The sequence below is a fragment of the Mus musculus genome, chromosome 16, assembly GCF_000001635.26.
Source record: "Mus musculus strain C57BL/6J chromosome 16, GRCm38.p6 C57BL/6J".
Classification (NCBI taxonomy): domain Eukaryota; kingdom Metazoa; phylum Chordata; class Mammalia; order Rodentia; family Muridae; genus Mus; species Mus musculus.
Window position 1 is genome coordinate 73,473,512 of NC_000082.6, and position 72,089 is coordinate 73,545,600.

Genomic DNA, 72,089 nt, shown 5'->3' on the forward strand with positions numbered 1-72,089 from the left:
AATGGATTGACACCATTTGAAGCTGCGCCAGTAATGCTCAAGTGCCCCAAAGTGAATAGGGCAGGTGACAAGTTGAGCTAGATGCTGTCATTTTCTGACACCAGATTCTGCCCCTGCTGCTTCATTCTGCTTGTTTACATCTGAGCACTCATGCTCACATCCTGAATCTCAATTCTTCCTAAGTCCACAGTATGACCTCATGCCAACTAAGTATGTTTATTCTTTATTATTCAGAGGCACACCCTATTCTGGTCACAAAAGTCTCCTTAGAGGTCCTGGGACGTGCCTAGTCCTGACCAAGGCCCTACATGTTCCTCTTCTTTTGACAGAATGTTCCTCTTTCTTGTGACAGCCAATCACTGACTTGCAAGTCAATGTTTGGATTAGGAACCAGGGTTCATGTGCTCTGTAATTCTATTGCAAAAAGCCTAAAATGCAGTTAAAATTTTACAATAATCCCTTAACTCCCAAAGAGAAAACAATATTTCATATTTATTGACCTGGAAAGGCTAATCAATTTACCTATAGGAAAACAAAATGTGAGACACAGAGTTGGGTTTTAAGTCAGAGCTGTTAGTTTGGAGCCAGCATTTGATGATAGAGTTTACTGCTGATATTCAGTCTTGTCCAGTAGCTTCTTACACACAAACAATGAGTAATGTGTACATACCGAATTTTAGCAGAGGCTGTAGTTAAAGAAATGACAGTAGTCTTTAAGGTAGTTAAAGAGGAAGAATGCTTATCACTGACAAAAAGAATAAAATGGAAGACATTTCAGAGATTGTGTTGTTTGGAGCAGGACCTTATGCTTCACAGTATAAGGAGAGCTACTGTCGCTTTCCTGGCCAAAGTGATTAGGCAGTCAGTGTGAGAGAGGTTTTTAGGGTAGTATATGCTATAAGAGAATGAGGTTGGGAATCAAGGCAGATGTTTTGAACACAGTATTTAAAAGACATTCAGAGATCTTTTCCAGCAAAGAGCAATCAGATGTGGGGGATGGCTTAGGTGCTGAAGAAGGGAAAGATATGATCCAATTTGTGTTTTCAGGAAACTCCCTCAAATCATTGTGAAGGTCAGATGAGAGGAGATTCAGCTTGTGGGCAAAGACCCCAGAGAGGAATTCTTCTGAAATAGAGTAGTCAGTCATTGTGACATAGAGAAAAAACAATATTGCTGAATTAGAATGGAAAAGATTTAGTGTCCTGGCAGTAATAGAGACAAACAAGCAATAACAAGAAAATAAACCAAAATTTTATTTATTTAAAGCCCAGAATTACCTGGAGATAGCCATGAGGTTGGGAAATAATTGAAACCTACATGTTAGGAAACATTTCAAAATAGCTACATTCAAAGTGAAATATGAAGTTAAGTAGAAAGGCAATAGGATTCTGGTATATCTCTGAACCTACTATCGAGGCAGAAATTCCACTGGAGACTGAGAGCAAAGAGTTGGAACATACAGCATCATTCATTGATCACTCAAGAGTGGTACTCATATTATGGGACGAGTATGAACTCTAAATTCTAGCCTTAACATTTAGTAGCAGTGGCTCTTAAATACATGTAGCTGAAAACCCTGATTTACCAAAATTACTTTCAAACAAACAAAGCAACACACAGCCCCAAACAAACAAAATCAGAGTTTGTCACAGCCTTCATTTTACTCTTGAATGCTACAAGGGTCTGGAAGTGAGCACACAATCTTCTGATGTTCTCTCTGTGTGGAGATGCTGCTGCTGCTGCTGCTGGTGTTGATGACTGTGGAATAACCCATTCTTTAGTTTAACTCCGAAATCTGACGTCACTTCAAAGGTTTTCTCTGCTGACATTTATCGAACACATGGCAGGGAATGTGCCATAATTCTTGCCACCAAAATTGGCCTACTAAACCTCAGTCTTCATGCAGATACGATACACATCTTCTTTATGTGACAAGTCTAAGATGGACTTTGAATCTTCAGGTGCTTCTTTATATTTTGCTAAAAGAAAATGGACTAACTTAAGGAACTATTATTCTATGCTGCTGATCTGTATGCCATATGAGCTTTAAACACTCAAGGAGTTCCTAGGACATAGACCTAAATTATCATGAGTGCGGCTGGACCCTAGGAGACAGAGGCAGCAACGTTATTATGGATGAATTTTCCAGAATATTGCTGAATTTAAAATTAAACGTAAATGTTAAACAATTAAAAATAAGTTCAGTTCTGTGAACTGTGGTCACTGTGGTGAACTGTGGTGAACTATGGCTGTGGTCAGGGATTTGTAGAAGTTATTGTTCTAGGTAAGTTTTTATAGCTGTGAAGAATACCACAACAAGAACAAATGGGTACTGAAGGGTTAATTTCACTTTACAGCTGATAGCCCATTATGAATGGAAGACAGAGCCAATACTCAAAGCAGGGAGAGAAGTTGAGGCCATGGAAGAATGATGCTTACTGTCTAGGTCCAAGGGCTTGCTCATCCAACTTTCTTATCCCTCCTAGGACCATGTGTAGATTTGGACTACCACATTGAGCATCAATCATGAAATGGCTCCCAGTCTTACTTAAAGGCCAATTTGATGGAGATATTTTATAAATTCAAGTTCTCTCTTCCCAGATAATCCTGACCTATGTCAACTTGATTAAAGTTAACAACAACAACAACAACAATAACAACAATAAACCCAAACAAGATGGACATGACAGCCTTCTAGAAGGGCTTTCTGGAGTTGAATGATAGGAGAGTGGCAGTTAAATGTTCAGTATCGCTACCTTTATCCCACCTCATAAGTAATGTCTTCAGGACTACAAAAGTACAATATGTAATCTTATAATTCACCAGCTATGTTTCAGAAAAAATTCTCTTTATTATATATTAATGTTTCACGGATTCTCCATGTATTTCTTTGACAGTCTCAACTGATCTTTCCATTAATGCTAAGAGACAAAAGGTCAGAAATTATCTGCCTTTGACAAGCAAAGAGACTGGGGCTTAGGCACCAGTGTATTATTTCAAGGCACTGAGCATTGGTAATACAAGTAGAAGACAAATAAATTTCTAGACTTCTGAGCTTGTAATCACTCATACAGAACACATTTATTTTCATTTTTGAGGAAGCAGAGAAGCCATGCTTGAGCTCAATAACCTCATAACATACTGTTCTGGGCTAGCTTTTCCCATGTCAGCCAAGCAGGAGGTGAGCAGGCAGTAGAGGAAGAAGGTAGGCAGGCTCCCCTTCCCTGCTCTGTGAATATGCCACAAGTTAAACTCAAATACTGCCTGCAATGTTATTTTTGTTCATGAAAAAATGTCTAAAAGGAGATCTTAGATGCAAACTTTCTGAAAAACCTAATGCAGTTGCATTATTGGTTCTCTCTCCCCCCCCCCTCTCTCTCCTGCTTTCTTATTTATTTATTTATTTATTTATTTATTTATTTATTTGGCTTTGATAACATAGATGAAATCAATATATCTATTAAGTCTGATGGGTGGAAAAGACATCCACTCAGAAAACAAAAACCAAGGCTACTTGGAGAAAGGACAGAAAAGAAAAGCCAAAAGGAAATGAACGGGAGCTATTATTGAATCCAGGAGAAATCATAACTTTGAGGAGGGCAGGGAATGTAACTGGAAGTTCCCACAGGAAATCAAATCCCTCTTCTCCTAGCTGGCACAAGGCTCTTACCCTTGATATATTTTACATTCCTTGAGGGCTCTCTTGGTCTAATGCCCTATGACCTTCCATCTAACAAACAGAAGTGAAACAATTTCCTATGGTATTGAGAAGAAAGCAATAATAGGAGGAGTCTGGTGCAGGGTGTTTGAAGGAAGTTCCACTCAGCTCTGTGCCCAGGAAGGGGACATGAGGGCACGGGCTTCACAGTGGCTTGATTGTCCCTCACTCTTGAGAACACTAGCCTTCAGTTACACATCCCTTGCTCTCTGGAAACACAGCATGCATCGCAACGAGATAGGAGGTTATCATGGACATAATTCCAAAATTTTCTTGTCTGAACTTAAAGTTGTTTTCTCTTTCTTAGAGAGGACCAATCTAATTCTTTGCAGGCAATGCCATAGTGCATAGGACAGCCAGCAAGGAGGACAGCCAGGAAGTGTTAGAAGTGAAACTCCTGGACCTTGAAGCTTGCTCATTCTGTAGAAGGACAGCAAGATCTTCAGGCGTCCCCGAGGCAAGCGATTAAAATGAAGCTTTGGGCATGAACAGTCCCTAGGATACAAAACCCTTTTGCTCAGATCTTTATACTTTTTATCTCCTTGCCTTGGGGACAAATAACTTGGTAATCTTTAATGATCTCTGAGGACTTTTAAGCCAGTATTATAATATCAACAAATAGTGCCCTGAATCGTTAATTGAAAAACTAATATCATTCTAGCCGGGTAAACATATCAAAGATATAAATTGTTTAAAACTTAATCAAAGTATTTCTTTTTTTAAAAAAAAGTATTTCTAACAGCACACATATGTTACTGGAGACACTGCAGCTCAAACAGAAACAAAATAGAATGTTTCTCTGGGTTTCATGTGTTGCTATTACAGAAAAGGAGTTAGATATACATAAACACATTTAGTAAAGTATTTTATGTGTTATGATTACCATTGAAACAGTCTTATGATGTGGTGGCTGAGAATATCAATTCCAAATATTGACATGTATAAACATTTTGAATGTTTTTTAAAAATTATAAATGGCTCCTTTATGAATTACAATCCCACAGGAAGAACAACAGTGTCAACCAACCAGACCCCCCAAAGCTCCCAGGAACTAAACCACCAACCAAAGAGTACACATGGGGGCACCCATGGCTCCAGCTGCATATGTAGCAGAGGATGGCCTTGTCTGGTATCAATGGGAGTGGAGCCCCTTGCTTCTGTGGAGGTTCCATGACCCAGCATAGGGGAATGCTAGGGTGCTGAGGCAGGAGTGGGTGGAGGAGCACCCTCATAGAGGCAGGGGAGGAGGGAGGAGAATAGGGGGTTTGTGGAGGGGAATAACATTTGAAATGTAAATAAGTAAAACAACCAATAAAAGTAGGGGAAAAAAGAAAACTGGTACCAATATTAGAAAGAAAAAATCAGACACACATGAAAAATGGCAAATCGATTTAAAAAAAAATGTGACCAGAATTCAGAGCAGATGAGGCAAAAAGTTTGAGGAGAAGGCTGAGAAATTGGTTAATGAGCTCTCAAATTGAAGCCAAGCATTTGGTATTTACTCCAAACATTAGGAAAGGAATGTTTTACAACAGAGGATTGGCTGGTACAACAATTAATTGTTGGTAGAAGAAATCAATAAGATGGCCATCAAAGGGACAGAGTTAAGGCGTCAATACTGAGTAGAAATTGAAAATTGAAATGATTCTATCAGGAGACATTGTGGGGACAATGCACACCCTCAAGGTTCCTTGTAAGCCAAACAAATATAACTAGTGGACTCGGATGTGGTGATGTGCGTGCATAGAACTCAGTGTGTGAGGAATGAAACTGCATTCCAAGGTAAGGAACTAGAATGGTAGCCCATCATTAAGTCACCCACTCTTGAAGCTCCCTTAGGCTGTGTGCGTATGTGCAAGCCTGTGGGATATGTATGGAACATGACTAAATTAATGACGAATTGTGTTTTTGATCCTTTATGTACATCTCTGAGTCTCAATATTCCTAAACTTAAACCCTCACAAAATGATGTCTGAAGTTTAAATTTCCTACGTAACTCCCTTGTATGCCAGATTCTTCTAAAACAGGATTGAAGGATGTTTGATAGGGTAATTGCCACTAGAAGTGACACTGCTCTGAGATATGTGCTTCTGACATTTGATTTGTCACCCGCGTCTATAACTCAGAAGCAGAGGTTTACACACACTTCCAACTGTTAGTGAAACACGTCTCGGATTCATTTTTATATTTCTAATTTTGATGGCCACTTTTATGATCAGACATATTTTATAAAAAAAAAGCACCATCCTTAGAATCAATATTCTGTTTACAACATTAATTGAACATACAATAAAAGTAACCATTAAATAAAGTAATAGATTAAGCAGTGTATAAATAACCATGTTAAAGCTGTAGGTAAGCAATTGATTATGGCATAAATCAATCTTTCCCTTTTGAAGATACTCTAAGTCCTCTAAAATGATTGCAGTTCTCATAAAGCCCCAAACAAAAATAATAACAATGCATGACTTTCAAGATGTTTATTACTCACAATTCTCAAGGAATGTGTTAGATGCAAAGAGCTAAATCATCCAGGTGTCATCCACCCTCTGACCTGTGACCCTATTGTCCTGCTCTGGGAAGTATCTGTTGCATCGGAGATTTTGGAATAATTCAGCTTAATACAAATAAAATAAATATGTACACGGTATATTTCTTGGGATTAGCTTCTGACTTTTCTACCTACAATAAGTCATCAAAACATAGGTATGAAAACTACCTCATCATAACCAATGAATGACCCAACATCATAGCTTTGACATTTTGGATGAATACAGTGAAGTCCATGAGCCACAATTTTTAAAATGTAACCAATCATCAAATAGGTAACTAACAAAAGACAAAAAATGCCAATTATCATTCATTTTAAGAAAAAATTCTTGAGCTGGTAGCTGTTGAGGAGTTAGCTCAGTTGGTAGGGTGCTTTAAGAACCCAACTTCAGAAGAAAATGTGGTCAGCATCAGATTGTAATTCCTGGTCTTCCTAAGTACAGCTGAGTTGTCCCTGGGGCTTTTTCATTAGTGTGTCTATCAGCACCAGGTGAGTGAGAGATCGTCTCTCTCTTTCCGAAAAAGGGGGAAGGGTAGGATCCGAAGAATGCCGCATCAGGTTTCCCTCTTGTCTCCACATGCATGCTTACCCAACTATATGCACACACCCCTTACATGTGCACACACATACACACATAATTCTCATATATATATGTGTGTGTGTGTGTGTGTGTGTGTGTGTATGAGAACTATATATGCGAATTATATATGAAAATATATATGAGAATATATATATGAGAATATATGTGTATATATATATATATATTAGTGTGTGATTATATTATATAATTCCTTATTTTTCTTATGGACATTCTTACATTTATGGTGGCTTAACAATTTCAAAGAAAATATCTCATAAAATTGACACATATAGTCTCTAAACATTTTTCAGAATGACTGTTCATACCCATTCAAACTATATACCTGACACTAAATGTCTGAAGATATCTCCATGATCGATTAAATTTTTATCTTTCTACCTAGGTACTTAGAACATGTTAGTTTAAAATGGATGGTATTCAAACCTCATTACTATCTTCCTTACTGAATAATAAGCACTGGGTTTCTAAGGAAGTGATAGAAACATAATTTTATTTCAATCATTTCATTCTGTTATCCAATTACTTTATCTTGCTTATGCTGCCTCTTTGTATCTTAGAGACATCACTGCCCTGAGATAGAGTGTGAAGTTGTCAAGATGGATAAGAGAACGCGGGTTACTATGATGGTCACATGCCTACTATCTAATGATACACAAATCCACGAAGATCAACATGTCTCACTCTCTTTCATAGGATATAAAACTCTTTTCCGGGAAGGAGAGAAGAATAGTAAAGAGCTACCGCATTCAGTCTTCCAAACAATCACATTCATTTGTATGGTAAGTCTGAGGGGATGGTAAAATTTGGAAACCAAAGGTTTAAAAAAAAACATGGTCCATTTTCTTTTGTTTGTTTTGACTTTTTGTTTTGCTTATTTGCTTTTGTATTGAGACATAGTCACTCTATGTAATCTGGTCTGACCAGGTTGGTCTCAAACTCTCAGAGATCCACCTGCCTTTGCCTCATGAATTCTGGGATTAAAGGCACTATTATTTTAAGCTTCATTTTTAAAGTGGAGACTTGGGAAGAAGACCATTTTCAGGTGTAATATCTTGACCTCAGACCATAATTGTGACCCAAACTAAAACTTCTTTCTTTATAATGCACGCAGTCTTTGGTATTATTAGCAATAGCAACAACAACAATAATGGATTAGGATGCTGGGTCATTCCCTGGTAAACAATCTTCTTTAACGGATTTATGAAATGTGTGGATGAATCACTATCTCAATGATTTTCCAGAGCAAAGTTAGAATATTGAATCAGGGCATCAATTCACTGAACCCACTTTCTGCTCTCATATTAAATAATGTCACACTCTGCACCATTTTCAGTTTCTATATATTCTTTGTTAGAAGAGTCTATTTATTATCTGTATTGGAATAACCTAGTGAAATAGAAAAATAAAGTGTCTTATGTCATACAGAATAGTTCAGCAGTATGCCAGGATTTTTATCTCACCTAACACGAACAAAAGTCAAATGTACACGTTTAACTTTGCCTAATAAATATGATTACTTCATTGCTAAGGAGCCTAATAAAAGAAAATCTACTCATAGAAATCGTGCTCCAGGGACGTAGATAGAAAAGAGTTCTGACCTAATGAGGGTGTGGTGTTTGTTTTGTGTCTCAAAAATCCTTCAACAGCTGGACGTCTGGGTTAAAAACCAGACATGAAAATGAATAAATAAAAATAAAATAACAAAAAAGCCAGACTCAACAAATACTAAAAGCTATTATTCATCGTTTTATTAGCAACAGAAGCAGAGCAGTCATGGTTGCTCAAGGAACTGTGCTGTGGTTCCCCTGTTCTCAATGGGTAGTGCAATGGCACCTGTGAGAATTACAGTCTTTCAAGCTTCCCTGCGTCTTCTGTCCCTGTCAGAAGTTTCAGATACTTAGTGAGTCCCTCGCAACTCATTTCAGGACAGAGAGCAAACACTTTTTTTTTTTTTCACACAGACAGATAACAAGTCCCAGCACCTTTCCAGAACATAGCGTGCCTGTATAAATAACCCAGTGTAGCTTCCGTGTTCTCAAAATAGCTGACTTGCTAAGGTGCATATTTATGATACAGACGCAGAAGGCAGAAGCAAGTGTAGAGTATAGTGAGCCCCATTATTTATTATGCCTAAGAAAGTCTTCGTTGGGGGGCCTTGATTATTTCCCTTTCCTGGGAATAACAAAAACCCTCTTGGACAACCCAAACACTTTGTAAGGGTATTGTCTCCATCTTGACTGTCTTTTCCAGTCCTAGTCCTTTTGAGATCTTTGTAAAAAGCGCCCCCCTCCCCCACCACTAATAAAGCACAAGAACCCATTGCTCATTTTCCTCTTGTGTTCAGAGAGGACTTCAGGAGAGTCTTTTCGAGGAAATTGGGCGCACAATCACAGAAACAATTCTGTCAGAACACAAACGCTGACAAGAGTCATTCTGGTGGAGGTCTTTTGAAAAAAAAAAAAAAACTTTCCATTTGGCATGTGTGAGGCGATTAGGGATGATTGCTTCTCTATCTGTGGAGTCAGACCTTAAACTGTCTTGCAGTTGAACCAAGATTCTGTTTGGTGATTTTTTTTTTTTTTTTTTTGCCTTGATGTTGGGGGAAGGGAAAGCAGTTTATAAAGAAGTGAAGGCCAAATGGCCATGTGGTACAGGTATTGTGTCCTTCCTGTGATTTTTTTCCCCTCCCTAATGGGAGTTCTTTCTGAGCAAATGAAGGGGAGCTACCCCCAGTTATTTTACAGGCACCCCACCTAAACTTAGCTCTTGTGGTACAGAGCAGGGTACAAAGAACTACAAACATGTTGCTATTGTTTTAATTGAAAAATTAAATTCATACAGAATGATCTTATTCTAATACAATGACAGATCTTGGGATAAAATCAGTTCATTTAATTTTGCATAGTTAAGATTTCTGTGTTCTTTTGTGACCACAAATAATTGAAGTCAGGCTAGCATTCCCTTCATTGACCACATGTGTCCCCTACTGTGGTGAGAAATGGATTTCTATTTTGTACTCAGTATTAGTCAGAAGTATACACTGTTCTGGTCTACTAAGTTGAATTTCGCTCACCACCCACATACCCCAAACCACAAAGTAAGCTAAAACTTCAATCCAGGATGAAAGGGTTTTTCAGTAATTTGTTAAGGCTTTTCTTAGATTTCTTTTTCTTATGAAAGAAAAGAATACTGAAGCAGAGAGGGAATTACTCTGTTTCAGGGAGAGAAGGACAAACAAAAATGCTTGAAGCCATGTGAGGCTGCATATGGTTATTGTTCTAAACTTGGCAGAACAGCCTGTGGGTGTTAAGGGCAGCAAGAGAATTCATTATGTCTGGCACAGGAAGGACTATTTCGTTGTCTCTTACAACTTATGTTGTGAGTGTGTATGTGTATGAATGTGTATGTGTGTGAAAGAAAGAGTGTATGTATGAATGATTTCATGCACATAAAAAATGATCTCTTTAGTAGCAGAAAAGGTGACACATTTGTTGATGCTATAACCCACTCAGTGGAACTGACTCAAGTTTTCTACCAATATTCTCATTGTCTGATCTGATGTGTCATCCAAAGTAGTCATCTACTGCATGTTGAATATTTAACATAAACTAACAGGATGATGAATATCTAATTTATGGAAACTTTAAGTGGTAACTCTTGGTATTTGAATTATTTTGATATTTATATTTCTGAATCTGTGGTCCTCTTCGAGGCACATGTTTTCTTTGCTTATGATTTCCAAATTCAATCTTTTATAAAGTAGAGTGAGTAAACTTTGCATAGATGGCCTTTCTTGATACAGAACTATATAATTTTGATTCCAATGCATTCAAGCATGCCAGGAAAGCAATTCTGCTGGCATCCAAAACATGATACTGGAGAGTATTTGTGCTAGAAGCTAGAAACTGAGCCTAGAAAGGCAAGAACACAGAATCATTTCCTTCCTTTGGTATGCATACATTTGGACACTCCATCAACATCTTGGGTCTTATCTGTTGCACATATCCAAGCAAATTCCAGGTTAAAGACACTGTACTTGAATGTGTTTAAAGTATCTAAAGAAAATATGGCCAGTCCCTGGGGTTTGAATTCCTGTGACTTACCGATAGTGTCTGAAGTTGGGTTTTGATGGTTTTCTAGGTTCCTGGTGCAGTGGTTGTTGACAAAGAGCCTAGTTTCTTTACAAAAATATGCCAGAGGGGTAGAGTCCTTATCTTGATGGTTCTCTTCTTTCAGGAAAGTTTCATTTTTTTTGTAACCGTTATTTGCTAACTTGGGAGATATATTATACCATTCAGTATACACATCAGGAAGGAATAAGAACAAATTACTATAAATGAGAGTGTTCTCACTAAAATAAAAAAAGAGAATCAGAAAAATTGGAAATTGTATGGACCGATACCTTGAGGGTTGAAGGGATCTTTAGCCACTGCTGGAGTGACAGATATATATGGAATATTTACATTCTATGTGACATTGACAAGATCCATAAAGGCCAGGTAGAGGTGACTAGAGAAGCATGCAATTTGGAAAGCACTGATGGTTAGCCTGATAACTTCACTTGCTATGTCAATTAAAACTACAACTGGAAAGAAAAACATTGAGGCCCTGAAGGGAGCTGCAGTTGGGGGGTTTGTCCATCCTCTATAGTATCAAAGGCCTCCCTGGTAATGACTCTCAGTCCAATGCAGAAGTACATAATTGGTCAGAATATTGCAGGGAACATTGGTTACTTTACGGAGGAAGATGAAGGTGCTCATGAGAAACTGTTGTCTTATTACATATAGAACAACATAAGTCTGCATATGTAATTATGATGGAGAAAGGAGGAGATGAGTAAGAAAGTTCATGCTATATTTTAACAGAATCCATGAGAAGAAGCCCACAAGACAAGTTAAGGAAAAGAAGTAGGACAGTACCAAATGTGCATTTGTCATGTTCACTTGTCTCTCTATAGTCACCTTCGAAATTCTGTGTCCATCACTGCTCATAGCAAGTGCTTTTTCCCCCTGATATTGTCGCCCCTCTATTTCCCATTTTTGATAGTGTTGTTTGTTGTGCTGTCTATTGCTACATAGCACATGTTCCTGGTGATCAGTAGTTGATAATCAACAAACACCTAATCTTATCCTAGATTTTGAGGCCAAAATTGGAAGAAGCTTAGCGAGGCTTTGGGTCAGAGGTTTTTCCTGAGCTTCTGGTCAAGATGTTGCCGTGGCCTATCATCAGGTCAGATGAAGGCTCAAATGGTATCCTTGGATCTGGGATCCATGTGGCTCATTTCATTTGCTGGTCAATCAGTGTCATGTAATTGTGGTTCTGCTTTCCATCTTGCCACCAGGGTGTGGGAACTCCTCTCGGGCAGAAGAAATGCTGGACATGAGACTGCATTTTACCCCATTCAGCCATCGGGTTCTGGGCTTGTAGGAAATGCCAATAAACCACCCAGAGGATGGAAAAATGCAGCCTAGGACGGGGGCCCCGGCCTAAGTGAGAAATGGCACAGGCTGAGGCCAAAGCATCAGGGGTTCGTTACCTCCCAGGTATCCATTCGCTGCTGGAAACCATGTAGGGTCCAGAAAGGAGGGCGGGGCTATAGGCTGAGGATGATGAGCTTAGATCAGCTGTAGTACTTGATGAAAGAGGTAGTCCTTGCTTGTCCATACTGTTTATTGATTGTTCATTGGGGGAAATGAGTACATACCACTTCCTTAGGGTAGACCAGAAATTAAATACTTTTTGCGGGAAGACATGTCCAAGAAAGGAAGCTTATTGGCTAAACCTTCAGGGTTCATCTAGATACTTCATTAACATGGAAAGCAATGTATTCTGTGCTACATGACCACTATTATGCTCTATACTTGGGGAGCTGTGGTCATGTGGCCCAGGCCACGAAACTGGTTGGGGGTAAGTGAGATGCCTGTTCTCATGTATAAGGTGCCAGGATTTCTGAACCCACTCAACCTTACCTGGTTTCCTGGCATGCATGGTCCACTGACCCACAGATAACTGGGATAACCTCAATTCCTCCATACATATGACTGGATGCACTCTTTTTCTTATGAGGTCCTGTCAAATGTCCTTTATGGGGGAAAAAAGTAACAGATCCAAGGAAGTAAGGAAGAAGCAGAAACAATGTTTAGGATATATCATTCAAAGCTACATAGAATCTTCTGGGATAATCTTAATTAGAAATAAGTTCACATTCAAATAAAGGGTGATAACACTTTACTTTTGAAAGAAAGGTGTGTTAAAATCTGTCAACTCATTTTAAAGTTAAGAGAGATAGCATTCTGCCAATCTTGATTGTTTTCAACCAGGGAGTTCCTGGAGACTTTTGGTTTTGTTTTGGTTTTGTTTTGGTTTTTATCCCTACATCAGATCCTCAAAATACATTGCTTCTTGATTGAGCTCTCCTATTCTATATTACCTTTCTGGAGCATCTTCATAATGTACCAGGCAATTTCGAGGAAATCTAACCACGTCACCATCTGCCTAAACATTCATACTCTATTTATTTTAACACAACATAGGCCCAAGTAATTTAACTTCAAATGGACAGCCCTTCCTGCCTCAAACCAGTAATTAGATTGGAATCTCTTCTTTCTTTTCTATAAATTATACAGAAAATTTGAAATTCCTTGAATAATAGTATCTCATATACTATTAACCTCAGTGTGTCATGGGTCAGAATACTTTTTCTGTGGAAGCACATGAAGAAAATACACTTGATCAGTCCTTCTGTCTCCGTCATAACTGTTAAAACCTTTACATGTAAGAGAGAATTTAACCATCCCAGTAGATAAACAGGGTCCTAACATACAAGTCCTGAGTCACAGAGACACAGGTCTTATATAGTATATAATACCAAACCCAATTTGAGAAAATAACACAACATATCATATGAAAAATGGTAGAAATAAACAGTCATAGAAAGCATATGATTAACATGGTAGCCACTATTGAATACTGAGAGAAACCAGCTGACAACTTCAGGGAGGAAGATTCATTTTGGGTCACAGTTTCAAGACGGCTCTGTCCATGATCTGTGGCCTCGATTGCTTTTGGAGCATAAGCTATGGATAGTCATGGCAACTGATATGGAGGGACTCACCGTGTTCCTGATGGACAGGAAGCATATTGAAAATGCATGAACTATAGGATATTATTATCCTTTGAGGTTTCCTTAGCTCCCAAACCCATTGAATGAGTCTACATCGAAGTCTCTCAACCCCTAATAGTTTCTGTGTGTCCTTCACACACACAGAGAGTGTTGTCTTATTAATCTCCTGGGTGATTTTTCAGGTAGTAAAGATACGAGTCAAGATAAAGTATCCCAGATATGATATACTAAATGGTCACATGGTTGCCGCAAGCTTTCCCTTTGTCCTTTTGCCATTGAAATGAGATAACAAGGTTCACTTCATATAGTTCCTTTGTATAGCTCTAGATGTTGAACTGGAGTATCCTATAAACCACACACATCTCCAGCACATGATTCTACTTCCAGCCCCATAGTATACTTCTCCTTTAATAGAGACTACTTTTTGAGCCATGAGTATAACTCAGTCCTAGGATGCTGCATCATTGAGTAGCTGCAAACTTAGCACTTTAGAGCAATGACAAGTATTCTGCCTTTACTAATGCACACTTTGGCTCAATGAGAACTGCTTTGCGTTTTTCCAGTAAATATCAGCTAAGATAAGAGCATGCCCAAGACTGGAATTGGTAATAAGAAAGCCTTCACTCAGTGACGAACTGCGTGCATAGCATGGATGAAATTCTGAGTTTGATGCCAGGCAAGGGGCAGGGAGGGAAGGGGAGGGAGAGAGAGAGAGAGAGAGAGAGAGAGAGAGAGAGAGAGAGAGAGAACAGAATTCACTTTCTTATCTGTTTTTTATGTTTACATTTAGCTGGAAGGTTCAAACATCTGAATCTAGACTCATACATGAAATCATGATGAAGCTATGTGCCTCATAGCACGGCTGTTGGGTTCTGAGTGTTAACATTCGGAGAGAGTGGCACAAAGGGCTCAGGCAATAATTTGCTTAAAATCTAAACTATGATATATTGTGTTACTCTTGCAAATCACAAAAAAAGCAATCATGTTTGACTGAGCAGGTGGCAGTTTTCTCCCCCAATAAGGGAACAGGGCTAAGGCAGTTAACTGTCAGGTTCAATGAATTTCATCAGTGGCACGGTGCAGAAGAAAGTAAAATTAATTTTAGGGTGATTGTAACTATTAGGGGGTCATGCTAATTTTATAAGAAATGATAATAGTGCTAATGAATATATATTTCAGTACATTATTTACTTCTCATTCACCTACAGGTAAGGCCAAACTCTGAATACAGAATCAAGTGCCTAAAGAAAGATGATTAATCTAAAATGTACTTCAGAAGACCTTGTACTCATGATCACAGTGAACTATATATTCCAATCAACATACTTCCTAGGAGTAAGGAGAAGGATACTCAGATGACACTGGCAGCAAGTGAATGTGGAGGTAGACACAAAAAAGATCTCCAACATCTGGAAATGTGTGAGTGTATGAGGCAGAGGTTTGGAAGTAGAAAGATGGATACATAGGCAGGTAGGTAAATACATTGATATTGATATATATATATATATATATATATATATATATATATATATGCATATATATATATGTATATATATACAGATATATGTATATATATACACACACACACACATATATATACATAGATCAATACATACATAGATACATACATAGATGATGAAGAGAAAGATATACTAGATATAAAGATAGATAGCTAAGATAGATATAAATATAATATAAAGATACATAGATAATAGATAGATAGATAGATAGATAGATAGATAGATAGATAGATAGATGGATAGATCAGCTACCTCCTGTTTTCCAAATTCCAATATGACTCCAAATATTTTCAACACCAACTTTAATTCTAATCTTTTAAGTGCATGAAATTAATTTCCCTCTTTTGCTGGAACTATTTTCACTGAGTTTGCAACTATATATCCTGGCTAAATTAATGGTGAATTAGATTAAGATATAGATAAATGCTGCATATATCTTTTTATTTGGAGACAAGAATGTGCCAGGAATGTGATTATGTTGTGAGCACATATAAAGGGTACATTATACACACATAGTAAAATTACTTCATTTTTGTATTAATCTCATTTTCTGATACGTATTACTTAACTAGCTGAGGCCCCAATATATGTCATGTATATTCACGCTAACCAATTAATGCCTAAACATTTGATTTATGCCACTAATAGAAACCAGCAAAGCTATCAAAGGGGAGTTTAATTAGATGCCATGAAATCATAAGAAGGTGTTGGTTGCATTTTCTTATAAGCTTCATGCCCCAAACATACTGTGTGGATTCAAAGATCAAAGACATTCTTGTTTTTTACTCAAATCCTTTAGTTCCCCCACAAAACATAGCTTTTAAATTGACAAGTGGTTTTCATTTAGAAACTTTAAAAAAAACTTTTAAAAAATTGTTTCATATGAATTAAAGTAATAATTTTTCTCACTGAATTAAATGTTAAGGTCTGGCAACACCATTTTAGAGCAGAATTGCTGTTAGGTAAATAAAGGGTAAGCATTAGCTTTGAAGGTTTTGATCAGGAATTTCAGAAATAAAAACCTGGGTGTCAGAAGGTGCATAAACATGTTTTTATATAGCTAGAGATTTTTCTCAGGGAAAGAATATGTATATGATTATGATGCTAATCTTTCAGAGACTGCCATGTGTGTAGTCAAGGCATGTACAGGTGTGTCTAATTATAAAATTATATTTATTTAATATATTGAAATATAGCTAGGTGAAGCAAGTGAAATATTTATTGTTCCTAAATAGGTGACACATAAGCCTAACACAAAATAAAGGCTAGATGGGTGACTGGTATCTATTATTCTCAAACTGAGTCTGTCTAGTCTAGACTATTGACCATGTCTGCATACACTGTGGTTAAATTATCCATGAAAACTCCAAAGTAGCCATTGAAATGGCGGCCAGGAATGCTTTAAGTTTCCTGTTGCCCGACAGTGAGACTTGACTAAGAAATCTTAGGAGTCTCTTTTCTTCATTTGTTCTTCTTATCTCTTTACTCATTTTTAAATATTTCTTCCTTTCCGTAATCTGTTATGCAGTCCTTATTACAGATATAAAATGTACATGCAATATTCCATATCAGAATGTTTACATATAATACACATTATATTAATTTTGTATTATATATAATATAATTCCTTACGTACTTTCCTGTTCTGTGACACCTGGTGAGCTGCCTTGCAGGTAGCAAAGTGTCACAGAAAGCGCCTGTGGTTCCCATGAGTTTGGCTGCTCCCAGAAGTCACCAGTTTGTCCCATTTCCTTCCCTCCACATTCCTAGGGATTTGATTTTTTGCTCTGCTTCAAAGTTGATTCTCTTTTCCTTTTCCACAATGAGATCACGAGCTTATAGCTGAAATAATAATTTCTTCTCTCCAAACAAACAAACAAAAAAACAAAAAACCACCATCCCATCAAAAACCTTAAGTAGTAAATTATTGCACAGCACAAAGTGTTATTTAGAAAATAAATAAATAAAGCCAGAGATGGTTTCTGTGCTTAAATGACTTTGAAAATAGCAAATGGTTTCTGCCTTGATTGAGGTTGTAAATGCATGGAAGTGTCTGCAAGCCGGGGTTTCTGGTTTGAAATGCAAAACAGCAGTCACTGCAACATGTGCTTGTTATAAATATAAGTCAGAAAGCACACACTTGTGGGAGGTCTTAATTGTTTTTCTTCGCTGTGCACATTAACAGTTTAGTAAGAGACCTGGGAGAGCAGGTGGGATTTCAGTGTACTGATTTTGAAAAGAACTCCGTTCCTGTGGTAAATTCAATCATTATTAAAAAGGAAGCATGCTATCCATCAGTAGAAAGGCAAACTCCATCTTGTAATTAAAAAAAAAATCAGTGTTTGGCATGTGTTGTATTTATGAGAATCTGAAGCGTCTGGAAGATTTGAAGCAGAGCACTTGGGATTCCTATAAGGCGACACGCACCATCTCTCTGCTTTCAGAGAATTGAAATGGATAGCACTGATGTAGAAGTTTAATACAGTTCATATTGCCCTTTCTGTTAATACATATTGAAAAACTTATACGTCTTGTTATTATGTACATATATATGTAAATATATCCATTTTGCTAGGATATTTTGGGAACACTTCTCCAAATGTGAATAAGAAGTTTACCAGAGACAATGAAAATTCCCATCTCAAAAGGCACAATCCCGAGCCACGGAAGACAAGCTCTCCAAAGCCTCACAAGTTGTCAGGTTGCTTTTAACCATCTTCAGGAATCCAGTCATCTCTTTTGGCCTCCATAGCGCTTGCACACCACACACACACACACACACACACACACACACACACACACACACACACAAGAGGAGTGTTGAGCTTCTAATAGAAAGTTAGGAAGTGCAGTTGGACTGTACAGAGATTCACAGCATCACAGTAACCCCTTCTAGTTTTCAGAACTGTCTATGGCTGCAATTGGAAGTGTCCATATTCTTTTCCCAGCAAACTTCCTAGCTGAGTTTACATGACCTCTGTTATGTCTTATTTCCTACACTAAAGAGATATTAGGAGAGATTTCTCATGTTCGTTATAATTGTATTTTGATCTCTCACTCACTCAAATGACTTCTTTAATCCATACCTGGTTGAGACTGCTGCTATTTCACAATCTAAGGTGACATAATTCTTTACATGGCAATTTTCCTCTTATTGACCCACTTCATGTATAATTTATTTCCACATCCTTCACACCTATCTTCCCTCCCTAGAACTCCAGTGAAGCATCTAGGTCAATGATGTCCTTCGTACATTGCCTCTATCAAAATTTCCCACAGGGTTTGATAAATTTGTTCACTCTCTACAACTTGCTTTTGCGTTATCCATCAGAGTGTCCACTTCCTAGTCACCTTGCTGAGATGAAGTGTGCCTGTTACATAAAGGCTTCTATGAATTCCTTCTCACGACTTCACATCTGCTTGCTGATTGTTGATTTCTCCTAAGTATGTCACCCTTACAGAGCTCTGCTTGTCCTGCTTGTTGACATTTCCAATTTAAAAAAAAAATCTATTTGACATTTCAAACTTAGAATGTTCACAGTGAAGATCCTCATCTTACTTTGTTTCTGCGTCAACAAATAGTGATGGCATCCACACAGTATTCTTAAGCGCCCAAAATCATTTGTTTCAAATTCATTCCCCCTACACAAAACTTACTATGGTATTCTGTTAATGAAGTGATTGTTAAAACTATCCCTCTCTCCTTAATACCCCTTGAGAAAGTCACAAGTTTAATGCTTGGAGCTAAACCTCATTGTTCTTAAGGGATCACTCTGCTTTTATTCCTTGGTCTTAGATGAATACTAGTAAGAGAAGTTGTTCCCTTTGTTTGTATAACTTACTGAATTTTACAAATAATAACCAACGCACTCAGACATAATCCTAACCACCAAATCAATCGTGTGGCACATGGCTTGATCCCATTCCATTTTGACAGTAGGTGAGCCACTCTTTTGGTAATTTTTGTTCTTGCTCAGACTCTGGATTAGAAGCTATATGAGTTTCATGCACATATGGAATCCAACGATCCTCACCTCAGCCTCTGAAAAGCTTGTCATTGGCATCCTTCACTGCGTTACATCTGACTTTGGTAAACTGCTCTCTTGAACTTGTAGCATACTGCTCCTATTCCTCTTTATTGCGATCTTAATACAGTATTCTACCCAAAGTGGCATTACCTGTTATATGCCTAATATTGTGTCTCTAGGGAGAAGGATAATAGGTCTGCCCTCCTTCTGTCTTAGCCCCAAGGTTCTAGGATGGCATGCATATAACTCCAGTGTGGGATGAAAAGTTCATCTACAAATGTGACATATAAACCCAATGTTAGGAGATCGATAAGCCTTGAAAAAAAAATCAATGGTCTTTGACAAGAAGGTTTATTGTTTTTAAGCAAAGTCAAATAAAAGAGATATATAATATTATCCTGGAAAAAAAAGCTTTTTAAACATCAAACCAAGGTTATCAGTTTACAACTGCAGCTCAGTGGTTTGGGTTTTTACTTCCTAAAATATTAATTGAAAAGACAAATTAGGCAAGACAGAGAGGAATCGTTTTCCGGCTGCTACAGTCTGTTGCTTGTGTGGCTAAGTCCCATGAGAATGAAAAAGAATATATCCTCCATGGAAATTTAATCTGTATACTTCACTGTTTCAGAAAACCCATAAACTCCAAAGAAATATTGCTTGAACTTTGAATGGGGAGTAAGAGGCTTTCCACAGAACTTTGGAATGTCCTTAAATTAGATCCATTCATTTGTAAGCACTTCCAGAACACCAATGATCACGGATGGAATTGGGATTGCATATTCCCGTGTTCCCCCAAATACTATATGGATCTATTCCTGTCTGCTGTAGGTGGAAGCTTCTTTAATGATGACCAAAAGGGCACTCATCTATGCATATAGCAAAAAATCATTACAGATCATTTTATTGATACTGTTTTTTTAAGGCTAATAATGTTTAGTCTTATCCTAGGACTCTGGGCTATCTAGTCTCTGAGTTGTTACCCAAACAGTGTTGAATATGGATTCCATCTCTTAGAGTGTGCCTTAAGTAAAATCAGACTTTGGTTGGCTACTCCCACAAGTTCCACACCATCATTGCCATAGCATATGTTGTAGGCAGACACAGTATGGGGCAAAGGTTGTGGCTGGGATGGTAGTTATCTATCTCATTTGATATTTTCTCTAAAGAGTGCCTTTTCACACCAAAGTCACTGGAATATCGAGATGAAGGCTCCATGGAGGCAGGAGCTAGGCGCATGCTCAATGTGTGGCTGTTTTCCTCAGCAATGGGGCCCGGCTGTCAGTTTGAGAAGAGAAACATATTGTCAGAGCAACATCCAAGTTGTTTAGAGATTTCCATGAGATCCTTTAGACCAACAACTCAATTCAAAGTAACCCAGACCTACCTATTAGAAGCCTCAAAACCTGGATTTTTAGATCTGCACAAGTATTGTATTTAAAAAGCAGTTGTCAAGCTCAAATGTTACATACTACTGACAAAATATTATTCTACTACTCAAGAATAATAAAAGCATTGGAATGGGCCTTTTTTAAAACTAAATCAACTTATATAAACTTTAGTGGAAGATTAATGCTGTTATACATAATATTATTTTATAAAGAAAAATACATTGGTTCCCTTTTTAAGAGGTCTTTAAAAACATAACTTGTTCAAAAAACGAATCCAGGGCCATCTGTTTCAAGCAGTCCTTGGCTGAACTGAAACGCAGAACTGCTGAACGAGCATGTCCTGGGGGGAACAGAATAATTGTGTGGGTGAGGGAGGCAGTTTCTTACCTAGGCAACGATTTTAACTTTGATTTCCTCTTCTTTCCCACTCAGGATTTATGTAGTACTTGATTTTGTCTGGCTTGTTTTACAGGCATGTGGGTGTCTAGTTAGGACAGTTCATAACCTACTTCTAGGAATATTTATTTGTTTACTCATTTAATTTAGGAATACCAGAGACTGTTGTGGTTTTGAGGAGAAATCTCAAAAGCTTTAAAGAAAATGGACATTATTCTCATTTGCAGCATTATTTTTTTATGGTATAGACAAGTAAGGACTTTTTCAGATAATTTTTTGTCCATGTGAAAAGTACACAGAATGTCCAAAATGGCCTCAGTTAAAACACACAGCTCGTGTACATTACTAGATTTTAATCTGTATTAGACTACAGTAGTGGCTTCATGAACATATACTTAACAAGGTATATAGTAGGGTGCATTGTTCAACAAATTACTGAGAAAATATGAGATTAAATAATCGCATCAAATATGTTCACTAAAATGCCATCCCTACAAAGAGTTTCATTATAATTAAAATGAAACTATGATTCACATATGGTTAAAAAAAAAGAGAGAAAAAAAAAAGGTGACTCAGTGCCACAATTTGGGGTCTCTGGTTGCAGGTGGACAAGGAGTAGGCGAATGACAGACAGAAGCAACACAAGAGATTGTGTAGAATCTGAATGCAATTTGTCAAATCGAGCATCAAACTTTTTGGAGCATCAAACTTTTTATACAGAATTGAATAGGGAAGTTGGGTGACAAACCACACCGGCAATGTACAAAGAGGTTACTGGATTCTTACACAAAACAGAGGAATGCAAACACAGAAGGGCTGGTGGGAACCAACGGGGATAAAATTCAATGTTTAACAACTGGGATCAAAAATAGCTCCACTTACTCTTAGAAGCCAGGGTCAAGGGCTTCGTGCCCTTGCCATAGTTCCTACTCTAGTCTATTGTATAGTCCACCTTCCCCCTAGGCCATTGTAAATACTTGTGTATGGGTGTAACTCAGCTATCTATAGTTCTAAGTAACTACTCTGGTTCCTCCTTAGGTCACAAACTTCCTTCTTCCTAGATAATGGTAAATTCCTGTGTAGACTGTGGCTTAGCTACCCATGCCCAAGGTTGGATCAAGGACTGCCTAGAATCTAATTTAGCTATATATCAAAATATCAATCCTTAGGAGCACTTCAATATTAAGGGAAAGCACACAGATCTCTTTATCAACTAAAGCAAGGACATTGGAGCATTCCTTATACAGGATGCCACGATTCCAGGAGACTAAGTTTCCGTGAACTTTTTGCCTCAGGACAGCGCCCAGGTTTGCGGGGCCTGTCACGCTTGTCACTACTGGAGTGGATGTAGCAACTCAGCATTTTTGATACCGCAGAGCCTTAGCACCAATGAGTGCCTGACAAAATTCACACTTGAAGTTCTAAGTCGCATCACTCACTCAGTCTTGCAGAACTATGGTGTTATAGGAGGGTCAAGCATTTTTGATGTAGCTAAGCCTCTTCTGTGTGTGAGGGCAAGTTGTTATCCGAGCAATGTAACAAGACTATTATATAGTAACAGGATATGCTCTTCAGGCTGCTGGGAGGGTCTGTGAGCTGCGGATAATAATAGCTAGTGAGGGAGAGGGAGGGTTCCTGGGGGCTCACAGAAAAGAAACAGCTTGTTGCTGAATACTAAGCGACTCTCAGTGAATACTCATGAAGTCTCTGACGGCTTTTTTTTTTTTTCCAAACCAAACTCTGTCATATCTTATATTTAAACTAGGGGAAACTTTGTAATCTTTTTTTTTTTTTAAATCTCATTCTTCATATTCTGATTCACACTTCAGGTCCTGGTGCCATGTTGGTCTCTTTAACAATCAACAATGTTGTGTATTAAATTCTTCTTTTTCTTTTCATTCTACTATTGTGATGCTTCCACTCTTAAGTACTCAGAGTATCTTTATCTTGTACTTTATTTGACACATGGCTCTGTTCTTAATATTTAGTAACTTAAAGAAAACAAATTGCCTTACAAATCATCGTCTTCATTTCTATTTCAGTGTGAGAATAGCTTGACTGTTAAAAGAACTGCTTAAAGAACTCATGAAACAGTTATGTAAATATAATCCAAATGAAGTGAGTTAGACTTTGCATAGAGAAAGATAATTAAACTGACTTCAAATGTGATTAAAGAACCCGAAACATGTAATATATAATACATATATCACTTTGCCATAATTTTTTTTTCCTAATCATTATTTTCAAATCTCAGCCAACATAGCAGTGAGTGGTGTCAAAGAGGTAGATCGGTTAGTTCTTTGTCAGTTTGGCTCAAGCTCTGGTCATCTGGGAAGAAAAGAACCTAGTTAAGATCCCTCCATCAGATGGGCCTGTAGCCACACCTCTGGGGCATTATCTTGGTTAATGGCTGAAGCAAGAGAACCCAGCCCACTGTGAGCATGCGCGGTGCTGCCAGTGGTCCGGTAGCTCTAGTTTAATAAAACAGAGCACTTGAGAAAGCTAAAGGTAGGAAGCTGATAAACAGCATTCCTCCATGACGTCTTCTTTATTTTCTTCCTCCAGGTTCCGGCCTTTCCTTGAGTTCCTGCTCTGACTTCACTTCCAGATTCACTGCAAAACTGTAAGTTTAAAGCATGTCTTCACGTTATTAAGAAAGGATTTATACACTGCTCAAAGTTTAGAATTTTCTACTACCTACTCCTCCCAAACAAACAAAATTTTGTGTTTTCAGAAAAGGTCCAGGAAACATTGTCCATTCTTGCCCAGTTCTGTCAAATGAAAAAATATTTGGGTTTATAAAGTCTCTAACCCTTGGGTAATCCAAATGTAGACCTTCCATAATTGAGAAAGACTTTGAAGTTTTATTTTCACTCTTTCTTTCTATGAAAAGGAGAGAAATTTATTATGTGAAGTAAAACAAGAGCGGGCTGTCAGTAGTAGGAAGTCACTGAAAACAAAATGTGTTATTAAATGACATTATGTGGAGTGCTCTCTCTTATTTTATGCCCTACAATAAAAATATCTATGTCTGTTCTAACATAACTGTTAGAAATGGCATTGCTGCCTCTCTATCTTTATTCTACTGTTGGAGTAACGTCAAAACTATCAGCAAGTCGCTTGTTGGAAGAGTCCAAGAGACAGCGTATACTTCCTATATTTACTAGGAACTAGCTATAAAATCTAGATCTTTGAGTGAAATAATATTTTCTAAATTATGGCCTTAGGGATATTAGTCTTTTAGGTTTTATATTTAAAATATTTTCTTGATCATTCTTTCATAATTATTTTCTTTCATTTTCTAATAATAATGCATGCAAATCCCTTAAGCATCCCATTTAAACTAACTCCTGAATAGTGCTCATCAATATTAGCTCCAGGCGTGTGTGTATATATATATGTATATATGGTGTGTATTTATATATATATTGCCTAAAACATCAGGTTTCTTTAGAGTAATGTAAATAAGTATACTACCCTTTAAATTTCCATTACATTAGAAGACTAATTTCTGACTCAGATTTCTCTTTTTTCCTTTTATTTCAATCTTTCCTTTTGAGAGGATCAGACAGTCAGGATGAGCATGATGCCATATCCTATCATAACATGAATATATGAAATTACTTCTCATATAAGTCTTTTAACATTTATTTTCATATATCCTTAATTTTAATATATGGCACAATAGGTTTTTCTATCATATTGACTATAGTACTGATTTAAATGCAAATTTAAATAGCTATTGTATACATCATTTCAGGACACTTGTTCAGAAGAATGTAGCTTCTAGTACTGCTTGGTTATTTCTCTTGGGACAAATGGAAAGTTCTTACCTAAAGCATGAGATTTCTTTTAGACCATGTTTTAGCCAGTGCGGCCCAAAGAAGAGACTATTCAGGAAAATAGCTTTCATTACACCCTTCAAATCCTACCACAACAGGCCTTTGATGCATAGTTACTAGCCCTGCATTGAAGAGTGTGAAAGTACCAGTCTGCTACTTTGCATGCCTGTTAACTGCTATTTGCAAGTAGAGAGGAAAGTGAGAAGACAGAATGGAGAGGGTTTCCCTGGGATCCTCATGGAAATTCATGGTCCCATTCAACTTAGGGAATGTAGAATTATTCATTAATCTTGGACCACTGTCTCAGTCTGGTCCCAAATAGTTGAAAGAATTTTTGGGGGAACTTTTATGGTTGGCTTTTCAAGCATTGCCATGGTAGCAGCATGATGTGTGTGTGTGTGTGTGTGTGTGTGTGTGTGTGTGTGTGTGCATGTGTGTGTGTGCTTTTCCCTTTAAGATTTAAACCAAGATGGGTTTCCCTTGCATTTAACCCATACAAGATTGTGTTTTGTTCTGTCCTAAGGCAGTGTCACAAAATTTCTCTGTCTATCACCGCTTTGTCCAGTTTCTAGACTAAAATCTAGGGTAGAGAGTTTCCTTTCATCTACTAAGAAATTTCTTCAATCCCTTTATTCTCAGAGTAAAGTATAAATTCCTTTTGAGCACCACAGAATCTTGTATGTCCGCCATACCTATGCCTCTGTTGAATGAATGACCACACACACAAAGTCCTCTTTTCTTTGCCTATTTGTTTTGAGGCCAAGGTCTCACTGCGTAACCCAGACTGGTCTTGAGCTGCAGATAGCCTTGCCTTAGTATTTTCAGTGATGAGAACGGGATGACAGATGTTTACCCACAGATAAAGTCCTTTGACTATGAAGTTTTTAAACTCTTCTTTTCCAGCCATGATGATTGATTATATTCATAGTCAAGCCATAAAACTTGGTATGGGGAAAAAAATCCAGTGGTTTTTGTTTTTTTTTTTTTAGATAAATATAATACAACACTGCCCCCATTTCCTTCCTCCAAAGACTCCCATATACCCTTCTTTGCTTCTTTTCAAATTCATGACATCCTTTTAAGTAAATTGCTGTTACATGCATCGATTTATATGTATATACATGTTATACTTCTAAATATAACATGTGGATTCTGTATAATGTCACTCGAATGTATGTTTTTAGGGGTGACCATGTGGTACTGGATAAACAACTGGTGTGCTCTTCCCTGGAGAAGGCTGTTTCTCCCACTCTCAGCATCCCTCAGTTGCTTGTAGGTCTGTTTAGTACTGAGGCCTCATGGGCTTTTCTCCATCCTGTTAGGCTTGTATAGTGGTGTGGTCCTTGCTCAGATCACGTTTAGGATGTCATGAAGTCACGTTGGTGAGTCTTTTCAGGTACAGCTTCTGAGATTACTAGGGGGCACAATCTCACAGGGAATTCCTGATCCTCTGACTATTACAAGCTTTCAGCCTCTCTTCCACAGTGTTCCATAAACTGGAGGTATGGAAATATTTTGCAGATGTATCCCTTGGGATTGGGATCCACAACTCTGCGTTTTGATAAGTGGTGGTTTTCTGTAATGATCTCCACCTGTTACAAGAAGTCTTGTTGACGAGAGGTGAGGATTACACTTATCTGTGGGTATAAGGACAAATGTTCTGATGGTTGTTGCTGATTATGCTGGTTTAGTAAAATGGCAGTAGTCAGTTCTCCTTCAAGATCCATGACATCACTAGCACAGAGTCGGAATAGGTTTTTTTCATGTGGAGTTAGCATGTTCAATAAAAATGTAGGATACATTTGTGTATCTATCAACCATGTATGCTAGGCATCTTCATTCTTATTTCTGAATTGGCTCAATGAACAGTGGGAATAACTAAGTGATAGGGCCCAACCCATGCTAATGGAATGTTCTCCCATGGAGATACAGTTCATGTGCATGGTACAAAGTGCTCAAGTAATTTTGCAAGGTGCAATGGTTAGAATTCTTTAATGTAAGCCCTTGCTGTCTGGGGGCTTTATAGTGAGTAAATGGTATGTGGGTCCCTCAATGAATAAGGACTGACTATTGTAATGCTCAAGGACCAAATATAAAATGTGGTCTACAAGAATGAAACTGGATTTTATAAATGTCTACCAATATTTAAGAAGGAACCAAGATTAGGGGTTAGGGGAACACTTCACTGAGATGAAGATAACGGAAATGTGAAGGGAAAACAAGAGTTAAGAGAAAAAATGAAAATCAAAAGGATTGGTTTTTTTTGTTTTGTTTTTGTTTTGTTTTTTTAAGAAGAATGGGTTTTGGAAGAGCTCTTGGTGTTGAGGGAATTTTTTCTAAAGCTCTTGAATATAGACTTCTCAGAGGAGGAGAGGAGACAGCAGGAATTCAGAGTGTAGGAGAGTGAATGCAATGAGCTTGTAACAGGTCCTTGTTGGTGATGCCAATATAACTGCTTGCATACAAAGGGAGTGAGATCTTCCATTCATGAAATGTTTGTTAACCACTGAAAAGACAAGTCCCATGTGAGGAGAATAATTTAGTACTGAGGTGGAAACGTTTGTACAATGTGTTTGAACATAGAATGGAAGAAATGCTTCCTTCCTTTACTTCTTCATCTTTGATAGGTTTTCATTCAAGAAGCTTATATTATAGAGGACAAAATCACCTTTATGTATGTATTTCTAATTCATGTTCAAGTGGTACAAATTCTACACAGACCAGGGAAAAGTTGGCAAATACTATGGAAAGTGTAGTGAGGGTATGGAATAGTGAAAAGGTAGAAAACCTCGTGTGTGTGTGTGTAAAACTTTATTTGTATATCGGACAGGAGACATACCAATGCCATGGCACACAAGTGGAAGTCAGAGAACAAATTTGTGGGATTAGGTTTTCTCCATCAACAAGATATAGGTTTCGGGAATCAAACTTAGGTTAGGCTTGGTTCAAGTGCCTTTACAGGCTGAAGCATCAATCTCTTTTCTTTAGAAAATTGCCAACTTAGCTAGGTGTTAAGCATAAGGTGGAATCATTAGAGATTATAGAAAATGGCTTTGCAGTTTGCTACATATTCTACCCCAGAGTAAAGAGTTATGAAGGAAGAACACTGGAAAACTGTGAAGACAGGTTTGTACAGCGGAAGATTCCTTCAAAGGGGGAAATTCTTTGAAAAATATCAGAAGTAGGGATTGTTAAATTAAGATTGATGGAAGGGACATGGAAATTAAAGAATGAGATGGACCATTCGTAGGGACAAAAGAAAGAGACTAGCCTCTCATAGGAGCAGAACTGTTCTTGAATTAGAACTATCAGAGGATACCAGTCTCTCAGCAAGAATGGACTCTGTGTATTTGATGCAAGGGCTTGGCCCCCTTATAGGTTGGGAAAATGAGCATTACAGATGGGAGTTTCCATCTGCAGGTCAGTTCCCCTGAAGTCTTAAAAAGGTAAGTACCAATAGAGGTTGGTGTGTTACACCTATTAGTTGCTGCAGAGATCCTGTCAGCTCACAGGTGCTATCAATCATCTCACCTTTCCTATCTGGAGTTTCTCTACCTACCTGAGGCATTTTGACCATTAACCCTTGAGGGATGGCCACTGAAGATTGAACATCATCACCTGGAGGAGATACAGGGACATCTATACAGCAGAGTTGCGTCAATTACAAACTTTCTGGAAGGACATTCCTAAAATAACATGATTGGGAATTTCCTGGGAAAATGGGAGGTAGTTTGATCATAACTGAAGAGGTATTGGGGTTGTTCCTCCCCATGGTCAAGTGCTGTGGGACATGACTTATAACCGTTGCCAGGGTAACTGTTGCCAGGGGTTCTTTAGAGACTGCTAAGTGAAGATGGAAAAGGGTAGGAAGAGTTGATGTGCTTCACAGTTCTTTTCATTCATGCGTGCACTATATGCTCCCATAAACCTGCCTGGTGGAAACAAGCAATATTGTTGTTTCCATTGCACAGAACACGATCTAAATATCACAGCCTTTTCAGAGTTAGAGAATGGCAGAATGGTACTCTCCCTCCAACCCGTTGTCTTTATGTCTTCACAATGAGCTATTCTTAACACAATCAGAACTCTTGCTTGTCCCATTGTTACTAGCTTCCATTTTTTAGTTGGTGGTGGGAGGGAGATGCTCCCCTGAGGGGCAAAGTCTAGGTTGACATCCATGCTAGTGTCTCCAGTAAGTGGTAAATCCCCAAGATGCAGATTTCTCCTTGAAATACTGGAAGAAGTGCATCTAGACTCCTAAGTTTCCATTGTCCTATTGGGATGCTCTAGTGACCCAGAGAAATGTCAGCTCCTGCTGAGTATCTTCCTAGCTGTCTGCTCTCTGGGTCTTCTAGGGAGTCTGCTACTTTTGCTAGCTGTTTAGACTTCCTACCCTAAGCCATGAAAACAGTTGTCCTCTATGGCCTTCATTGTTCTCATCGAGCCTGCTCATCAGTATACCAGAGGCCTGTAAGGGGATGACTCTGGAAGCTAGATCCAGCTGATCATGAATTCCATATGCTAACCAGCATCTCCAGGTTCTACCCTGAAGCTTTTTTTTTTATTGTTCTATTCCTTGCAGTTTTGATAACTGTTATTTTTGTGATGTTTGATATCTGTGATTGTGACAGTTTAGCATTGTGACGTGCCTTCTCACAGTGGCCAATATAATATTGGGCTTGTCCATATTGTTCAAGTGTTGCTGTGTGTGCACTGAGAAATATAGAAGGATAGATAGCATTAATGATGTTTTCTCTTTCCTGTCAGCCTTTTGATGTGAACAATCCAGCCTCCGTCCCTCCAGTGATGGGCATAGCTGTACTATTGGTTTTCTTCTTTCTTCTGTTGTTCCTTGCTTTATTTCAGACTCATATTTTCAGTCGAGTCTTTCATTTTCTCACTAGACTTTGACATAGTCATGATATTTGGAACCTGTTTCTTAATTCTTGCCTTAGGGACATACACTCTGTGTTAATTTTCTGTAACAACAAAAATGCAGAAAACCCTTTCTAAGCAGCAGCTGTCAGTCATTGCTGTCCAGGCCAACGCGGTCATGCATGGATTTTCTCAGCCTTCTTATGCTTGCATATTATCACCCCACTCTACCCCATGGTTTTTTGGGGTTTTTGTGTGTGTGTGTTTAGCATTTCCTTCTTTTTTTTTTAAAAATTTGTTTATTTATTTGTTTATTATATGTAAGTACACTGTAGCTGTCCTCAGACACTCCAGAAGAGGGAGTCAGATCTCATTAAGGATGGTTGTGAGCCACCATGTGGTTGCTGGGATTTGAACTCCTGACCTTCAGAAGAGCAGCCGGGTACTCTTACCCACTGAGCCATCTCACCAGCCCGCCCGATGGTTTTTTTTTAAAGGCTTACTACATCTTTTCTATAGTGTATTTTCCATAGTTTATGTGTGTTAAAAACTCCAGAAGAGTTTAAGTACATCTCCAAATAAGGATGCTTGGTCTCATAGGAAATCCAGACAAGGGAAAATAAGATGGATCATTTCCGTGGGAAGTCAGTTGCTCTCTGAGGATCACTTGCTATTTCCACCTGCAATCATGTTGTCGTTTTGCTAAATGCTTCACTCTTTGAACAACAGCCTCCTTTTGAAACAACTGAAAAAGATGAATGCCTTTGTATTTAGCTTTTAGTGTTGCAGGTTTCCCTGCTGATAGTCCTGTGTTGAGTTTCATTTATTCATTCATTTAACAATCGAGGAACAGGCATGGGGGCCTGGCAGCAGCCAGGTTCTGGAAGAACCAGAGAAATGACAGCGTAGTCAGAGGAAACAACCCTTGTGTCCCCTTGGGAGAAACAACCTAAATTTGCTTTCTTTTCTTTCCTTTCATTTTCTTTTTTTCTTTTCTTTTCTTTCCTTTCCTTTTCTCTTTTTTTCTTTCTGTTTGTCTGTCTCTCTGTTTGTCTCTTTCTCTTTCTTTTTTTCCTCTCCCTCCCTCCCTCCCTCTTTCTTTCTTTCTTTCTTTCTTTCTTTCTTTCTTTCTTTCTTTCTTTCTTTCTTTCTTTCTTTCTTTCTTCCTTCCTTCCTTCCTTCCTTCCTTCCTTCCTTCCTTTCCTTCTTTCTTTGCTAGATAATTACTACTATTGAAGGAAGCCCCTGTTTGCTTCAGAGGATGTTTTATAAGGATCTGAGACTCCCCAAGGGGCCATACAAAGAGAAATAGAGCTACAATTAGAGGGAGAATGGGAGAAGCTTCTGCTTCAGAGAGCAAGCCCAATGTTAACTCTATCTCCACAGGAATAAACAAACATCAGCTGGGTCTTTCATTGTCTATGGAGACTGCAGAGAGGAAGGGAGGAGAAACAAACACAGATTGATACTCAGTAGGCATGAGAGAGCCACAAACCAAACAGAAACAAGAGCATTGCTTCTGATTGGGGGTACTGGTTTGGAACCAGCTAAAAATAGGGCATCCTCCCCCCCCCTGCACCAAAGGTTCTTGGACTATTAGAAAAAAAATACCCAAAGCATAGCAATATACAAATTAGAGCCTAACAAACAAATCTCATTAAAATTTTCTATTATAATTATTTTTATCATTTGAGAATGTTATACATGCTTATAATGCATTTTGATAAAATCCACCCCTTCTCTTTCACTTCCCCCCTACCCACTGTTTGGGCTCAAACCCAGGACAAATGGCTAGCTGAAGTATCTGTGAACATATCAAAGCAGATGCTGGCCACCAGCTTCTACCAGCATCCCTTAGTTTCTACCTTTTCAGGATCCTCCTGCTGTCATACCCTGTCCTCTGCTATAAACTTCTCCAACTCAGGGACTGGGCTAGGGTCTCCCTTCCTCCAGCTTCTCTGGCTCCTATATAACTCAGCCATTTTGGCTCCACCAGTCTCTACACACACACACACACACACACACACACACACACACACACACCGCTATGGTCTTCGGCTCATCTCTTGCTTTCATATCCCTTCTCTCCTCACATGACCCTTCCAGAAGTCTCTGTCTCTACCTGTTTCCTCACTTATATCTGTAAGAGAAATCTCAAACTCTTAGGCACATTCATGCCCTCTTCCTTTCTTTTCATTTACCCAGCCTCCTACTCTTCCCTTATATCCTCCTTTTGATAGTTTCTTTATTAGAAAATTTAAAACTTGAAATCTAATTACGTAACGACCCTTCTTCCCATCCAATGCTGTCCATTTGCTCTCCCTTTAACCCTACCTTGTTCCCTACTCCCTTTCAAATCCATGGCCTCTTTTTCTTGTTGTGCATTCTCTCTCTCTCTCTCTCTCTCTCTCTCTCTCTCTCTCTCTCTCACACACACACACACACACACACATAAGGATGAAGCAACAGGTGCTCACTGTGATAAGGCAAGGCCATGCAAAAGTGTTGTTTTAGATACAATTCACAGACCACATGAAGTTCAAGAAGAAGGAAGACCAACATGTGGGTGCTTTGGTCCTTCTTACAAAGGGGAACACCCTCACAGATGTAGGGGAGGAGGAATTAGATAGGGGGTTTCTGGGAGGAGGGGAACCAGGAAAAGGGATAACATTTGAAATGTAAATAAAGAAAATAGCCAATAAAAAGTAAAACTTAGTTACAGTAATGAACTAAAAGAAAAAAGAAACAAAGAAAGTTGTTTTGAACTTACAGTGTGCTTATAGAATGAAGTACTGCTGTGAATTTACTACAGACATCCTTCTGCAACTCCCCTCTTGTGTAACATTTTATTTAGAGATAATTTTATAAAGGACTTTTGTCTAAGAAGGTATAAGAAGGCCAGAGAGAAGAAATATAAGTTTAGCATCCATCAAACGTATATGAGTGGTATTTGGAGTTCATTCCCTCCACCAAATGTATATATGTATATGTATTTGTTATATGTATGTGCATAAATATGTGTATAGGCATATATGTGTATGGATGCAAGTATGCATGGTATGAACTCCAAGCCTCTTGCCTAGACACCAACTGAGGGGACACTGAGTCAGAGAGAGAAGATCCCTAGCAATTAAACGTTCTTTTCTTATTCTCTTGATGCTAACAGCAGGAGTTATTTACCAGAAGCCAGTGGTTTTTAATCACAGAGCAGCAAGAGAGTTCAATTCCCAGAGGCCATCAGCTTCTGGCCTCCAGAACAGTAAGAGAGAGTAAGAGAGAGTTACAAGGCTTGAGGTCCAATTCTGTGTCCAGCCTCAGTACCTGACCCTTCTGGGGCTGGTCCCTGGCAAAGCACCGATGAGAGAGAACATGTGATATCTGACTTTCTGGGTCTGTGTTAGCTCATTCAATAGAATCTTTTCCAATTCTATATTTACCTGCAAATCTCACAATTTCACTTTACAGCTGAATAGTATTCCTTTAAAACCCACTGAGTCTGTTTAGTGCTACTTCTGTGTACAGGATTAACTATTTGATCTCAGGGACTGCTTCCCTGAAAAAACCTATCTGTCAATACCCTAGGAGCCATCAATTGCAGGCAGCTCCATAGTGAGGGGTGGGACTTCATGAAAACCTTCCTGGTCCATATTGGGATTTCAACTCGCTTGAACTTTTAGAGGTCTTTGCATGCAGTTACATCCTCTGTGGTTTCAGGTGTGTGACAACCCTGTCATACCCAGCAAGTATTGTTTTGTTGTAGAACTCCACTCCCTTTGGCTCTTACAGTCTTTCCACCCACACTTGCATGTTGATCCTATCTCTTGGAGGAAGGGAGTTTAATACATATATATGTCCACAAGACTTCCGTACTCTTTTTCTCTGCACATAGCATTAAACTGATCTATTGTCAGGCAGTGGTGGCACACGCCTTTAATCCTAGCACTTGGGAGGCAGAGGCAGGCAGAGGTAGCCAGCCTGGTCTACAGAGTGAGTTCCAGGAAAGCCAGGGCTACACAGAGAAACCCTGCCTCAAAAACTAAAAACAAACAAACAAACAAACAAACAAACAAAACAAAAACAAAAAACAATTTATTACTTTATGAGATTTCTTATAAATTAACCCGTGTTATTAAAGGAGGAAGTAGATTAAAATATACAGGCACTTTGAGACTTCTATTATGAAAATTTTGTTGATAAAAATGAAAATCCTTTCATAGTGGAGTAAATGCATAAGTAAGCATATAAGAGAAATAATTTATGCAGGAGGTGCATGTCACATGCAATTAGAACTTAGTACATGTAAACAGTGTGAGAGTTTATAATTAATGTTAACATAGATAGGTGTATCAGGGTTCTCTAGAGTCACAGAACTTATAAGCAGTCTCTATATAGTATGGGAATTTGTTGATGACTTACAGTCTGTAGCCCAACTCCCAACAATGGTTAGCAGCAGCTGTGAATGGAAGTCCCAGGATCTAACAGTTGCTCAGTCCCATAGGGCAAGCAAGTGAAGAAGAGAGAGAGAGAGAGAGTAAATCTTCCTTCTTCCAATGTCCTTATGTAGGTCTCCAGAAGAATGTGTGGCCCAGATCAAAGGTATGTGCCACCAAGCCTTCAATCCCAGATGATCTTGAACTCGGAGATCTGCCTGTCTTCTGGAATTCATAGCCACTATGCCTCAAGATCTCTATGCCAAGATCTAGGCCAGAAACTTGTATCTCTCAGCATCCAGATTAGGATCACAGGTGAGCCTTACAGTTAGCGTTTTTTTTTTTTTTTTTCTTTTTTTTTTTTCTTTTTGGTTTTCTCCTGACTTTGTCATTTTAATGTAAAATTCCCCTCTGTTCCTGCATCTGAAAAGGATACACTCTGCTCAGGAGGCCACTGTTGCATCGAGTGCACAGCATCTCAGGTTCAGCAGTGATATACATCTTCCTATTTACAAAGATTCTGTTTTAATTGTATTGTAGCAGTACTTGTACATGGAGGTTTTTTATTTTGAAGAAAAGTAAATTAATGACTGCTACAAAAGCAAAACAAGTAAGGAGTAGAGAATCATTGATTTATAAAAGTAGAAAGTGGTGATGAGGCAAATCCAGGAAGCAAGCCCATAGCTTTGGTCAACACTAATCGTGCCACAGCAACTGAAAGTTAACCAAACGTGGCTTGACCTCCATACACCACAGCGATTATAATGAATTTGTTTTAAAGCATCCTAATTCGAGGGACACCCAACTAAATACAAATAAAATATAACTTCACTATTCTGAAAATCCTATTGTAAGACTTAAAATGAACTCATTTTGACAAAGTAAAACATTGTTGCATTAAAAAAAATGTGTATGTGTATAAACGCCGAATCATTAATTAAAATTTTGAGGGTTTACCATTGTTTGCACATATAGGAATATTATTTTACTTAGTGCACAAAGCCCAGAATGTATAAGTCCTAAACCAATCTGAGTTGTAAATTTTCTGCATCGAACTACAGTGAGTTTTTGGGATGCTCAAAACCATTCCTGCTTACCCTGCCATGTGTTTGGACGCCATGAGTCCTACTAAGATAGGAATTATGCAGAGAAACCAGTTATCTGAGTGGCTGCCCTTCTTTTCAATCCCTCAGATATCCCGAGCTAGTATCTCGCCAGCAAGAATTCACTCGGACAACCGGATTCTTCTAAGGCAGCGCTTTATTGCTTCATCTGAAGGAAGACCCCGAACAAGGAAAATGGTGCTGCTTATATACCCCTCCGTGTGACATGTCAGCTCCTGATTAGCTGCTCACTCATCACCCTACTACTATGCCCCGGGATGGGCAGTGACTTGGCATGAATTTACTCTTGCACCTGCGCACATTACTTGTTTGCCAGTTAGGCACAGCGGAGGCTCATGATGGTGATTGTTCACAGCTATCCACACTCAGGTACCACGGGAAACTCCATTCTTTCCCTCTTCCAACTTAGACGAGACTCCGATTTTTATGAGCCTGTGGGCCCCACATGCTTGTACTACTCTCTGGATTGTAACACAAACAAACAAACAAACAAACAAACAAACAAACAACAACAACAACAACAAAAAACACGTTGGATTTTAGAAAGACTAGGGAGCCAGACGCTGGGATGAAATCTTGCTTGCTCAGAAACTCAGAGAAAGCACCTAGCTGACACTTGTTCACAGTCAATGTTCCAAAAGCTAGCTCTCCTTCTCCACGAATCATAGAAGCTCTTCAAACTAAATGCCCCTCCATTCTACTTCCTGTGCATCTCGATCCATTTTCCATCCTCCTTCTTTCTCTTGTTTTTTCCCTATGTTCACTCGCTGTCAACTGGTTGCTTGCTCTGGCTCTTGACCTCTGGTTGACTTTATTTAATCCTGTTTTTAAAAAGGCAGAAAGCTCTTGGATTACAGATCTGTTATAGAGCTGAAAAATACTGCAACTAGAGACAGGTTTTTCCAGTAACAAACGCAATCCCAGGGATTCACAGAGTAATCAAATATCCTGCAACAACTCTTCTTCCCTGGATTTCACTTAATCCTCTGTGCCTATGACAATCTACCTTTCCCTCCATACTTTAAAGAAAAATATGATGGCCTCAAATCAATAACCCAGAGAAATCTTCTAAGTTTTGGATCCCTCGTTTAATAACATTTTCAATGAACAATTTACTCCGAATAAGATAACATTCATAACTTAATGGCATTAGGATGAAGATAGTCTTTTGTTTGGTTGTGTGTTGTTTGTTTTGATACAGCAGATGTCAACAGGGGAAAAAAAAGCTAGATTCTTGTAAACTAGAAAATCTCAGCCTAGCAGTGTTTGGCTGACGACATTAGTTTTCCTCCATTTTGCAGGCAGGAGAGAGGACTTTAAAGGAGACAAGGGTGACCTTGTGCTTCTCCGAGCTGTATAGTCAGGGCAGACGGTTTCTATTGCTCAAAGTCACTGGACAGAGTTTTAAGGGACTGACTGGACTCCCTTCTGCTGGGTATAGGCAGTCATCTAGCCCCTGTGAGTGCATCATATCCTTTTTAAGAGGAAGGGACAAATTTTACATTTTATGAACTACTTCAGAAGGAAAGTGATTGGAAGAGTTTTCTGCCAGGGAAGCTTTTCTGTTTCATCTTAGAAAAATATGTCCTTGCAGCAAAATCTTGCTAGTGTATGCAATGGTGTCAGCGTTTGGAAGCTGATTATGGGATGGATCCCTGGATATGGCAGTCTCAAGATGGTCCATCCTTTCGTCACAGTTCCAAACTTTGTCTCTGTAACTCCTTCCATGGGTGTTTTGTTCCCAATTCTAAGAAGGGGCAAAGTGTCCACATTTTGGTCTTCATTCTTCTTGAGTTTCATGTGTTTAGCAAATTGTATCTTATATCTTGGGTATCCTAAGTTTCTGGGCTAATATCCACTTATCAGTGAGTACATTATTGTGTGAGTTCCTTTGTGATTGGGTTACCTCACTCAGGATGTTTTGCATTCACTAGCAAGATTTTGCTGAAAGGACCCTGATATAGCTGTCTCTTGTGAGACTATGCCGGGGCTTGGCAAACACAGAAGTGGATGCTCACAGTCAGCTATTGGATGGATCACAGGGCCCCCAATGGAGGAGCTAGAGAAAGTACCCAAGGAGCTGAAGGGATCTGCAACTCTATGGGTGGAACAACATTATGAACTAACCAGTACCTCAGAGCTCTGGACTTTAGCTGCATATGTATCAAAAGATGGCCTAGTTGGCCATCACTGGAAAGAGAGGCCCATTGGACTTGCAAACTTTATATGCCCTACTACAGGGGAATGCCAGGGCCAAAAAGTGGGAATGGGTGTGTAGGGGAGTGGGGGAGGAGGGTATGGGAGACTTTTGGGATAGCATTGGAAATGTAAATGAAGAAAATACCTAATAATATGATATCTCTAATCTTGTAATAAAACATTACTTTTTGGTATGCAAATAAATTTCTTTACTACCGTTAAATCATCGTAGGATCAATGTCCTTCCCCTATAGACTGCAGAAATCAACGTACACACCATCACCATCTGCTTCTGGGTTGAAGAATTGAAAGCACAAGCGTTAGAAACATTTTCTCCAGAAATATAAGACCTCAAGAGAACTTTGAGACCATAGCCTGAAATCTGAGTTGGAAATTGTATGTATTTGGAAGTTTAAACTTTCTTTTTTAATGGTTCAATTTTTTTTTTTCCTGGAGAAAGTGCGTTGCTAAAAAGGACTGAAAATCTAGGACATAGTTCTAAAAAATTCCAATATTTAAGAGCTAGCAGAAAAGGGATCTTCTTAAAACTATTTCAAAGAATGTATTTAGAAAAGAAGGTGAATGTATTATACCAGAATATAGTAGAAAATTCTCCAGGACACAATAGAGTCATGGAAGATTGGACCTATGTCATCCAGCCATTTTCTGTCTTGCCCTATTTCAAATATCCAAGCATATAACTATACTTAAAAACTTTTTCCTAGGCTAATGAGAAATCATTATTAAACAACATTATTTCTCCTATGCCTTTCTAGTTCTTATTAGACTCAAGGCAATGTGCAGAGTATTTGGAAACTTCGCACAAAGAATAGACTTTACCAGAACACTACACATGCATAGATAGCTATAGTTTAAAAGAAAAATGGGACCTGTCTTCTTCTTCTTCTTCTTTTTTTTTCAAGACAGGGTTTCTCTGTGTAGTCCTGGCTGTACTGGAACTCACTCTGTAGACCAGGCTGGCCTTGAACTCAGAAATCTGCCTACCTCTGCCTCCCAACTGCTGAGATTAAAGGCGTGCATCACCACTGCCTGGCACAAAATGTCTTCTTTTCTTATTTTTTTGACTTGGAATGCATGTATGCCTCTCTCTCTCTCTCTCTCTCTCTCTGTGTGTGTGTGTGTGTGTGTGTGTGTGTGTGTGTGTGTGTGTGTTGAGAACTAAGGCAGAAAAACCCAGAGGAATAATAGTTCTAGAGAGGATTTCTCAACTTGGGAAGTTGGACAATTTTCCCTCAATATTTCTTCCTTGTCTTTCTCACACCAACCTCTGTCTACACTCATATTTTCTTACTGCAGTCATCCCTCATTAGAAGAAGAAGATGGTAGACTCAAATACTGCTTTTCCTGGCCACTCCTATTCTTAGTATGTCATTATTTTATATTAATGTATTCTGTCTTCTAATAGATAGCACTAAAAGATTCATTGAATATCTTTTTGCACAGCTATATTGCATTATATGAAAGGCTAATCTGCTGTAAATATTAAATATCTGTCAGTCATTTTAAATTACATACTGTTTTAAAAAACGAACGGCATGTAGACCAGTCAAAGAGTTCTGCTAATATCCGAGAATTTCAACATCTGCTCACATTCTGCTGTGTGTCTATTTTTACTTTTTCTTTGGAAACAGATGATGAGTATTTCTAATGTGCAATTATTTATAGGACATTTTACCAAATGTGACAGTTAGCCAATTTCATAGACCTACTTTTTTTTCCCTGTGACTCCTTACATGGTTTAAGACTTGATAGCCCCTCTAGGGAAGCACATGTTCGTTTTACCTTAAACAAGTAATTTGAGGGAAATATGTATAAAAAAAAAATTTAAAATCAAGATAATGTCTAAAATATAATACTAACTTTGAAAAAAACCATGGGCCTGTGAGATAGATAGTTCAGTAAATAAATTATTGACTGCCAACAGTGAGGGCCTGAGTTTGTTCCAGGGAACCACATGGTAGGATAAGGAAACTGACTCCAACTGACATCCTCTGACTTGCACTTTGTGCACAGCAGCACACATGTATGGAGAAACATGTGTATATATATCTCTATACATCTCTATCTCTACCTATGTGTGTGTGTATGTGTGTGTTTTAACTAAAAGGTTCATGGTTTTAATCATGCCAGTTCCATCTCTAGAATCTCCATGATCACCTTGACCAAAGTAACATCTCTGTCTTTCATCTCTTCTCCTATTCAATATTTTCACAACCAGTTTGTGCTTCAAGTGAACGGAGATGGCATGCACTCCTCTCAATGAGTCCACGAACCAATTCTGTCATGCAGGAGGAGTGGATGAAATAATCATTTGGTACCCAAATTAATGTGGTTCTGCATCTCTTTGCATTTCACAGTCTCCCCAGCCTCGAAAGCATGGACTGCTGCAAGTGTTTTCTCTTAGAGGAAGAATATGGTGGACTATGGTGTATAAAGCCTGTATCTTAATTCCCATCACACAGTCTCAGAGTGTGCAATATATACTTGAGCTTCAACTCTGGCACTGTTAACAAAAACCCAGAGCTAAGAGGACTGGTTCCAACCTTGGCCTCCAGGTTCTTTTCTACTAAAAAAAAAGATTAAAAAAAAAGTATCTATCTATCTATTATCTATCCCAGAGCAAGGCAGACAAGTCCAAGGTGAGGACAGATCTAGGAAGGACGCCCTAACCTTGATGCTTGGGCACTTAGGGTTGGAAAATTTTTGCTGTGCATGTGTAATAGGAATATAGCTTAATAGGATGCTTTTGACCTTTAGGCATCAGTCTTAGATGCTACCTAATGTTAATAAAGTTGGCGCCACTCCATTTTTTTTTAAATTTTCTTCAAAACATTTTTATTAGATATTTTCTTTATTTACATTTCAAATGTTATCCCCTTTCCTGGTTGTCCCTCCGAAAACCCCCTATTCCCTCTCCCCTTCCACTGTTCACCAACCACTCACTCCTGCTTCCAGGCCCTGGCATTCCCCTACACTGGGGCATAGAGCCTTCACAAGACCAAGGGCCTCTCCTCCCATTGATAACCGATTAGGCCATCCTCTGCTACATATGCAGCTGGAGCCATAAGTCCTATCATGTGCTATCTTTGGTTGGTGGTTTAGTTCAAGGGAGCTCTGGGGGTACTGGTTAGTTCATATTCTTGTTCCTCCTATGGGGCTGCAAACCCCTTCAGCTGCTTTGGTCCTTTCTCTAGCTCCATTATTGGAGACCCTGTGCTCCATCCAATGGATGGCTGTGAGCATCCACTTCTGTATTTGTCAGGCACTGGCAGAGCCTCTCAGGAGACAGCTATATCAGCATCAAGGTCTTGCTGGCATCCACAATAGTGTCTGGGTTTGGTGGTCATTTATGGGATGGATCCCTTCCACTCCATTTCTCAGTTGTGAAAATCAGAACAACAACAGCTAAGTATGGTACAGGATTCTTGCAATCTCGGCACTATAGGGATTGAGGCAGGAGCTGTATGAAGCTATATGAAAGTTTTAAAAAGGAGTCTCTGAAAAAAAAAAGTCAAGTAAGAGAGCAAACAAAACAACTATGTCCATACATTATTAAATATCCTTTATGGGGGCAAAATTACCCTCAGTTGAAAAATCACATGTGACCACTTAGGGTCAGGCAGGGAAGATTTCTGACGCCCCGACACAGACTTCCTTCATTTGTCAGTGTTATTAGAATTTCAGGCCTGGCTCGCTGTGACACAAGAATTCATGAAGGCTAATCTGACCTTGTACAGCTTCCCAGATAAACAAGTTTATAAAATAGATTGGCTCTTAATATATCTTCAAAATGTGCCTAGTATTCATCCTGGCCAGAATTTTTAATTTGCTTTGTACGGACCAACCCACCGTTGCTTCCTCAGTCACTTCAGATAGACAGGCTCCTGTGGAGAACAGATATTTCTTTTCTCATTTTTTTTAAAAGTAAATTTAGGCACATTGTTCTCTACATTCTCAAAAGGTTAACTTGGATAACTGTAGCAAACCATAGTAAAATGATTTGTTACAAACCATTGTCTTTCAATTGGTTGACCTTGTCACTATTTGACTTCATTCTCATTAAATGTAGACACCATCTACCACCAACGATTATTTGAAAACAGTTGCATTAAGGACACATAGAGTATAAGAATTTGTATAGAAGAAATGGTGAAGCTACTGTGTCATGAAGTAAAACAGGTACCTTGTGCATCTGAGTTTCCAGACAGGCTGGATGACATCGAAATGGAGCACTAAAAGGATCATTTCACAATGAACTCTTTTAAAATCGTGATCCTAGAACTCTAAGGAGAGAAGAGATACCAGCTGGTAAGAGTTTGTAAAAAGAAAAAAAGTGGGGAGTGGTGGCATATGTCTTTAATCCCAGCACTCGGGAGGCAGAGGCAGGCAGATTTCTGAGTTCGAGGCCAGCCTGCTCTACAAAGTGAGTTCCAGGACAGCCAGGGCTACACAGAAAAACCCTGTCTTGAAAAGCCAAAAAAGAAAAAAAAAAAAAAAAAGACTTTGTAACCCATACCACGTGACTGGTACATTTACTGCAATGATCCTTTTCTTCCTCTTGTGATTTTATCATCCTATTACACATGAAATAAGAGTCGGCTACCCCCTTGTTTAGTGAAGCAATACAAATATTTTTCTTTGAGAAAATATTTTCTAACACAATAACATGTATTTTTCTATTTGTTTAATAATTAAATCTTATTTTTTTAAAAAAATTGGTATTATGTGTTGTAATAGGTAAAAACAGTCAAAAGACATAATTTTCTCAAAAGCTAAACATTTGTCAAGTTTTCTATCCTGATCGTTGTTCCAGTTTCCTTTCCTAGAAGTAGTTATCTTCATCTAGTAATTGTGTCTCATTCTAGGATAATTTTATGCAGATATTTATGTATATCTCTCATTGGCGTGTGTGGCATTACATTATGTCTGCTCCTCCTTTCCTTGTAAGGACCTGACACAGTTCTAGTGCTCTGCCTGACCACTGCAGGCGCTCACCAGTGTCCTGGGTCATCTGCAAGACAGCAAGGTTCTTCACCGTTTTTGTCAATCAGAGGCCTCCCTCCAACTTTGCTCACTTGGCCACTGCAACTGGGGAACCTCTTTTAAAATGCATATTACAAAACAGTGCTGCATAGTGTGAGTCCAGTATTTGGGCATTAGCCATGTGTCTGACTCTCTTCTCCTAAAGCCATCCAGGAGGAGGGCTGGTGAGGGCACACAAGCCATTCGACAATGGAGCTTCTGATGGCTCTGGTACATCTAGCCATGGGACATGTCTTATCTGACAATGGAGATAAACACATTAAAAATGTATGATTTTGAAATATTAATTCATTTAATCCTCCCAAATTTGTACCACAGCTTCTTCCTGTCCCCCTCTTTCTGCTAAATACAGGGACAGAGAAGAGACACACCCCAAAGCTTTGCACCCTAATTTTGTCTTTACCTCCTGCCTTCAGTTAAATCTCCTGGCTCTGCTAGGTCTTAACTTCAATCGCTCTTTGGATCACTTGATGAAGCTTGGATTTTTATTGCTTTAATAGTGGCATGTGTCTTATCAGCATGATTCTTGTACATACACGTTCAGGATGTCTTTCCTTCTGTGGCAGTCTATCAGCACTTTCTCAAGTTATTTATCATTTGGCGCTTTTTAAATGATAACACGTTAGTGGGATGCCATCTGAGATTTGCGTAAAGAATGATCACATCTATGAATATTGCTTTCTGCACCCCGCTCAGATTTTAGGAAGATTTATATTAAAGTAACAGGGAAATATCTAAGTGGTATTAGTTTAATTCTGTTCTCATTTGGGTGGCATGAAACAAACAAAAAAAATGTGTATTTCTCCATTATGGATCCTTTGATTCTGAGAATCCAACCTTCGATACTTAGTCATGGGGTCTACGGTCTCAGAAATTGTGAATCCTTATAATAATGAGGACATTTTTTTTTTCAGTTTTGTCTCGTAATTGACTTGGGAGCCATAGAAAAAGTGTTTTCCCACAATCTATACAGCGTATTAAAAATTAATTCTATTAGACAAGGTCATAGAACTTCACTGTAAACCTGAAAAACACATGACATCATGTGATAATGGAAAGGCCAGGTCTTCAGCCCTCAGAGTATATGAAGAGGGAGACAGTGAAGGTCACGTATTTTCCGACCTCTATTCTGTACAGTGTTTTAAAGGATAAAACCAAGGTAGCTTGAACAATGAAAAAACCCTCCACAATGGAAGATTGCTTGATTGGTCTGTTAAAGGACTCGTGAATGAGAACCTGCTGGAGAAAACAGACTCCTAGCGTTCCCACCCTTAATAGGGAAAATAGCATCAGAGGAAAGCATGAATTTTTTCTAGTGATGGGGTTGGGGTAGCAGGGAGAAAGCCTTCGTCTACTTTTTAATGTTGAAGATCCTCAGTAATTTCTATTGATCTTCATCAGAATGTATGTTTATATGGATGCAATGGACATTTGAAGACTGCACTTGGGACACTAAACCCGATGAAATGACTGTGGCCTAATACTGTGGAGATGAGAGTTATAGTGATTGTATGTGCAATAGGACCTTCAGCATGTAAACATGCTGTTGAAAGATTTCAGTTTTTAATCCATTTCACTTCAATTCTTTTGACATGTGGATGATGTTAAGCCAAGATGATTTTTCCTTTTGTGTATTCTTCCTGTTTCTCACCATCAAAGTTCAGTTATGAGATCATTAGGACTACTTTTTAGTTGGAAATATAAAGATGTTACAATTTGACTGCAAAAAGTTAAGCCTGCCATTGCCAGAAGTTTATTTACAGAATTTTATTTATTTTTATTAAATTTATTAATTTAGTTAGTTGGGGGAATCTCCAGTGTATGTAGAATAGGCTCAGCTAAGACCACAAATGGAGAACCACTGCTCTGTGTGTGTTTCTGGGGAGAACTGAGCAAATATGTACTTGGCAGACATACAGACAGCACTGAGAGCAGACTGAAGAAATGATTCCACTAACATGGAGCTTGGAGAACCATGAGTATATTGGGTTTACTTACAGTTGTATAAGTAAGGCTTTCAGTACATAAACATGGGTAATTCAAAGGTGGCCACATCATCAGAACGTTGAGATCAGCACTGGTGGTGCATCTCTGTATCCCTGAAGCTACTGACCCAACTTGTAGGAGCTTTACCAGAAAGAGTCTCCTCTTCCCCAACAATAGCTTACTGATTATATGCACTGAGAGAACATCCTCATGAGTCCTGAAACTTTCTGAGCTTCCCCAGTCTTATACATTTTGTAATCTACTTGAATTTCTCCTTCTGAGCCTCCAGTTTCATGGGGTTCCCAAGTCCTCTGAACCTGTCTGCTTCCTTCTAGAGGGAATGTTGTCAATGGAGGCTTCAAGTATATTACAATTCTCAAAATTAAAGTCTATAAATAATCCTGAGAAGTGATTAAAAGAAATTTGTTTCAATCTCCTACCTTCACCATAACAGGGTTACATTTAGATTTATAGCTGTCATGCCCCTTGACAATCTGTAGCATTACAGACTTGTATATGTTTTAGAATACCAGAGAGTATACATCCAAACTGACCTGGGTCTTCCCAGATACAATCCTCTTCACTACTCCTCAAAGCAATGGTAGTAGTCATTTTCTAAGTTTCATCATGAATGGAAATATTATGAACTTAGTTTCTTTTAACCTCCATATTTGTCATCTCATAGACTCAATGAGTTCAAAAATCAAAGCAAATATCATCTGTGTCAGTGCAGTTAGGGTGTCACTCTGTCATCATTATCACCTAGATTCTACCACTGGGGAGCCTCTACTACCAAGTTCCCTCAGAACAATGCAGGATTCATTTTCTTGGGTGCATGGGATCTATGGCTTGCTTTTTAAAAGACAACTTGGAGAGACTCTGTATCATGAAACAAGAAACAGAACACATTTGCTATAGTATAATGTATATAATGATATAGTATAATGAATGATATTTGCCACAACATTATACTATAGGAAAATGTTCCTTGACATAAGGAAGGTTAAGTCAAGTAACCAATCATGGGTCAAGAAAAAGAAAGTCAAATATCATTGAAAAAATACATTTATTGGGCTAAAGAGATGAATCAGAGGTTAAGAGCACTGTCTACTCTTGCTGAAGAACTCAGACCCAGGTTCAAGTCCCTGTACCCACTCAGTATCTCATAACTATTTATAACTATGATCCAAGGAGATCCTCTTTCACCAGGTACCTATACTGCACATACACACATGAAGCAAAAATACCCATACACATAAAATTTTATTTTTTAAAAAAGACATGAATTTATTACTCCAAAGAGCTTATCAGGACAAAATATTTCCAGTACTAACATTGTAAAGCAGTGATTATCTTCATGTTACAAAGTCACAAGTCAGTTAAAAAAAGAAGCAAATTCTGAAAAAAATGAGATTTTAGGTGTTTTGATCATTATGTGACTATCGTCATGTATAGTTTTAAGCATAAGTTAAAAAGAGCTATCCATTCTGTAAGCAATATAACCTTGTGAGACCAGGATTATAAGCATGAATATGTCCATTACTGAATAAAACATTACTGTGTGGCTCATAACTATTATCTAGTCATAACCATAATAAATTATGTATTACAATATACTGTGGTTGTACCGCCTCACAAAGTTTGTCATATACTAAGTATGACACCACATTATCTTTGACACAACTTCTTGATTTGTGTGTGTGTGTGTGTGTGTGTGTGATGGTTTGTATATCCTTGGACCAGGGAGTGACACCATCTGAAGGTGTGGCCTTGTTAGAATAGGTGTGACCTGGTTGGAATGGGTGTGTCACTGTGGGTGTGGGTATAAGATCCTCACCCTAGTTGCCTGGAGGTCAGTCTTCCACTAGCAGCCTTTGGATGAAGACGAAGAACTCTCAGCTCCTCCTGTGCCATGCCTGCAGGGATACTGCCATGCTCCCACCTTGATGGTAATGGACTGAACCTCTGAACCTGTAAGCCAGCCCCAATTAAATGTTGTTTTTTGTAAGACATGCCTTGGTCATGGTGTCTATTCACAGCAGTAAAACTCTTAACTAAGACAGTGTGTATAAAAACAAGTGATTCAACAAGAATGGATCATCAAAAAAGATCAGCATAATGATCAACACAAGTCTCATTTATGCAAGGAATGCTAACATATGGTGTACTTGAATACATTTTAGGAGATGGGTGCATACTTGGTGTAATTTTGGGCTTTATGAAATTTGCACAATGAAGAAGATGTGCAGAGATGGTAAGAGCAGAGTGGAGCCCTGTAATATATGAGCAGACCATGTTTGCACTTAGATACTTGGATATACTCTTATAAAATTCAGTTTCTTCAATCCTTTCCTTTGTGCATTGATGTATTTTTCAGCCATGTCCATTATCATTCTTGCTGTTTATAAGAGTTTTGTGGAGTGATTTAACTTTTATATTTATTGATGTGGGGAGGGGTATCCCATTTCACAGATATGGAAGTAATATTATATGTAGCAGTAATTCTTTTTCTTTGTTAGTGTTTTGGGTAGCCCCGGTTGTCCTGAAACACACTCTGTAGACCATGCTGGCCTCAAACGTAGAGATTTGCCTGACTCTGCCTCCCAAGAGCAAGGACTAAAAGAATGCAGCTCACCAATTTTTTTTCTAATAAATAATGCTTTGTTTGCCACCTCCTTTCTTGTGTATATTTGTTTTCAAAGCTGTGTGTGTGTGTGTGTGTGTGTGTGTGTGTGTGTGTGTGTGTGTGTGTGAATGGGTAAACATCAGTAATGTGGCCATGTGGTCAGAAGTTAATAAAGGGTGTCATGTCTCTATTTGTATCACTTTGACATAAGGTCACTTTTGTTGTTGTTGTTGACCATTCTGCATGCCAGTGTCTTTAAGCTCTTTGGAATTCTCTATTTCCCATCTTGCTGTAGGAGCTGCAGGGATAAACATTTGCTACCATGCCTGGTTTTTATGTGGGTTCTGTTTTATTGTTGTTGTTGGTTTTTTGTTTTGTTTTGTTTTTTCAAATTCAGGTCCTTGTTTTGACAGGGCAAGCACTTTATGCACTGAATCATCTCCTTCACTCTCTTCTTTTATGTCACTTCTCTTTAACCTAGTTTTGTTAAAGGATGTTTTCAGACTTCTACCTTGTTTTTCAATAGGGTTAAAATAAATGCCAAGGTTAGATCTTTTTGTGAGAAATAAGATGAAAAGACTTTTTTTTTTTTTACACACAATTTTTTCTTAAAGGCACTATTATGTTTTATATATTCATTTCCCCCCAATTTATTTGCTTATTTAGTTGACATCCTTATCACAGCCCCATCTCTTTCCTCTTCTCCCAGTCCCATTCTCACCCTCCCTCTCTGCATTCCACTTTTCTCTTCTGCTCTGAGAAGGGAAGCCACCCCACCTACCATGGGTACCAACCCACCCTTGCACATTAAGTCTCAGCAGAACTACGTGGATCCTTTCCCACTGAGGCCAGACAAGGCAGCCCAGCTAGGGAATAGAGATTCAGAGGGAGGCAACAGAGTCAGGTTCAGCCCCTGCATCACTTGTTAGGAGACCCACGTGGAGACCATGCTGCATGTCTGCTACATATATATAGGAGGCATAGATCTAGCCCATGCATACTCTTTGTTTAGTGTTTCATTCTCTGTGAGTCTTCATGGACACAGGTTAGCTGATTGTGTAGATCTTGTGGTGTCCTTAATCCCTCTGGTGGCCCCAATCCTTCCCACTCTTCCTCAAGACTCACTGATCTCTGCCTAATTTTGGCTGTAAATCTCTGCATCTGTTTCCATTAACTGCTGGATGAAGCCTCTCAGAGGACAGGAATGCCAGGCTCCTGTCTGCAAGCATAACAGAGTCAGGGGTTGGCTTTCTTCCATGGGATGGGTCTCAAGTTGGACCAGTCATTGGTCGGTCACCCCCTCAATCTCTGCTCCATCTTTATCCGTGCACATCTTGTAGTTAGAACTGATTTTGATATTGTGGGTGGGTTGGTGTCCCCCTCCTCCACTGGGAGTCCTGTTTGGCCACATCAGGTGGTACATCAAGCTCTATATCCCCACTTAACATACACTTTAACCTCATCTATTCAGAGCCAATGTGCACGCCACCATCCAGTCAGTCATCTGAGCATGCCAGACGAAGTGGAGATAATTTGAACTAGTGTTGATCATTCTCGCAAATCTTTCTTTTCCAAAATGTTGGATTCTTGTATGTTTCTTCTATGTTGCCTGATCATTCATGTGACACTGATGGTTTCTGTCTTTCCCTTACAACTACAGCTGTGTTGTTATGAATACGTGTCAGTTTAGGGGAACCTTTCCACCACTCTGCAGCATGCAGTGAGGCTCATGTTTGTTTGCTATAATGTAGCCAGGTAGCTTAGCACCACAGGAACGTGAAAAAAAAATCACAAACTGGTAAGATCAGGGATTTTTACATCTGTACTGTCTTGTTTTATGAATTTTAACATATGGAATGTGTAAGTAGTTGAAGATATAGACACTCAGGAATATACACAAACATATTTAGAGAAACAGAGGAAGAAAGAGGGAGAGCAAGAGGGAGAGGGAGAGGGAGAGGGAGAGGGAGAGGGAGAGGGAGAGGGAGAGGGAGAGGGAGAGGGAGAGGGAGAGGGAGAGGGAGAGGGAGAGGGAGAGGGAGAGGGAGAGGGAGAGGGAGAGGGAGAGGGAGAGAGAACCAAAGAACCAGCAATATCTCAATGCAGGCACTATGCCATAGACTGCTCCCAGTTTCATAGTTCTTGGCAGCTATGTGCTGAAGTTTGTAGTTAAGTCGGTCTTTCAAGCTTTCCTTGGAGATAAAAATATCGTTGGGCTTCAGCCACTTGAGTTCTAATGAGTTTTATAGAAGAGAGTAATAAAGGAATGCCTATTTTCTGGCATCGGTTTCTAATACATATATTTCCAAAACAAATTTTTGAAGAAGACTATCAACTATATTAATTAAAGTATATTTAGTTTTGTGACCAATATTTTTAAATATGCATTTATTTATTTATTATCAGTCTATGTACTTGGTGTGCATGCATTCCTGAGGGCACAGTTAGAGGTCAAAGGATACTCTGTTGAAAATCTGTTCTTTCTACTATGTAAGTTCCAGGGGGAGACCTCAGGTTGCAGTGCATGGTAGCAAGTGCTTTTATATGTGGAACTGTCTTCCTAGCCCTTATTTATATTGTGAAGAATGCTATTGATGCTTAAAGTTTTTAAAATTATAGCATGCCATCTGAAAATATATGATTGTACAGCCTTTAGGGAGAGGCTTTAATCTTCCATGGGAGCCCCCAGTGCCAGGGAATGAATGCTCCCTGTTTTTTCTTGACTACTATCTTAAGAAAATTCCATCTTCATCCACTATCCCTATTATCTAAGAAAGATAATAAAGGAACTCAGAGATCTCTTCTACCTATTCTCTAAGAAAACAATGGTTGACTATTTCTATATGCCCCTTTTTATCTCTGATGAAACAATTTTCCCCCTAATTTTATATTATTTTTATTTTTTGAGACTAGGTCTTATGCAGCCCATGATGACCTCAAACTTGGCATGTAATAGACCACCTTGAGTCCCTGCCTATCTGCTCTGCCTCCTAAGTACTGACATTGCAGTCATAGATCACCTTCCTGGTGTGAGGAATTTCTTCAGTAAGTGAACTTAATAAGAGTACTGACAGTAACATAAGCTATTTTGCATTTCAATGTATTTGAATCACTTACTGTTCACTATGTACTTATAGGAGAGATTAACCTTTCTCTCATTTTGTTATAAGTCATTATATTTCTGTACTAAATTTTAACAAAATATTAGAAGATAACAATTTATATATTATTGTGCAATAGGAAGTTTCATATAATATCTTTTTTCTTAAACAAGATAGTGAATAGTCATACTCCTATTTTTAGCCCATTGTGGTGTGACATGTTACTTAGTATAACCCTAATCCTTTTGTATTTTCAAGTCAAAGATTCAAAATAATTCACCTAATTTTTATTGTTTTGTATGGTCATTAAAAACAATCGATTTCTTCTGTAACCCACCCACACCATTTTAGACAAACTTTAAGAGTAGACGATAACTCACATAAGAGCACATGATCCAATTTTAAATTAACTATGAGTTTTAGCATGATTTTTATATTCAAAATTGAGAATGATAGTCAGATTGGCTAATGTGGAAGAATGAAGTTGAACTGAGGAAATATCTTTTTATTACTTTGAAAAGTATCCATGTACAATAACTAGTTGCTCCCTTTTCTTCTGTAAGTAGATAAAAGCTAATTATAATGAGAAGTTTATCCCATCCTAAGGCCACAGGAGAACACACAATGGAAGGCAGTTCCACATAGAACAAATGTATTTCCTTGAGTCACAAAATTCTAAAGAGAGATCATTGTTACCAATAGTAATGGGAGCCTATTTTCTTAGTACATTTTCTGTTAATGCAACAAATACCTAACAAAAGAGACTTTGGGAAGTCAGGGTTTATCTTTCCTTATAGTTCCAGGTTACAGTTTGTCTCTGGCCAGAAGTTATGGTGACAGGAGTCTGAGGAAGCTGGTTGTATTGTGTCTTCAGTCAGGAAGCCAAGTAAGAACTCTGATATCTGCCTCTCTTTCTCTTTCATATGCAGTCAAGTCCCTGGGATTATGGGATGCTGTCACCATGTTTAAAGTCTACTGACTTTAATAAAACTACTCTAGAAATTCTCTCAGCCATGATCAGAGCTTCAAATCTAATATGATTCTAGATCCTGCCAGAACTACAATAAATAGTAATTTTACAATGAATACCACCACAGCTTGGTTAGCAATATGTTTATTTGCTATATAATTAAACTTTTCTCTCTAGGGCATTTCATCTCAGAGTGTGACCAGTGAGAAAGAACTTAACCTGCCCTAAAAGAAGATGGTACTTCTTAGGTTGTGTCTTCTGGTTTGATACAATTTAAGTGGAAGACCAGTGGACTTTAATGGTTGAAAGATGAAGGCATGCAACATAGCAAAACAAAATAGTGAAATGGATGACTGGATTCCATCTCACAGGCCTGTGGGAGACTGCCATTGTGCTATTTCAATTTAATGCATTGAAGTCACAATATATGGCAAACGGTGTAGAATATCAAACCCCCACACTTTGGCTGCTATACTCACTCTGAGGTAAAAGATGATGCTTATATTTTGCCACCACGTATACAGCAGAGAACTGCCTGGTATGGACTTTGTGGGAGAAGATGCCCTTAGCCCTTGAGAGACTTGAGACCCCAAGAGTCAGGATGCCTAGCAGGAGGGAAGACATCCTCTTGAAGACAGGGGGCAGGAGGAATGGGATTAGGAACTGTGGGAGGAACCACTGGGAGGGAGGCAATGACTAGACTGTAAAAAAAAAAAGTAATAAAAAATGTTCTCGTCCAGCTGAATCATTCCTGTCAGGTACTCCAGTGTTCATTGTTATTTAAAATCAGTATTTTTGCTTCAGCTTTTATAATTGATCATCATCACTCAAACAAACAAACAAACAAACAAACAAACAAACAAAATAGCACAAAAGCCAAATCATTCAAGGTATCTACTCAAGGTTTATCCACTGCTGCACTCCCAGTTGTCTTAAAGTAACCAAGGTACTAAATGTGTCTGATACTATCAGTCACAGTATAAGTTTCCTCCAAACTAGCTACTAAGAACATGGTGCATATATTTATCCCTGGTTGTGAACCCAGGCATGGCTCACTTGCCCTGTCTATTTCTGGAACTCTGGTAGAGTGGCAGCCAACTGCAGTCTCTTTTGTGCAGGGGTCAGAATCATAATGCTAGGCAAGACTCAGTCTCCTGTGAGTTCCTTGGAGGAGGCCTCACTCAGTTCCTCCTGTGTTGCCGGCAGGAAGTTTGCTGGGCTCCTTGTCCTATAGGGTGGTTCATACAGCATATCGCAGTATACCTGCAATACACTTAAGAGGAGGAAATGGTGGTACCACGTTGGATGAATGCCAATAAGATGAAAGTCAATCTTCTGTCACCTAACTGGAGAAATGACATCCGTAACTTTGGACATATGCAATTTTCTTACAAGCAAGTTACTAAGTTGAGTCTCCTAATTCGTTGGAATTGCAGAACCCTGTGAGTATACCAAGGTGATAGGAATCATTGTGAGCTACCCAGACTGCCAGACACAGGATCTGATTGTAGATTTCAGGAGACATAGCTAGACGTCATTGTATGCACTTTAACATTAAACTATAATGAAGTTTATTGGGTCTATATCCACCGATAAAAAGAGAGAGTGACTGTTGCCTCACTTTAAGCAGGTTGACCCTATATTCTTTTATGACAGTAAGAGAAAATGAATGAAGAGAAGAGAAGGTTCGGTACTCAGGGGCCAGTGGTATACATGCATGTAAACTAAGCCCCTGTGAGGCTGGTGGGGATGAAGACTAGAAGTTGTAGGCCCATTGGGCTACATAGTACATAATGAGAAGAACAGCAAGGGTTTAGAGATGGCTCAGGGGTTAAGAGCATTAACTGCTCTTCCAGAGGTCCTGAGTTCAGTTCCCAGCAACCACATGGTGGCTCACAACCATCTGTAATGAGATCTGATGTCCTCTTCAGGTATATCTGAAGAGAGCAACAGTGTACTCATAGAAATAAAATAAATAAATATTAAAGAAAAACAATACAAAACAAAAAAGATTGTGAGCTTTTCCTCAGCGCCAGGAAGAATAAGAAATAAACTTTATAGTGTATGTACTTTTTAAAAAAGACAAGTTCTGGAATTAGATGCTGAAAATTTACATAATGGTTTTTTTTTTGTTGTTGTTGTTGTTTATTTGTTTCCTGAGATTTCTGGAATGTTTTAGTTTAATCATCCTTTAACTCTACCTTCAGTCCAATGTGTAGCATGTAACATATAATGCATAGAATGATCTTAGAGAAATGCCAGTTGGTCTTAGCTTCATCTAAGATTGGTTTTCTTCACATTATTAAAAGCAAATTTGAATTTTAGCTCTGCTTGCTTTGTTTTGCTTTGCATCATTGCTGTTTCTGGTACTGACTGATTTCCCCTATGGATGGGTCTGAAGTTTATGGATATAAGTTGTAACAGCTTTCCCATGTAACATATTACTATTATGTCTAACCTTCCAAATGTTTTCATTTTGAGAACACATCAGCAAGTTCATGGCCACTATTCTATTTTGTAACCCAATCATTCTAACTGCATTCTTGTTTTTGCTTCCCGATTCAACCCCTATACTCTCCCCTATAGCCTATGCTCAGTAGAATATCCAGAACTCCTCTTTCAGTGTTAGTCTCTGACAATGGCTCTTTGTCTCTTTAACAGTTATTTCAAAGCTTCAAGACCCTGAAGCTGAGGTCATCATCACGGCTGACCCTATTACCTTGGAATTTTGTTTTGTGCACACCTTGTAGGATATGAAATTGCAGTTCCCCTGACCACTACAAGTTTGTATTTTTGCCTTTTCTTCATGTGAGCCTTCTGTTTTAAATGCTATACTCTTAGCTTCTTTCTTAACCAGATCCACCCACCTTCTTAGTAAACTCAGAAGTATTTCAAGAGACTCCAGAGACACAATGTATAAAAGCTGAATACCACATCCTCTGACCTCTTACTTCTTGGGCCACCTATTCTCAGCATCTCTATTTGGTATCAGTTAAGCATTTCAGCTTTGCTTTTGTTTCTCTGCTCCACTTAACTATTTCATTAGCCAGGTGACTGGAATAATGGCTGGAATAGTCTGTGTCAAGATGCTAAAGAATATTTTAAAAATAAAATTTGCATATTTTTTTCTCAGTAATAATTGGACTTGGGCCTACTTCTGACACAAATAGATAGTCTGCATTGCAGCATGGTTCTACTGGCTATTTTGTTGTTTGGTTTTTTTTTTTTTTTTATTCCTATTGAGTAAATGCACAAAAGACAGACATTTGCATATGAGTTATCTTACACAATGACATGTGGACCATTTAACCTGGCTTTCTTGAGGTACCTTATATTCAACACAGAGAAACAGCAAACTGTGTGACTCAGTATTTTGATTCTATATTTAATAACTATGCTTCTGATTCACCAATAAGTTTATTATTAGGCCAGGTATATAAATAGATTTATACAATAATTAATGCACATTTAATTAGAATATTGTCTCACACTTGATTCCCTTATGCATACATATATATTTTGTTTAGTCTAAGTTAGGAAATAATATTTTTCCTCTTTTCATTTCCTTCATTCTTGTTTTTCTTTTTTTATTAGATATTTTCTTCTTTTTCTTTTCAAATGCTATCCCAAAAGTCCCCTATACCCTTCCCCTGCCCTGTTCCCCTACCCACCCACTCCCACTTCTTGGCCCTGGCTTTCCCCTGTACTGGGGCATATAAAGTTTGCTAGACCAAGGGGCCTCTCTTCTCAATGATGGCCGACTAGGACATCTTCTGCTACATATTCAGCTAGAGACACGAGCTCTGGGGTGCTGGTTAGTTCATATTGTTGTTCTACCTATAGGATTTCAGACCCCTTCAGCTCGTGGGTACTTTCTCTAGCTCCTCCTTTGGGGGCCCTGTGTTCTATCCTATAGTTGACTCTGAGCATCCACTTCTGTATTTGCCAGGCACTGGCAAAGCCTCACAGGAGACAGCTATATCAGGGTCCTTTCAGCAAAATCTTGCTGGCGTATGCAATAGTGTCTGCGTTTGGTAGCTGATTATGGGATGGACCCCCCGGGTGGGACAGTCTCTGGACCATCCATTTTTTTCATTGTTATATCATATTTTCTGTCAACAAGCACAAGGAAGGTAAGTGTTTTTTCCCATTGCCTACTTTTTTTTTCTTTTTTTAACTCTCTCAGTCTTCCTTTACTGGTCTTCATCAATGCCTATCAGGGTTCTCTGAGAAATATTACGTCAAACCTAATGCGGCCAAATGCAATCAAAGCAGCTCCGGATGACTTCAGTAATTTGGGCCTTACTTACATCATATAATCTGACTTGTGACATTTTTTTCATTAATTGCAAGAATCACAACATAGTGCATTTTCTACAGACACAGTAGTTTTACTTCCAGTCTTAGATTAGACTACTTCCAGAGAATACTTAAAGGTTAGAAGTGAGACAATTACTGTTGCTTTGACACATAAGAGTGTGCTATGCTGGCTTTCTCTCTTAGGCTATATAAAATGAATGTTGATGTATAACAGTATAACAAAGAAGCTAGAGAAGATTTTTATCCCTGAGCTGTCACCCTGTTGTCCCTACAGTTAGAATGACTAAGGATTTGGGCTGGTAGAAGTCGGAAAATATAAAACCTTCTCAAAGTATGTCCTAAAGGAGAACATTTAGATTTAATATTGATGGGAAGGCACTGAAGTCTCAGATTTGTTTTGATACAGTTTTTGATAAAAGCATTTTAGCAGAAAGAGGACCTTGAAATGGAGTGCGTTTCTTAGCAAAAAAAAAAAATGAACTCTACATCGCGGGGCGTGTTTCAGCGGGACTACAGATGTTCAAGCATTAAAAGGGGTCTCAGGTTAACAATAGTTTATTCTTCGATCCTGCACATTCAGGTTTCTTAAGAAACGACAAAAGAAAGCCAGGCAAAGAAGAACTGGTGCTGTGTTTAATATGGAGATGGTATCTATTTAATATGAACAAGAAACTCGCTGAAATTACATTGCTCTAAAGTCATAGGAGAAGCAATGTCAAAAAACAAATAAAACTTAAAACCTCGGTGAAAACACACACTGGGATATACAAGCAGCAGTATTTTTAATTTAAGGGAAGGCAGGATATAAATCAAACCATTCAAACCAAGCAGGGCTCAAATCGCCAAATAATAACCTCAAGCTGGGAGAAGCGTTGGCTCCTGTAACAGTGTATAAGGACATGAGAAACGCTGTTTTTCACTGTGACCTTCACATAGTCTGGACAAAGAAAAGGCAGGAGCCGCCTGCATGGTGGAATAAATCAACACTCAGTGTGTTGTGCTGTCTGAAAAGGCGGAACCGAAGGAGGTGGGGCATCAACAGAAAAAGTCGTTAGACTCAGAGAAGAGAAGTTCCAGCTGTGTGGCCGCTATGATTCTATCACTGGGCTGACTGGGAAATGTTCCAAACAACGGGATTTTATACAGAGCGCAGTCACTTGCTCACCTTGAACATTTGTTACAAATAAACCATGAGCAGCCAAACAGTCTCTGTGCCTTACCAGGGATATTTAGAATCTTCCTTACCAGTGATGGGTATGCCTGGTGGGATGTTGCATTTAAAATTACATTGTAACAAAAGTATAGGCACCACTTCACTTTGTAGCATTTGTCTTAAATGATGAAGAGCAGACAGAGTCTTAGAATTGTCCTTTCTTCTATCTTGTTTAAGAAGAGTTTCTTGCTCTTCATTTTGGAAGAATAAGTCAGCAGGTGGCAAAGTCATTCCCTCCTCAATAAAACGCAAAGATATTTTGTGCCCTGTCTTTCTACTGGAGGTAGACACTACAAGTTCTCTCTCCCTACTGTTGGACATTTCATCTAAGTTTCCTCCGTTTGAGTCCTGAGAGTCCCGCCCCCCTCCCCCCCCAAGTTTCTGGTATATTCTAGAGGGACCCCCACCTCCTACCTACCCCCAGGTTGCATATTTCCATTCTGCTGGCCCTCAGGGTTTCTCTCCTGTCTCCTTTTACCCCAATACCTGATCATGTTCCCCTTTCCCTCCTCCCCTCTCCCACCCAGGTCTCTCTGCCTCCTACCCTCCTGATTGCTTTCTTCTCCCTCCCAAGTGGGAATGAAGCATCTTCACTTGAGCCCTTCCACTTTTTAACCTTCTGGAGTTCTGTGCCTTGTATCCTGGGTATTATGTACAGTTTTGGCTAATATCCATGTACAAGTGAGTACATACCATCCCTGTCCTTTAAGGTCTGAGATACCTCACTCAGTATGATATTTTCGAGTGGAAGGATGGGTTTGCCATTCCACAGTCAAAAAAACTCTGACCCAGAATTAATTCTGTATAAAAGAACTACAGGTACAAAAATGGAGAAGAGACTGAGGGAAAGGAGGTACAGTGACCAGTTCAACTTGACGTCAGTCTTAAGGAGAGGCACCAGGGCCTAACACTATTACTGATGCTATGGTGTGGTTACAGACAGGAGCCGAGCATGACTGTCCTCTGAGAGGCCCAATAAGCAGCTGACTGAGACATAGGCAGATCTTTACACCTAACCAATCGACTGAAGTCGGGAACCACAGTAGTTGAATTAGGGAAAGGCTAGAAGAAACTGAGGAGGAGGACAACCTCACAGAAAGACCAGCACTCTCTACTAACCTGAACCCCAGAGATCTCTCAGACACTGAGCCACCAACCAGGCAGCAGAGCTGGTCCGAGGCCCTGACATATACACAGCAGAGGACTGCCTGGTCTGGCCTCAGTGGAAGAAGCTGCACCTAACCCTGGAGAGACTTGAAGACCCAGGGAGTGGGGTGGCCTGGCAGGGGTGGAGGGTTGGGTGAGGGCTGGGGACATCCTCTTGGAGACAGAGGAGAGGAGGAACTGTCAAAGAGTGGACCTGGAGGGGGATAACAATTGGACTTAAAAAAAAAGATTAAGGGTAAATTTTTTTTTTTTAAAAAAGGGTTTTGACAAAAATGAAAATAATGCAATTAATAACTTTTGAGGAGGATATGGAGGAACTTAAAGTCTTAAGTACTGCCCGAGAAACCTTACGATGTTTCTCCTTCCTTGGAAAAACAGTTTACTAATTTCTCAACATGTTAAACAAGGAATTTTTGTATGACCCAATAAATTCATTCTGAGCTTTAAACTCAAAATATAGAAATATTAACTCACAAGAATACCCTTATGCACACGGGGCTGGAGAGATGACTTAGCAGTTAAGAGTAGTTACTGGTCTTATGTAGGACCTGTGCTCCATTCTCATACTCATTTGGTGACTTGCACTCATCCATAATGCCATCTTTGGGCGATCCAGTGCCCTTTCCTGGCCTCTGTGGATATTAGGTAAGGATGTAGTATATGTACATACATACAGATGAAACATTACAATAAAAAATCTTTAGAAACTTGTGCACATACGTACTCATATGTTATCCATAAATCATCAATAGTAAGTCCCAGATATGTATGTAAATGGATAAATAATATGACCTATCTGTGCAAAAGATAGCTTTTGGTAACAAGTGCTATAATAATGATGGGCTTTGAAAACAAGTTAAGGAAAGAAGTCAGTAACAAAAGGTCATATGTTGTGCTCCCTAGGTATCTGAAATATAAAAGATTTGTATACCCTAGAGATAGAAAGTGAGATGAGTACAGCCAGGCATAAGAGAATGGTGTTAGTAAGAAGAAATGATGAGTGCCAACTCATGGTAGCATAGTGTATTTTAAAGGCAACAGTGAAGGCCTAAGAACAAACTTCAAGGCTGTTATGAAACTGTTGAGTAAATACACCAAACTCTGGCGAATGACCTGCTATTTTGCTGTCAAAGTAAATATATTTTTTTGCCATGTTTCTTCAGCTTCTTAATTATAGAATTGCTAATGCCCCTTTCAATGTATTGGGGAATAATTTTCATCCTTAATAATATACTCAGTTTTTTTTAAGAAATTGCAAAAATGCATTACAATCTCATTAATAGGTTTCATGTGGAATTTAGAAAAAAGGAAAATTTGTTGAGCTAAGGATATCAAAGGGAACAGCAAAGGTGAGGAAAGTTTAGAGTATGTTCATGTAATTGGCTGGAATTATCACATTCATCTCTCTGGGTCTTGAACTAAAGAACGAAATTCATTAAGGGAAGATTACAAACTTTCTACTCCTTAACCTTTCCTGCTAAGTTTCAATTAGTCAAAAGTATCCTTTTTCCATTCCAGTCACCTTTTCTAACTTGAATAGCCAGCTACACTTTAGGCTCTTATTATTATTATTTTGGCTAGAGCAAGACACTTACTGAAAAGAAAGCTAGCTACCTAGAAGCTCAATCATAAAACCATTAACAAATCTTTCACTGTGGTTATGCTCTATAACAGCCAATTCCATAAACTCTTTTTTTCCCACTTGCAGCCAATTTACTATCATATCATAAATCTCAATGCCACCCTCCCTCAATCTCATTAAAAGAGCAGCTTTAATCTCTTTTCTCTAGGTCCCTTATCGCTGGGAAAACATATTCAATACCAGAGACCATGGTGGGGCTGTCTAGGATTACTAAAATTTCATTACCTCCATAAAATTTGTCACGGTGCATTTGCAGATAGGCTATGAATTACCCTTGAATGCTGCACCTGTCAAAATAGATGATGTGGGCTCCTTTGGAGATTGGACTTGCTAACCTCATTATCCCTTCCATCCCAACTTTCCCCAGATTCTCTGATGACGTGAAATGTAAGGAGCTTCATGGGTTTGAAGAAAGCTGCAAGAGAAAAAGTGAGCAGAGAGCAGCTAGAACACCCAAAGTAACTACCGAGGTGACCGGAAATCAGGGATGTCTTCTTCAGTGGTTTCCTTTGAAAGTCTCGGAAGACTGTAACATAACAACTGTTAATTAAGGGGAAATACATTTGTTCATTATTTACTGTATCTAAAGAGAAAGTAGATTTTTAATATTCCACTTACATTTTTTTTTTTACTTTTAAATTACTATGTATGAAGAGCCTCTGCATCAGATATTATACCAAGTTTCTAGGATATTTGTTCACTCAAAAGAGAAAGTAGTTCCTGCTCTCAAGAGGCCTGTGGTGGTTTGAATAGGTATGGTTCCCATAGATTCATGTGTTTGCATGGTTGGCCCTGGGAAGTGGCGAGATTAGGAGATATGGCTTTGTTGGAGCAAATGTGGCCTTGTTGGAGTAAGCGTGTTACTGCAGGGGCAGACTTTGAGGACTTGAACCAAAGCAAGGAGAATCCACTGTAGGAGATGCTTAAGCGACACCCAGTGTGGTGCACATTCTCCTCTCCTGCTACCTGTGGATCAAGATGTAGAACCCTCAGCCTTGTCTCCAGCACCATGTCTGCCTACACAATTTCCTGTTTCCCACCAAGACATTAGTGGTCTGAAGCTCTGAAACTAAAACCCAGTCCTAGAGAAATGTTTTCCTTTATAAGAGTTGCTGTGGTCATGGTGTCTCTTCAAAACAATAGAACCTTAACTAAGACAAGGTTCATTATTCATTACTAAGTTCCACATAGTAAATAAATGCTTATACTTTGACAGGCAACTTCACAGGGGTTTGAAATTGAACATGTGGAAATGGAGAGCCTTATAAATTTAGTACAGGGACCTGTACCTCATCCTAAATGCTGTGGGGAGCCACCATAGTATAAGAATATTCCCCATAGCAGGGGAATAAAAAGGTGCGCTATTTCTCTTATCAAAGTCTGAGCCATATGAGAATATGTCTTTGAGGGGTGAATAAGTGGGAGAACATCAGCCCCAATCATTCTGTCTTGCAACCCAGACACAAAGGTGAAAGAGAGAACCATGAGAACAGCAAGCATAGGAAGGCTGGCCACAAGCAAAGCTGAGATGCTGGCACGGGAGAGTGCAAAAGCAGGTCTCAGTGGCTTTGGTACTTCACATGATATTTAGACGAAGGAAGACCTCACTAGGCAAACAATAATTTCATGTTCTGAAATAGACAAAAGCAGAGACTAACAGAAAATGAAAGTTATTTTTAGCCTTACTGTTTCTGGTATTTTTAGCCTGACTGTAGACCACTCTAGTAAAGATATTGCTGAAGTATTCCAGTACATAGTGGAGCCTGGAGAGATGCAGAGACCAAGATGAAAGAGAGAAGAATTCTTGTCCTTACATTTCTCGCCTCGGGCTTAAAGCAGATATTAGATCCTGAGCCTTGCTATATCTGTAGGAAAGAAATATCTCTCCTCTCAGAAACAAGTTTCATTCCCAAACACACTGCCCCTGTGCAGCCTGCATTCTATCTGAAGGTAGCAACTCTTCCTTTGTTGGAGGCATCCAGTTCCCAGGCAGTGAGGATGAAGGGAAGGTTCCAGACCACGGACACTTCTCTGTGTGCAACATGACCTGTGCTTAACCAATGAAAGAACCTTTGCAAAAATCCAGAGGATGAGGGTTATTTAGAGACAGTCTTGTTCCTGTCATCACCACAATCATTTTATGTATTCATTTATGAACTTATGGATAATGAGTTGGATATTTTTCTTTTCACTGTGATAAAATACCCGAGAGAAGACCCTTAAGAAACAGAAGCTCATCTAGGTGTGATGTTAAGATGAGTATGGAAAAAAAAATCCAAACCAAACAAACAGAAAAACAAAAACAAACAAAAATACCCAAAACGAAGACATGGCATCCATCATAGCAAGGAAAGCATTACAGTTGGAATGGTGTGGCCCCTGGCTGCAGAAGGTTTTCCTCACCAATTACTTTTTTAAATTATGATTTTTTAAAACATTCTGAGATTGTAATATTATTATATCATCTTTCTCTTTCTCTTTCTTCCTTCCAACCCTTGGCGTGTATCCTTCCTTCTTTCCTTCATGATTTCTTTTTCTTTAGTTGTTGCTATGCGTATATGTGTGCAGGAATACTTTTAAATATATAAGTGCAATGTGCTCTGTCCATATAGTATTTCTTATATGTATATGTCTTCAGGAGTTCCCTCACCAACATGGCTGCCTGAACATAGTCTGAGCAGGGACCTGTCACTTTTTAAAGACAAGACAAGACAGGAAAGAGAGAGAGAGAGAGAGAGAGAGAGAGAGAGAGAGAGAGAGAGAGAGAGAGAGAGAAGAGCTGGGGCATAACCCTCAAACATCCTTCCTAGTGGCATCTGTCTACCAACAAGCCCTCACCTCCTGAAGTTTCAACAGTTTTCCAGGACAGTGCCAAGTAGAAGTCAAACATCTGAGTCTGTGCAAGATGGTTCAGACTGCAACCCTAACAGCTAACTAACTAGGTGATGAGATACATATCATCTACTTATATCCATGAGTCAAATTAGTAGTTTTTCTTTAAAGCTCTTAATGGACATTTTTTCATTTTACAAAATAAAGGGGCACAATGTGAGCATTATTTTTCCTAAGCTGAAGGTAATAAATGCTTATTTTATGGATTAAAAAAAGTTCGTTCTTGAACCTGTATTTCAGTTATACTTTCAAATCACTTACTTAGTGATTTAATAAATATTTGTTGACTGGCATTGTTGTAAATATTAAATATATAAAAATCTGCTTGACAGTCATCCTGGTTTAGGTTACTGTTGCTATCATGAAAAACCATGTCCACGGGTAACATGGGGAGGAAAGGGTTGGTTTGGCTTTCACTTGCACATTAACTGCGTACCCTAGTCCAACATGGAAGGAAGTCAGGGCAGGAACTCAGACGGATGCAAACCTGGAGGTAGGAGCTGATGCAGAGGCTATGGAGGAGTGCTACTTACTGGCTTGCTCATCATGCCTGCTTTTTTAAACCACCAAGCCCACCAGCCCAAGGATAGCACTAAAACTACAACAGGCTGAGCCATCCCTCATCAATCATTAATTAGGAAAATGCTGTGCAGCCAATCCTATGGTAGAACTTTTCTTAAATGAGGTTCCTTCCTCTCAGAAGACTTTGACTTGTGTCAAACTGACGGAAGACATTACAACACAAGAGTGTTTTCTATACAGGACAGGGCCATTGTACATATGATCTCACTGTGTCTACAGACAAGTTCAAACTAGACAAATATCTCAGCAGGGATGGAGGAGGGGATCACCGGGCCCCATGCGATTGAGATGCTATTGATAATTTCTGACTCCTGGCAGAGGGAGTGTCTGTTCTTCTGGGAAGCATCGCCAGAGAGGCTACCCAGGATCCAGTCGATTGCACTGCACCTGTGCCCGCCCATAAAGGTGGCACTGAAGGGACTGAGGCAGCTTGAAGGAAAAGCGCAATGGAAGGGAAAAGTCGGGGGAGAGAAATTGGAGGGGATGGATGAGGATTTGACTAAAGCATGATTTTGCATGTATGAAATTCTCAGATCTAATAAATATATCAAGAAGTAAATAAGACAGAAAACATACTTGATAGTAGACAAGAAAATAATAACTTCAAGTATAAAAAAAAAAACAGAAAAGCCAAAAAAAAAATTCTGAGTCATGATAACTATGAAGCAGATAAAGGATATGATTAGATTAGATATGATTTTTACCAAACAAACGGTGGTCAATGAATCTGTGCGGAATACAGAGGAAGTCACAGCTAGAGACTGGCCACCGTGATGGAGGGAGCTCAGCAGAAAAAACACCAGGAATCCAGTGTTCCATCCAAGCCGCAGGGAAAAACCACGCAGTAAAATCGACTTGCCTCTTCTCAAGCAGCTGGGGCACATCTGGTAGGAGAAGAACATGGGCCAAGAGCAAATTACAGCATCTGCCCACTTTATAGTCCTGGTGAAGAGTTGGATTTGATATCAAATATAGTGACAAAACTCTGGAAACATTTGAGCAGTGCTATGCAGCTGTGATAGGGACTTTAGGTGCATCATTGTGGAGTCAGATGTGACAGCACGTACAATTATCCCATCACTGAAGAGGGAGAGGCAAGAAGTTAAAGAGATGAGTGCCAGGTTTACCTGCATAGGGACTTCCGGGACAACATGGAGTCCTTGAGACCTTGAAGCACAGAAACAAAACAAACAAAACAAAACAAAACCCACCAGAAAACAGCAGCAGCATACCCCCGGCCTCCACTCCACCACTCCATATGCCAACGCCAACAGGGAGTCATTTTGCATTCTTTGAGAGACTGCATGTGATAGGTTAATGGTGAGGATGGAGTCCGCTAACTACTTATAAACAGTCTCCACTATTCTAGCAAAGAGAGGCAAGCCTACTGCCATCAGGAGCTGGTTAGAAAACCACGGCTAAGTATTAATCAAGGAAACATGTAATTTAATAAAAAGATTCTTCCCGACTGGAAGCTATCATTAAATCATTTTCCAACAACCGCGGGAATCCATAAAGAATGTCATCTTTTTATCTTAAAGCATTTATTTCTCCAGATTCAGCTATATGTTTTAGTGGGGAAAAAAATCACACTTTAAACATAGAGAGAAAAGCCTCCTCTTCTCTCTTTTCATGTGTTTTATGCACAAAAATATAATGCATTGTGACTAGTTCAAAGCCTTTCAACTCTTAAAAGAAAATTACATTGAAACATTTTAAAGAGCTAAGCAGCTAAATAAAGCCATATTCTATAGGAACAAGGAAGAGGAAGAGGAATTTAGTTAACTAAAATCAGCACTATAAATTCAGCTCACTCGTAAGATGCAAAGAACTGTACAATTTTGGGTGAAAGTTTTGTGATCACAATTTTTGTGGAAAGAGGAAGGACAGGAAAATGAATAATTCTTTCATATATAACAATTCTAGAACAGAAGATATTTAGTAAAAAGAAGGAAATCATTTTGGTAGAAATTCAGATGAAACTACCATCCGTTTACCAGTCCAAAGAAACAAGAACAAGAGTCCTGTGTAACACATCTTACATAAGAGCAAAATTTGCAAACTACATATTTTACAAGAGACACATATGTTGATAAACTGTTATACAGGAGCAGCCTAATTATCCTAAGCAATTTGAAGGTAGAATTTAAAGGATAAACAAAAATTTAAAGATCAGAAATTAAGTGTTGAGGAGATGGTTCTGCAGTTCAGAGTGCTTCCTGCTTAAGTAGGGGATATACTGTTTGATGTAGCACCCGCGCAGGATGGCTTACAACTGCCAGCTTCAGGAAATCCAGTGCCCATTTTTGGCTTCCACACATGCCTTTACACATGTAGCATACCGCCACACACACAAATCTGTATACGCCACTGGAGATAAAAGAGTTCAGACACCATTTTAAAATTATTGATGGGAACTTTCTGGAAGGAAAATGTCTTTTGAAAATGATTCTATCTGACAAAATTTTTATTCTAAGTGGAAAGATACACATATTTTTGTTTGGATAAAAGTTCCCTGAGGTAACTGTAAGCCTTTCCATTTTTAAATGTTAATGAACTCCATCACAGAAAGATGTGCACCTTTCACTCTCCGGTGAGATCTAGCAATGTAACTTTCAAATGAGACATCCCTTCAACAAGTCTCTCCACCGCTCGAGCAATTTAAAGCATTAAAATGTCACTTTTGGTGTGCCGTTGATTTTTTTCCCCCTCATCTTTTCCTGAAACTTCAGCCTGCCACAGACGAACCTCACTTGGGTCCTTGATCCACAGGCAAAACTCGGGTTCTGGCTACAGGTGGGCAAAGAGTCGGCGAGAAGAAGGGGTGACAAACAGACACGACACAAGGGAGTGTGGATCTGAATGTAATTTGTCTCAGAGCGAGCATCAGTTTTATAATACAGAAAACAAAGGAGTCGGATATCACAGCAGGCAAGGTACATCTGACACAAAACAGAGGAATGCCTACAAAGGACTGGCAGGAACCAACTGGGATAAAATTCAATGTTAATAACTGGGAATCAAAAGCAGCTCCACCTAAGGTCCACTTAATCTTGCAGGGTCAAGGGCTTTGTTCCCTTGCTATAGTTCCTGTACTAGTCTATTGTATAGTCCACCTTCTCCCTAGGCCATTGTAAATACTTGTGTATGGGTGTAACTCAGCTATCTATAGCTCTAAGTATCTATTCTGGTTCCTCCTTAGATCACAGACTTCCTTCTTCCTAGATAATGGTAAATTCCTGTGTAGGGCAATGACTTAGCTATCCATGCCCAGGATAGACTCAAGGACTGACTGCCTAGAATCTAACTTAGCTATATGTCAAATAGAGACACTTATATTAAAGCAATATTAAGGGAAAGCACACAGATCCGTTTACCACTAAAGCAAGGACATTGGAGCATTCGTCATATAGGAAGCCACGGTTCCAGGAGACTAAGTTTCCGTGAACTTTTCACCTCAGGACAGCGCCCAGGTTTGGGGGGCCTGTTGCGCTTGTCACTACTGGAGTGGATGTAGCATCAGCCCTGTTTCATTTCTTCTTCCTTCTTTGACTTCTCCACATGGTGACTAGCACAGCAGGATTTTATTAGGTGAGGAGGAAGATTGAGGTAGGGGGTGGGGAGAGGACACCTGAGGCGCTAAGGAGAGAGTTTTGCTGGCATGGGGTGGAGTACAGGTAAGAACAGGAGTGTCAGGGAGGCTAGAGATAGTGAGAAAGTAGAAGCACAAAACATACTTTGCTAAAACATCATAGTGGATCTAACATATTGAATACTGATTTCAAAACACCAATGACTTAAAAAAAATAGGCATGTCAATCAAAACTCACTATTCCCAGTCAGCTATTTTCCACTAAACTCATGAGTGTCCATAAGCCACGAGGTGGGGACCACAAGTTCTCCATGTGGGAAGATTTTAGAGAGGAAGCAGATACCAGATCAATCAATCATTTCTTTCCATATTAACTATGAACATTGTAGTTATAAGTAACAAAGCTGAAATAAAAGTTATAGTCCATAAGTACTTACTTAATTTTTTAGGCTCTGAAAACTCTGTTAATAGGGTCTTAACTTTCTTTGAGTCTTTATAGTTTGTTTTCCACCTAGAAGTCACAGTTACATTTCACAGGACTATGAAAACTTTAACCTATGAATAACTTTTAATTGCAGTTACAGGAACCACCAAGGTCTTCATGCTGGACCATATCTCCTGGCTCCCATTATCCTGTTCGAGCTTGCCCACTAAATCCCATACACTGTTCTGTCTTCTCACCACATAATGCTCTTTCCTGTTAATGGGCTTTGCACTTAGCCCCTCTCTGAAGGGGTGACATTTCACTTGGTTTTCTTCATATTCTTTCCCTTCTCATCATGTTTCTTCTTAAATACCATGTCTTTTCCAAGGGCTTTGTTTTTCCAAATCCTTACCTATTATTGCTCCTTTGCATGTGTGCACCACCTGGCTTAACTCTCTAGATTGCACTCACTATAAACTCTTCATATTCTCACGGGATACACGAGTGCTCTGGGAACACAGAGATGATTAGTTTATTGCTTCTGCCTGCTCAGGCTTTGATTCGTAGCTACTATAAGAGCCCTGCTCAAATACTTGAAGTCTGCCGGTTTTTTCTGTAATCGTTATTTTTTTCATCTTACCCAATAATATTCTTTCCCAAGGAAAGTTAGACTGACCTCTCAATGCAGCTCATAGAGTGTCAACAACACCATACCATTTAAAGCAGAGGATCTTTGAAAATATGTAAGAAAACTAGTCTACTACATTGTAAGCTAGTCTACTACATGGTAAATGTACATTGTACATTGAAAGTGTCTTGACAAAGATTTCAAATATATATATATATATATATATATATATATATATATATATATATATATATATTTGAATATATATATAATTGTTTGCCTGTCATGAAAGAAAACAGGAAGCAAGCTGGAGACAAATTAGTTGGGACATATAGAATTGAAGGGTCAACTTCACGGCTGTCTGTCTGTCTACAGTCTAGGCCATAACTTCCCCCTCAATTCAGAGATCACTAGAGCATCAACAGCTGATTCATTAGAGGGTGCAAGGGCTATGAACACCATTCTTACCCTCACTTCCCTTGACTTAATTATGTAATATACTTCTGTAGATCTGTGCTGAGTTTCCTTTTATGACCTTACCTTAAAACACAGATGAGAATGATGTCTCAGATGACGAAGTAGGGTATTGAGGTAAAAGTGGGGCAGAGATAAGATACATGAGTTATAAAACAGACAACGGAATTATAAATATATATATGGTTTTTTTTTCCATCTTACAAATTCATTTGTCAGCAAAGGGAGCTGCTTTGAGGCAGGGAGATTACTTTTGCAGCATATGTGCAAAGTGTGCATAATAAGTCATTTAAATCAAGGTTATATGTTGTCTGGAGGCAATTATTCTCTTTCCTATTTGTCAAACGTAAAAAGCCAATTGTAAGCAGTTTCAAACTGTTATTTTGTTGCAATTATGCACTCCTTTGACAAAGGATAATGATTTACTTTGCAAAGAGGTGCTGTGGGGTTGCTATATGGGATTTATAGTCTAACAGGGAGAAATAATTAACCAAACAGGTACGCAAGAGAGGGAGGGATGCAATCTGATGTGAATGGGCTCATCCACAGATTGATACATAGATTAATACATTCACTTAAAGTTCTTTATAATCACTTCAGATCTATTTGCTAACATCTGGACACAGTATTCACCCCGATGCAAATTTAATTTTGACCTCTGTTCCCCGTCCAATGAGACTTCTTTAGGAAATAGAGACAGATGGTACTATACCCTTTCACGCTATTTACAAGTTGACGTTAAGTGTATAGAGGCCAGAAAGGGTAAGACAAAAGTTTCCATAATGAGCTCAAGCCCAGGAGTAAAGCATGGGAAAGTTCTAGGCTTTGTCTGAGTAGCATACTGGGTATGTGCCGGGGCATTGCATGGGTGAGGTTTGTTCTCAAAGATATCATCAGTCAGGAAGTTAATTATGACCTAGCACGGAATATACAGTAAAACGGGGAATCCTTCTGCTGGTGTTTTGCTCAGTTCTATGCCTGAGCATGGCTAGATATTTGTTTACTTATAATTAGTTGAAAGATAAACATCTTTCTTATTTTTTCCTACCTGGGGCAAGGTGCTGTTGTGTAGCCCAGGCTGCCCTCAAGCTCTGCTTCTACAGTGTTGGGATTATGGGTCTGTACCATGATGCCAGGCTGGTAGGAAAATGCTTTTGTAACTGGATAACTTCATAGGAACATTGTAATTAGTCCTTTCAATGACTATTTTATGTTGAACAGTCAATGCTTTTGCACTAAGCCCAGTAACAAGGCAGTGAATAACAAAGGATCATAACAAGAAGGGACACAGTGTCTTTGGGATGCCAAGTGGAACTTGTAAGAATTCTCTGTCTTTCCACAGTTTTGTTTCTTTCCTGGCAGGGAACTGGGTGGCTGGCTGGTTCTACTTAACAGCCTTTGATATTTTCCTGTAACCATCAGTATTTTCCCCTGGGCCATAAGCAATACCTTTGAGTTGCTGTAGTTTCCCACCGTATGTCCCAAACCTGCAATACTTGCCCTCACAGAAGAATCACTGCTTTTATAATGACTGATTCAATCTGATAATTTTCATCACTAATTGTGTGGCTCTGCTGAAAATAATGGAACGTTTCATTACCACCCCTGTGTCAATGCCTGAGCTTGCTGCAATGGGAACAGGCACTCCTTACTTTGTAAACAATATCTCAAATAATAGACATTTGTATTCACTAGTTTTTTCTCAGATTCTTGTATCTTCTGATTTGGTTAAACTTGCACCCAGTTTCTTCACACCTGGCTAGAAAGGTGAAATATGTTCCAATGTAAAGTTATCTATTACATTTCAAGTTGAATGGCAGGCAACACCCTGAGTCAGTCTGCTCATTGAATTCTTTTCTGAGCCAAGACATTAAACTCCCACGCTTCATCATGATAGTCACCGTTGTAGCCCTGAGTCAAGTCTAGACAAGGTGAATGCTAAAGCTCTCTTCTACTTTACTTTCAGAGATCCTGCAGCGTGCTTTACAAATGCACTTGCAGCCTCCAGTTCCTGCTGGGTGTATCAACACAGCCATGAACACAACTTTGTCTTAAATAAATTGGAAATTAAAAAAGATTTGATTGCCTAATACAGAATGAAGATTAGTACTTGTTCTGAATATAATTGAAAGTTTGTCCTTTGGATACTAAAAATAGTAAAGTGACTCATTTTTATTTTCTATTGTTTGTATTAATATGTGTCAATTGTACACATGAGTGAGGCCCGGTGACATGTTTTTATAAATGTGTGTGTGGATGGATCGAATCTAACCTGTTTTGGACATCACAGCAAATCACTGTTCTCCTTCCAGGTTGACTCTCTTCAGCTTCCAGCACACAATGTGTCTAGCTTATTTTAGGTATACAGTGTCTTCCAATTTCAAACATTTTATCATAAAGGGTTTTAAAAAATCTGTGTTTTGTGGCCAACTAATATCCGATTGTACATGTATAAACTGTGTTAATGGATTCCACTGTTGATGGTCACCTAGGTAGATGCAATAACTCAGATATTGTGAACAGTGCTGCATAAACATGTTCATGGATGAAGGCATGTTGCTTTGAATGTCTATCTCTTATCCTTTGGAACAAACTGGGAATAGGGTAGAAGGTTTCTGGTTTGGTAGGGATCTTTCTATCTCCATCATGGCTGAATTAATTTATACACCCATGACTTTTCTTATTCTTCCTTTGCTTACAGACATATATTTTATATAGTTATGTGTATATTGCATGAACGTGTCTCCCTATCCAGGCAGCTGCATATTTGGGTGAATGTATGTGCATGTATGTAGAGGCTAGAAATTGATGCTAGTTTTCCCGAATTTCGTAATCTGTATTTATTTAGGTGCGCACTAATGTTTGACTTCTCAGTTGAACCCAAGTTTACACATAAAGCAAGCAGAGTTTGAGCTGCTCTGGGGAGTCTGGCTCCATTTTCTAAGTATGGAATTACACTCTGACGTTGATGTGAACTCTGGAAATCTGAACCTGAGCAGTCCTCATCGTTGTATAGCATGCTTTATCCACTGGGCCATCCTCTGGCCCTTCTGAACACTTAAAAATATATATGTACATACATTTATATGCATAATAGGTTATGCACATGCACCCATATATGTGCAGTATCATACATATATATGATAGTCATACTAGTTGAAAAAATAAAATAATATTATTATTTCCAGTATATCTTTCTTTTATGGCTAATGATAATGAACGTTATTAATATATGTTCTTAGTTATTTATATTTTTTTCTGTAAGAAATATCTGTTTGGAGCAGCTGTCCGTTTGTAAATTAGACTGTGTTTTCTTGTTATATTGTTAGATTCCTTTTACCTTGTACAGTTTACTGTGTCAGGCGAGGAAGTGGCAAATGTCTTCTGTTTGGAGGTTGTAGTTTTTTTCCTTTGCTATGTTGAAGATGAGATTCAGTCTTGTTTACCATTGTATGTGTCTGTCTATTCTCTGTGTTTTTGTTAAACTGTCCGGATAATCATTGAATGTGCCCATATTTCAGGGGACTTCCTTCTATTTAGATCTTTGATCCATTTGTTTTCATCTAAGTAGACATAGAAACAGCGTCAAGTCCCAGCCTGATAAGAATGTCTG

The 72,089-nt window shown here is 38.8% G+C and overlaps 1 long non-coding RNA gene across 1 annotated transcript; it reads left to right on the plus strand.

Annotated features, from left to right (window-relative positions):
• Positions 1–7,593: 7,593 nt before the first annotated feature.
• Gm41472 lies at positions 7,594–34,635 on the plus strand. Its single transcript, XR_876158.1, has 3 exons — positions 7,594–7,649; positions 23,891–23,948; positions 34,607–34,635. It is a non-coding gene; the product is annotated as a predicted gene, 41472 (long non-coding RNA).
• The last annotated feature ends 37,454 nt before the right edge of the window (positions 34,636–72,089 follow it).